Source organism: Canis aureus, chromosome X (genome assembly GCF_053574225.1).
Source record: "Canis aureus isolate CA01 chromosome X, VMU_Caureus_v.1.0, whole genome shotgun sequence".
Lineage (NCBI taxonomy): Eukaryota > Metazoa > Chordata > Mammalia > Carnivora > Canidae > Canis > Canis aureus.
This window is the reverse complement of record NC_135649.1, coordinates 48,563,175-48,635,263: the sequence shown is the minus strand read 5'-3', so window position 1 is coordinate 48,635,263 and position 72,089 is coordinate 48,563,175. Positions and strand designations below refer to the sequence as shown.

Below are 72,089 nucleotides of genomic sequence, written 5' to 3'. Positions count from 1 at the left end.
TATTGTTACCCTGACTAATATATATGGTTTTGGAGTATATCTTACTATCTGGTAGAAGAAGCATCTCCTCTTTATCCTTATTTCTCAAAATTGACATACCATTTTTGTAGTTTAGTACTTCCATATAAGTATTAGAATGTGTCAATTAAGCTTTGATAGATTTTTAAATGTTAAGCTAATTTTGCCTTCCAATATTGATTGTGACATATTTTTCTACTTTCCTGGGTTCTACTTGCTAGTATTTTGTTGTAAATTTCCACATATATAAGTGAGATATCTATAATTTTCCTTTTTCATACTGACTTTTTCTGTTTTTTAAATAAAGGTTAGTTCTAATCTTATAAAATGCATTGGGTATTATTCTTTCTGTTCTCTGGAAGATTTTGTATAATATCTGAATTATCTATTCCTTCTGGTTTTTTTGTGGGAGTAGAGGGACTTTAAAACTACTTATTTATTTCCTCAATGGTTATAGGACACTTTGGGTTTTCTTTTTCTTTTCGAGTAAGTTTTGTTAAGTTCTATTTTTCAAGGAATTCATCAATTTCATCCATGTTTTCAAATTTATTATCATAAAGTTAGTCGTAGTATTATCTTTCAAAATATCTACTTATGCATTATTGTTTACTTATATTTTTGTCGTGATTAGTCTCACCAAAGGTTTGCCTTTCTTATTATACCATAAAAAGGAATGACTTTTGATTCTGTTAATCCTGTCTAATGCATTTTTGCTTTCTATTTTATCTATCTTTTGCTCTTGTCTTTTCCATTCTTCTGTCTTTAGGCTTATTCTCTTAGTGTTTTTTCCTAACTTAATTCGGATGCTTAGCTTATGGATGTTTCGTCGTTTTTTTAAGTCTAACATAAGATTTTAATATAAGAACAGCTTTTTTGAAAAAAAAAAGAACAGCTTTTTTTGAGAGGTAATTCATATATAAAACAATTCACTAATGTGTATGATTCAATATTTTTTAAGTATATTCACAGGGTTGTGCAACCATCACCATGATAAAATTTATTTATTTATTTATTTATTTATTTATTTATTTATTTATAAAATTTATTCAAAGATTTTATTTGTTTATTCGTGAGAGACACAGAGTGAGTCAGAGACATAGGCAGAGGGAGAAGCAGGCTCCCTGGGGGAAGCCTGATGTAGGACTCGATCCCAGAACCCGGGAAACATGACCTGAGCCAAAGGTAGATGCTCACCCACTGAGCCACCCAGGTGCCCCCACCATGATAAATTTTAAAACATTTTTGTCACTCCCCCCAGAAAAGCTGTACCCACTAGCTGTCATTTGTCATCTCTCCTCCATTGTCCCTCCAGCCCTCATCAACCACAATTCTACTTTCTGCCTCTATAGATTTGCCTATACTAAACGTATCACATAACATAAAAATTTTAGACCATAAATTTCCCTGATATACTGTTTTTATTGAATTCCATAAATTTAATCTTCAGTATTTTAATTATCATTCAGTTCTCAGTATTTAAACATTTCCATTATGCTTCCTTTTTAACTCATGAGTTATTTAGAAGCATATTTTAAAATTTCCAAGCATGTGAGTTTTTAAAAATGTTATCCTGTTATTGATTTCTATCCTAATTGCATTTGGTCAGATAAGATAATTTTTATAATACTGATTCTTAGAAATTTGTTGAGACTTGCTTTACAGCCAAGTACATGATTAATTATTATAAATGTTCTATCTAGCTTAAGAAGAAAGTGTATTCCCATTATTGGGTGCGGGATTCTGTATATGTCCATTAAATCAGTTGTTGATTGCATTGTTCACTATAATATATCTTTACCTTTTTTTTCTCCTTAAAATACTTTAGAGTAGTATGTTGAATTTTCTCATGTGATTGTTGGTTTGTTCATTTCTTTTTATAGTTCTGTAACATTTTTCTTTATATATTTCGAAGTTACCTTATTAAATGCCCAAACACTTGGAAATTTTTTTTTTTGTGAATTGAAACTTTTACCATCATTCAAGAAAACTTTTATCTTGAAATAATAATAGACTTACAGGGAGTTGCAAAGACAGTATAGTGAGGTCTTCCATACCCTTCACAGAGTTTCCCCCAATGGTTACACCTTACATAACTATAGTATGATAACAAAATTAGGAAACAGATGTTAGTACAATGTGTATGCATAGTTTTACACTATTTTATCACACTGCTTCGATCAAGATACAGAATTATTCCATCACTGCAAAGATCTCCTTTGTGCTACCTCTTTCTATTCACACACATTCTCCTCCCCATCATCCCTTAATGCCTAGAAACCACTAATCTGTTCTCCATCGCTTCAATTTTTTTCATTTCAAGAATCTTTATAAATGGAATCATATGGTATGTGACTTTTTGAGACTGACTTTTTTTCCACTCAGTATGATGCCCCTGAAGTTCATTTAAGTTCTGTCAATTAATAGTTCATTCTTTTTTATTTTTTATATTTATATTTTTATTTTTGTATGTTTTTTATTGGAGTTCGATTTGCAATATATAGTATAACACCCAGTGCTCATCCTGTCAAGTGCTCCCCTCAGAGCCCGTCACCCAGTCACCCCATCCCCCCGCCCACCTCCCCTTCCAGTACCCCTTGTAATTCATTCATTTTTATTGCTGAATAGTATTTCATGATATAGATGTACAGTTTGTTTAACCATTCACCTATTTTTATCATTAATAATGCTTTTTGTCTTAAAATCTATTTTGTCTCATATTAATTTGGCTATGCCAACTTTCTTTTGGTTAGTACTTGTATAGTATATTTTTGTATCCTTTTACTTTCCAAGTTTCTGTATACTTATTCTTTACCATGTGACTGGATTTTTAAAAATCTGGTAACATCTTTAAACTATTAAGTTTAGGGGATCCCCTGGGTAGCTGGGCGGTGGTTTAGCACCTGCCTTCAGCCTGGGCGTAATCCTGGAGTCTCGAGACCGAGTTCCGCATCCGGCTCTCTGCATGGAGCCTGCTTCTCCCTCTGCCTGTGTCTCTGCCTCTCTCTCTCTCTCTCTCTCTCTCTCTCATGAATAAATAAATAAAATATTAAAAAAATAAACTACTAAGTTTAGCTCGTTTTCACTTATTATGATTACTAATACATACAAACTATTGTGCCTTCTATTTGTCTTGCTTTTTTGAGGCTCCACATTTCTCGTTTCTTACCTTCCTTTGGATTTTTTGTTAGTGCATTTTTTCTTTACTGCCTTAGACATTATACACTATTATTTTAGTGGTCACTTCTGAAATTTTATCATTTAATTCTAATTTAAGTCTAGAGCTAATCAGTATATAAATAATAGATGACAGCCCCCAATGCAATTAATATGGACCGATAATACTTATGTTCTTAGGCACCCTCAAAATATATAATTCTCTATTTTGTTCTGATAGTGCAGCATCACCATCAGACCTAAGAGGTTTTAATATTTCAAAATGTGAGCCTCAATGGGAAATATGAGAGAAATTGTTATTCATTTTCTTATAAGCAGGGCTTGGTGGGAACTATTTTTTAAAGGCCTGGAAAGGGTCAGGATTTTCCATATAACTTAGTTCAGTTACCAGTGTTCCCAGTTTCACTAAGGAAATGTGGTAAAGTGGTGAATTCAACTGATACTACGTTTAAGTAATAAGCCAATTTCTAAACTCATTTTTCAAGTTGTCTTGGTCTGACAGCTTTAAGTGGGAGGAGATTTTTGTAGTAGAATTTTGTAATGGCTCTATTTTATCTTTTACACTGAATCAGGTATTCCATAATTTAGTCTACTCATTGTTTTCACTGGAGGTTTTTCAGTGTCCCTAGAAACAAACATCTGATCCCACCTAATTCCTTTTCTATATGAAGTCATTCCATAGGAATGAGTACCTTGTCATGTAGAACCTATTGTTAATTGTAGGCTATTAGTTTTCAACCCCAGATTGTGGAAGGAAGCTTCATTTGTACTTTTCCCATCTCAACCCAAATACCCTATGTTTTCTTGAGATTCTATTGTTTACTACCCTGTTTCTGGCTTACTTTTAGTCTGTAGCCATTTGTTTACGCACACAAAAGGAATATAAGGAAAGATACTGTGCTATATCTTACAAGTAGTGGAAAAACTGAATATCCTGACCTGATAAAAGGTGGAAACAAGTGCAGCTCTAGGGATTCCAAAAGTAGCAGTTTGTATCACTTCATCCTTGTGTTCTACCACTAAAATAACAACAATGTATTCCCAGTTCTTGCATTTATTTCATATTATTAAAGAAAAAGAACATGATCACTTCATGATCTGATTGTTTACCCAGACCAATTAATTAGAGCAAGGAAAGCAGGACTATTCAGTCCAAACATGGTTGTAAGAATTGTCCCACTTCATCCATGCCCTGGACATACAATGTAAAAGCTAAAAACTACAGTAAAGAAGGTCTAAGGAATGCTTCACCATTATTTAGGAATAATAGAATAGTATGTAGCTGGTGCTCAATTCCTGGTACCTATTATTATTTTGTGCCTATTTGTTATTATAAGTTAAAGCTTTTCAAGTAACTACTCTTAAGACTCAGCCACACCAGGGCTATGCTGTTGAACTTTCATATGCAATGTGATTTAAGATGCAAAAACTCAGATATCAGAAAATGAAATATTTGCCTATTGTGTGATTCTTAGCTCATTCATAAGGCCAGACTTACATGTCTCTGTGTGGGGATAGGTTTCATCTGAAGTGGATGGAAGTTTCCACTGCTAATCAGAGTGAAGGAAGCTGGGTGGATTACCCTAATAGCTGGGATGGAACCAAGAGATGTTGATGCATCCATCTTTGGGATATGAGCTCAGACACCAACTCTATCTTGCCCAGAAGATATTATTGTTCCAGAATTGACAGCTTTTCATATTCTCCTTACTAAGGGTTCCAACAATCTTGGGTTTAGCTTCACCCAGGATCACCCTATTACTACAGCAATGATCTTCTTTATTAAATGGCCTTAGGTTTGACGTCATATGAATTACGGAGGTCATAGTAAAATCAAGGAAGATCAATCAAGTAAAACTTGGAGTCCTCTATCATTTCACTCCAAAAAGGAGGAAAAAACCTTTCACCCATTATCATTATCACCACTGATTTCTTCAGAAGTCCTTAGGCTGTGGTTGTGGATGCAGATTTTCCAAATTTTGATTTTGTCTGAAAGTTTTATTGTTGGTGACAAATATAATCAATTGTTTTCCTTGAAGGTTCATGATTTATTTATTTATTTATTTATTTATTTATTTATTTATTTATTCATGAGACACACACACACACACACACACACACACACAGGCAGAGAGACACAGGCAGAGGGAGAAGCAGGCTTCATGCAGGGAGCCTGACTTGGGACTCGATCCTGGGTCTCCAGGATCAGGCCCTGGGCTGAAGGCGGCACTAAACCGCTGAGCCACCAGGGCTGCCCACGTTCATTTTTAAAAAGATTTTATTTATTTATTTATTTATTTATTTATTTATTTATTTATTTGAGAGAGAGGGAGAGATCAAGAAAGAGAGAGAGAGGACAGCAGGGGAAGAGGCAGAGGGAGAGAGAAAGGGAGAAGTAGACTCTCCACTAAGCAAGGAGCTCCCTGAGGGGCTGGATCCCAGGCCCCTGGGATCATGACCTGAGCTGAAGGCAGACACTTAACAGACTGAGTCACCCAGGCGCCCCCACACTTTCATTTTAAAGAAAATGCCCAATATCCAAGTCTGAAAAACTGGAGTTTTTCTGCCAGTCATTCCTTCAAGTAAAAATGATGCTTTATACAGAAAAACAGCTCACTCAAATGATCATGCAAATATATTGTTCAAGACAACCATTGTTTTAAGCTATACAGCAGAAGTGCTTTGTGCACACTTCCCACTTTATCACAGAGGATATAAAAAAAGCATGCACTCAAGAATTGAGATTGAATAAAATTAGTAATTTATTATAAATAAGGACTTTTTTCACAACATTTTAAAATGAAGCCGGATTAAAAAATTTTTTTGAGTATGTGGCTGTAAAAAAGTTGATTGCTGCTAGTACAGTTTGGCTATGGTAAGTCTCTAGCAGTTTTACCCACCATTGCTTTTGTAGCATTAATGTAAATGTCAACCTAGTGAAAAGAGCAAATACCATGTTGAATTGTTTTGAAAATAATTTTGACCTTACAGTTTCAGGGACCTGCAATGGTTTGTGGGCTATACATAGAGAACCACTGACATGCAATATGATTCCAATTCTGTGTAAAAAAAACAAGGAGATGACATGAACATCTGAAAGAATTTGCCTGAATTTCAGTTGCAGGGGCCTTTTTAGACTGATGCCACAGACTCATATACGATGAATGTCTTTTCATGCCAATAATACAGAAGCACATCACAGCTTTTAATAGTTGCATAATATTTTACTGTGTGGACCTACCACCTATCATTTAGATGGTTCCATAGGGTTAGAAATTTAAGCTTCTTCTAATTTTTCCTCCTTAGAAACAGTGCTGAAATGAACATACCTTGTGTATTTCTCTGTGTAAAATTATTTTATTATTTCCATAGGAAAAAAAAATCCTACAAGTGGAATGCTTTTCTGAAAGTAGATATATCTTTATAGCTTCTTTTTCCTTTTTTTTGTTTGACTTCAGGTTTTTTTTTTTTTTTTTTTAGATTCTGTTTAGCTAACATAAGTGGTAAAAAATAACTAATCTTCTTCTGTCCATTCATCAGTTGATGGATATTTGGGCTCTTTCCATAGTTAGGTTATTGTAGATAATGCTGCTATAAACATTGGGGTGCATGTGCCCCTTTGGATCAGTATTTTTGTATTCTTTGGGCGAATGCCTAGTAGTGCAATTGCTGGGTCATAGGGTAATTCTATTTTCAACTTTTGAGGAATCTCCATACTGTTTTCAAGAGTGGCTGCGCCAGTTTGCATTCTCACCATCAGCGCAGGAGAGTTCCCCTTTCTCTGCATCTTTGCCAACATCTGTTGTTTCCTGTGTTGTTAATTTTAGCTATTCTGACAGGTGTGAAGTGGTATCTCATTGTGGTTTTGATTTGTATTTCCCTGATGATAAGTGATGTTGACCATCTTTTCATGCATCTGTTGGCCATCTGGATGTCTTCTTTAGAAAAATGTCTATTCATGTCTTCTACCCATTTCTTAACTGGATTACTTATTTTTTTGGATGTTAAGTTTGATAAGTTCTTTACTAACCCTTTATCAGATATGTCTTTTGCAAATACCTTCTCCCATTCCATAGGTTGTCTTTTAGTTTTGTTGATTGCTTCCTTTGCTGTGCAGAAGCTTTTTATCTTGACAAAGTCCCAGTAGCTCATTTTTGCTTTTGTTTCCCTTGCCTCTGAGACATGTCTAGTAAGAAGTTTTTGTGGCCCAGGTCAAAAAACGTTGCTGCCTGTGTTTTCCTCTCTAAATCTTTATAGCTTCTTATGCAGATTACCAAATTGCCTTCCAGATAAATTGTACCAATATATAATGCCCATCTGTCCCTTTTCTGAGTGAACCCCTCCTAGGAGTCCCTATCTCTATTCTTTCTTTAGGCCACCATACACTTGCATAAAAATGAGTGTTCTGTGAGGGGTGTCAGGAAAGCAGGCTGGGTTTGAAAAATCTCTGTGACTTTTCCCATTTTTTACTTTCATTGCTTCATTGGGCCAAGAAGAACAAAGAAGATGCAATCTGCTCTTAAATGAATTTGGGGTGGAGGTGGGATTCCCATAAAGGTCTCACCACTCCCCCTCTTCTAAGAGAAGACAGACCTAGATCTCTAACCTTTCTTTAAAAAAGATTTTATTTATTTATGAGAGAGAGAGAGAGAGAGAGAGGGAGAAGCAGGCTCCATGCAGGGAGCCTGATGCGGGACTGGATCTCAATCCCAGGACTCCAGGATCATGCCCTGGGCCAAAGGCAGGCGCTACCACTGAGCCACCCAGGGATCCCCTTAGACCTCTAACCTTAGGGAAAGAAAACCACTCTTGGCGACGAATCATTCTTTGTGTCACAATGCTTTGTCTCATCATTAGAAATGATAACTCCCTTTGGCATTTCATGATCACCACAACTGCCCAAGAAAGAGGGCTTTCTATGTCAGGACATGCACCAGATCATAGAATTCTCTGTCTTTGTCAAACTACAGTGAAGTCAGGTAGCAGATCTAGGTCCTTTTTTTTCCCCCCCCCGTAAGCATCTTTCGTTCCCACTATTCCCTAACAATTCTTACACTGTTTCATTTTTGGTTTGTCATAACTTAACAACAGTTCTCATTTCCAGTCTTTTTTTTTTAAAGGTTTTATTTATTTGAGAGAGAGAGAGAGCTAGAGAGAAAACGAGTGGTGGGGGAGGGGCAGGGGAGAGGGAGAAGCAGGCTCCCCGCTGAGCAGGGAACCCTACGCAATGTGCAATGAGGGACTTATACCAGGACCCTGGGATCTTGACCTGAGCCAAAGGCAGACACTTAACCGACTGAGCTACCCAGCGCCCCTCATTTCCAGTCTTGATGCCTAACCCCATCCCAGTTCCACTTTGCACATTGCCACCAGGTTCTTTTTCTTTTGGTCAAAAATGTCCAGTAACTCCCAGGATATGACAGGATATTTCAACCTCCACTGGGGGGTTCGGGATCTTCCCCACCCTTCATTTTCTTTCTTTCTTTTTTTAAAGATTTTATTTATTTATTCATGAGAGAGAAAGAGAGAGAGAGGCAGAAACACAGGCAAAGGGAGAAGCAGGCTCAATGCAGGGAGCCTGACATGGGACTCCATCCCGCGTCCCTAGGATCACGCCCTGGGCTGAAGGTGGCGCTAAACCACTGAGCCATCCAGGTTGCCCCCCAACCCTTCATTTTCACTTCCCACAGTTTCCATTTCAGGCAAATTGGTTACCTTATCACAGGAGCAGATTTCCCACTTCTTGCCTGTGTTCAAGACATTTTCCCCAACTGAAATGCTCTTCTGTATTTTCTTATGCTGTCCCTTCAGAGCCCAGCTTAAAGCTTTCTAGCAACTTCTTCATTTAACCAGACAGCATATATTTGACAATGAATATATGCCCAGGTGCTTTTAGTAAACCATTTGTGTTTATGTACCTTATCTCTCCAGCTAGATTTAAAATTCAAATATGAGAACTTTTTTTGTCAGTCAAAACATACACCTTTATTGATGATATACAAATGAAGTCTTTGGTGGATAAATTCAAGTCAAAACAAATGATAAAAGTGATAAAAGTGTAGACTATATATGATGGACAGATTCACTGTCAATTCACATAGAGGAACCAGTAAAAATATTTCCATTTGAGCAGCACGATTAAAGTCACAAATGTGTTTTCAGTTTAAGAGGGATTATTTATTTGGTATTCATAAAATGGTTCAGCTGAAAGCTGGAGACTGTCACAGATAACATCATTCTGGATGATACATTATTCAAACTGGTGGCTGAAAGGATCCCTTTACTATATGAACAAGTGGAAAAGTAGCAACTTTCAATTTTCATTGCTTCCAGACTGGAACACCAAGAAATTTCTTCAAGTCGTTTGAGAGCACATAGCCAATCAGAATTTGTCCACCAGTTTTATAACTTTCACTTTCACCAAGAGGTCATGGTGATCTGCTAAGGCTCGAATTTTCTTAACGCACACTCCAGATGTGGTACATAAATAAAAAAGAGAACCTTTATTAAATTCTCTGTAGTTGAATACCTCTGCTCTGAGATTGTCATAGATGATCTCAAATAGAGTAAGGGCATTAATAAGAATTTCTGATTCCACATAAGAATTATAAAGGGAACTAAATGATGATGGCACTTGGGTGCTGAGCAGTTTTTTTAACATATCTGGATTTTCAGCAAAATTCGAAAGTATTTTCAAAATCTCAACCTTAATTTTTCCACCTCCCTGAGATAACAAACGGAAAAAGTTTGCAATCGAGTTGACAAGCAGGTGCTGGTAGTCATTGGTAATAGTCATGTTTGTTAAAAATTTCAGTCCAACTACCTGTACTGCTGAGTTCAAGTTAGAGGCCATGATATCATCCATCACTTTATTCATGTAGACCTGAAGTCGGCCCTGATTTTCATAGTTCTCACTCAGGTTATTCATGGCCATTAAGGCTTTTTCCTTAATGTGGGGATCAGTTTTGTTGATCATGTTTGCAATAATCGGGAGGCCTCCCAATTTTCGAATCGTGTCTTGGTTGCACGAATAGTTGGCATTGTTGCTCAGGGTGAGCAAAGCTACCTGTTGGATGAAAGGATCATCCGATTTCTGAAGCAACGCAAGGACTTTCCTGAGGTCTCGGACACCGAGAATCTCATCTATTTCATAAGGAAAGGGGCGCTTCTGCATGGGGACAGGTCTCCTCCCTCTTCCTCTCTGCTGCGTTTCAGGCTCAGAGTCTGACTCTGACTCTGTGTCAGTCCACCCGGACTCCCCTTCCTCAGAATCGGGGACCTCTGCCAGGAAAGCCTGTCCCCCATTAGCGGATGCTGCAGCAGCTGCTGCAGCCCCATCCCCAGGGCGGAAGCCCAGCCCCAATTCATCCACTTCAACCTTGTTTTTCTTGCCTTTGCCCTTGCCCCCAGTCCGAGACCTGGTTCCTTTGGCTCCACCTTTGGGTACAGCTCCAGTCGCTGACCCAGCCTTAGGTATAGCGCCGGTATGAGCCCCAGGGGTCGCTTTCTTGGAGGGTGCCACTGATCTAGGGGATCCTGAAGTCCCAGGAGCCTCTGCAGCCCCAGAAGGCACTAGAACAGCAGTAGGTGGTGTGGGTACAGGAGCCTCCGCAGCCTCCATAGGTGCTGTGGCCTCGGTAGGCGCTGGCACACTTGGAGGCATTGTTGGCACCCCGGGAGCCTCTGCTGTGCCAGGGGCTTCTGGCAACTTGGGAGCCCTTGCCACTGTGGGGGCCTCTGCAGCCACGGAAGCCTCTGCCTCCCCGAGAGGTGATGCCATTGAGGAAGTCCCTGTGGCACCCATTACTGGTTCAGCCTTAGGCCCAGCCCCTGCCCCTTCTGCCTCTTGGACCTGATGTCCTGCCCCACTCTGTACCTCAGCACCGGTGGCAGCTGGGGCCACTGCCTCAGCTCCATCTGTGTCCAGAGCAGAGGCTTCTTCCTGGGCCCTGTTCTCCGCCTGAGTGCGGACTGGGGTTGGAGGGCCGAATCCTGGCCCAAGGTCAATTGTGAATCCAGCCCTTAGTCTGGCTCTAGCCCTGGCTCCGGTTCCAGCCATAGCCCTGGTCTTAGGCTTGGCCAGTCTCTTCTTTGTCTGGTTTCTTCCCCTGGCATATTTGTAGACACAGTACCAGGCACTCGCTCCGATCACTATCCCGGCAGCTACGCAGCCAGCATCTCGAACTCGGCTCATGGTGCAGCTGGAGTAATTCTCTGATCCACAGTGTGGAGCTGGCTTGCCTAAACGCGGTTTGCACGTCTGGGCAAGGCACTTCTACTCAGGCTCACAGGTTTTGCCCAGACTGCAAGCCGAGCAGGACCTGGGACAAAGGGGCAGAAATGAAGCTTAAGGCTCTGGCTCACTTTGTGCTTAACCAGGCCTATGGAGGAGAGGTCAGAAACAAGGCTCGGTGAGTGAGCTACTACCCAGACACAGATGGCAAGGCCTGTGTGTGCTGATACAGGACCCAGGTTGTCTAAGGTTTTCTACACCTTCATCCCTAGCTGGCCCTACCCAATGCCAACACACAATTTCCCAGCACCTAAATGGGAGATGAGAGGCATAAGGACATTAGGAAAGCTGTTGGAGAGCAGGAAAAACAGTAGAGACCCCAGATGCTGCTCTGATCCCCCACACTCACCCCCAAGGGTTCCCAGATGGTGATCATGCCCATACCAACCTGCTGGGAGCAGGAGCAGTTTACTTTTTTCTATCAGGCCTGTACTTGTGCAGGGCCCCAAATTCAGACAGACCTGCAGAGAGATCCGAGAAACAGTGTTTTGGCATTTTTGGTAGTTGGATTCCATTTCCTTTCCTGATTTGAATCCTTATGGGCCAAGTTTTCCCCTCTCAGGAATTCTCTTTCCCTCTGTAACCCTTCCTCCGCAAACCATTAATTAAGAAGGCCAGTGCCACACCCCTTTCTCTGCACCAAAAGATAGGCCCAAGGCAAGAGTGTCTTGTAAAGAGGGAGAAGATGGGGGAAGAGGAGCCTCTGGTCCCAGACTCTGCTCTGGTTTCTGCCATACACACACCAGGGGTTCCCAGACACCTCCCACCCCCAACACTGACCTCCACGGATTCAGGGTTGTTTCCTCTTCCTTCAGTTCAGTGAAAGCTTCATCCTAAGAACAGACTGAAGGGCAGAGAGCCTGGTGGATGGAGGGAACTCGGACAGAAGTCCCTATAACTGTCTTCTAGTATTCACGCAGCAGAATGACAATCTTTCAATTCCATGAACTCTTCTTACCCCTCCCAACCCACACCAATCTCCTGCCCCGGGGCAGACTCCTCAGGCACTCAATCCCTCCTTCCTTTTGCCCTGCTCCGCCCGTCCGCCATTTCTCTGGGACACACAGCCACACCCCTTCTCCTGCACCGGAGCGGGAGGGGGCGGGGCGCTAGTGCAGCAAAAACTGGATGGGACGCCAAATGAGGGATGACTGCCAGTCTAGTGTCTTCCTCCCAAGACCACCTGTCCTTCGATCCCCAGCCCCCAGACTTAACATAAGCCTGCAGAACAAGGGCCCCCAAGATCTGACCTTTCGGTTTCAGGGTCATGATTTTCCACTGTTTCTACGTTCTGGGCTCCGCCTCCCACCCCCCACCCAAATCCCCCGATAACCGCCATGTCTCCCTCCAGCGTACGAGAACTCCCCTTCCAGGACTGAATTAACAAGAGTGAAGAGCCATGTGGGTTGGAGGTGTCTGGAAAGCAGCCTGTGAGTTAGCACGACGGCTTAATACCCGATTTCTCTCAGGATCCCCCCCTCCTGTGAAGCCCAGACAGCGCCAAACCCGCCATCTCCCCTACAGAGGCTGGCACACCCATTTTGCGGCATCCCCAAAGGGCAGCGGGCCGGCCGGGGCGGGGGGTGGGAAGGTGGGAAGGGGGTAGTCAGGGGAGGTATCTGCAAAGTGAGGGTGCGAGTGAACGGGCCGGCTCGTCTCCAAATTGCGTCCCCCTCCGGTAACCCTTGCCCAACCACCCAGCTGGCCTTCTGTGCGCTGCCACGTTTATTTCTCTTCCCTTCTCCTCTCTGAACAGGACGCGATGTGGGGTGCGGGGCCTGAGTGTTAAAACCAAAACCAACAAACACTGACTGGGAGAAGAAGTCAGCGGATTCTCCGCAAGTATACCCGAGTCTTTAGGTTCCCCCTACCCCCTCTCCCCGCCGCCCACCAAAATGAGCTGCGACTCCGCGCGGGGATCTGGAAAGCCAGCCAGGAGTGGGCGAGGTGAAGGCACCCGCGGCCTCAGACTCCCGCATCTCTGGGCTACCCGTTTCAGGAGTGCCAGGCTCTGCCCACCCTCACACCCACCTGCCCGGATCTGGGAGAATTTTGTCCTCCTCCTCCTCGCCTGGGTTAAACGCACGGCAGTGCGCAGCGCAAGAGAGTTGGTACCCAGAGGAGGACGGAGGACGGCAGTCAGGGCTTTAAGTACCTTTGCCCACGTCAGCCCCCGGTCACGTGAGGGCTATATCACCAGTAAGCTCGAGTCCCCAATTTCCACTCCCACCAAGAGCACAAGCCCCCTCCTTCAGCCCCACTCCCACCTCACCACATCAGGTCCTGTCACTCATTTTTTTGGCGGCGGCGGGGTGTCTTTGTCGTCCCAGAGGCCAAAAGTAGCCCCTTCTCCCAGTGTTACAATTTGCCTTTTTCTACACACGGGAGATGGGATGCATTTTGGACGGCTATTGGCAACTTTTACTTGTGTGTGTGTGTGTTGGGGAATTGTTTCTTTCTTTCCTGGGCAACTGGACACTCTCCCCTCCCACCACCTTCAATCCCTCATCCACTAGTTCCCACCCTTTCCCTTGCCGTTGGCCTCTGCTCCAGAATAGGTAAGAGGTAATGTGTCAGAAAGGAGACAAGGAGTGGGAATGGGGTCTGTATTTCTGTGACACTTTTCCGATTTGTTTTTTTTTTTTAAAGCGATTACTATCCTTTATTATCACAGTAAGAAAATACCACAGTGTGGGAAGCAGCAATAAAAAGAGCTCCATGATTTCTAAAGATTTCCCACTAATAGAAGAAGGCACCATTAATTTTGGTTAATTTTTACCACGCAGAAAATGAATTCTGTTGGCCACATAGGAAATAGTTTTCAGAACATGCTAAGGTATTTGAACATCTAAAAAGGGAACTTTCCTCAACAAGATAAGCATGTTTTCATGTGATCTGTCAATTGATCCATGGAGAGATGTTCAGTTGTCCAATCTTATTTATGGACAAATATTCTACTTTTTCTCCTTATGGGACAGCTTTTAAGTTGGATAAATAAATGATCCTGCCTTGTTCTGTTAGAGAAACACATTTATTTAATGTTCCTAAACCATTGCTGACTGCTGTGTGAACCTCCTGTAATTCAATGGCTGTAACCATGACAGTTTTGAACACCTGTCCCTGGATTAGGTTCCAGTTTCATGATTCAGCTCTGGGCAAACGGAAGAGCTGTTAGGCCAAGGAAAGGACAAAAAGGGATGCAGAGATGGCCAAATCCCCCCTGTTTTGTCAAGGGTGGGGGAGATGCTGACCCCTCTACCTCCTTCCATATTCCAGAGCCTCTTATTCCCTGCATTCAGCTTCTTGATTCTGTTGCTCACTCTAAAAGTACACATGGACAGGTGACCAAGAAGGTAAATGCCACCCTTACTCAGGGGACCAACTTGAGTAACTGTCTTTGGCTTCTTCCCTTTCCCCCTCCCCCCTCCCAAATTCCCTCAGGGATGTAGAAGGGACTGCTGTTCCCACATATCCCTGCAGCTGTGGGTTTCCATGAAGAAGAAGTGATTGCTGGCTGGAGGAAGCACTCAGGTCTGCCTGTTCTGCCCTCGATCTTGGTGCCTTATTAACATTGCTCCTAACACCGTCTGCTGCTACCACCTGGCTTGAGAGGTGCAGCCAGCTGGGCCTCTTACCTCTGGCCTCCTTGCCACAGGGCACCCAGGGAGAACCTAACCTTGCTGTAGGGTCACTGCCTGCAGCCCACACCCACTTTGCTGCCCCCTGGCCAGATGTGTGCCCAGGCCCCAGGGGGTCTTCCCCCTGACCATACTGATTAACCTCCAGTAGGCTTTCTCAAGGAGCTGCCTCTGTGCTGTACCTGAAATTGTACACAAGGTTTTGTTTGTGAGTGGGTGTGTGACTAAGTGCATTTTTTTTTGGCGAGGGAATAGAGGCCATTGACCTCATCAGTTTCTCAAAGGGTCTGTAACTGCTCCCCTAGATATTAAGAACTGATACAATGGCTTAGAGAGTGTTATATATAATCATCCAGATTAGGAAGCTTCTGGTTTTTTTCTTTTCTGGTGAAAAAGGTAACATATTAATGGTTACAAATATTCAGAATAATAAAGAAATATGTAACGTATACAGAGAAAGAGCTCTGTGTGCGGCACCTGGGTGGCTCAGTCAGTTAAGCATCTGCCTTAGGCTCTAGCCATGATCCCAGGGTCTTAGGATCAAGTCTCAAATAGGGCTTCCTGCTCCGTGGGGAGCCTGCTTCTCTCTCTCCTCCCCATTTGTGCTCTCTTTTGCTATCTTTGTCGTGCTCTCTCAAATAAATAAATACAATCTTAAAAAAAAGGAAAGAGCTCTGTGATATCTCTTCCACTCTCAGCCACTGCTAACAATTTCCATTGTCCTTTATATGCACATATTAGTAGGTGCATTTGTGGTTATTAATCAAATTCCAGATTTAGCAACAGTAAGCACATAATAAACATTTGGAATTTTTATTGTAATTGTAGCAAATCTGCAGATTAATTTGAAAAACATTAACATCTTAAAATTGAGACTTCCCCTCCAGAAGTACTGGTATATCTCCATTTTGTTCAAGTCTATTTTTATGTTTTTTTTATTTTTATGTTTGTTAATCAAATTTCATTTCATAAGTTTCTTCAGCTAAATAATTCCTATGACATGTTAGGTTTTTCCTAGGTATTTAGTAATCTTTGTTGCTGAAATGCTATTCTTTCTGCAATTATAATTTCTGATAGGGAATTTCCTGCTTAAGGAAAATGTTCTACTATTATATATTTATTTTGTATCTGCCAATTTTTGTGATCTGGCTTATTAATTCCAATAGTTTTCAGTTGATACTTTTGGTTTTTCCAGGTATTTATATATAATCATCTACAAATGATGATTTTTTTCATTTCTTCCTTTCTGATATTTATACCTTTTTTCTTTTCTTTTCTGCATGTGTTACATTGATCAGAACCCCCATTTCTATGTTGAGAAATGGTGGTGACTGAGAGCTTCCTGATCCTATTTTTGAAGAAAATAAGGATGCCTCTTTTGTTTCATCATTTACTGTAACTTTTGCTGTTTCTGATATATTCTCTCCTTTTTTCTTTTTCTTTTTTTTAATATGTATGAAGAAATATTTTAATGACTGAGGAGAGCTCTTACCAAGTATTTAGGTTGATATTTTTGCCATGGAATTAAACTACTAAAGCCTCATAGAACATTTGAAAAATACAAAAAATAAAGGCACAAATTAATATTTCCCATAAAATATTCTGATGTCTTCATATCCATGTTTTTTTCTCCATGCATTAAATAATGGAATCATTGATTTCCAATTTTCAGATTGTTTCTAATTATGGAAAAACTTGCTCATTGTAAAATGCAGAAAAAGATAGATTAGGAAAGACAGATTACTTACGGCCTTACTGCCTGAAATGCCCCCAAGAAGGTTCTCAAAGGCAAAAACCTGAAAGTGATACTGGTTAGGGAGAGAAGGATGTAACTGGAAAGATTGGAAATAGGATACATTGTTAATAAGGAGTTGCATTTACTAACGTCATTCTCTCCTTTTTGAAGGTTTTTTTCACTTACGTTTACCAGTACTGCAAAAACAAAACAAAACAAAACAAAAAACAATACAAAGAAATAATGTCTGGATGAAGTCAAGTCATATGTTCTGTGGTCCTGGTAGCCCACAAGGAGTGAGGAATCTGCCAGGTCAGAAGATCCTCTGATATATTCTTTATCAGGATAAGGAGGATTTTTCATATCTGATTTAATATAACCAAGAATGATTTTTAAAATTATGTACAATTCTTTACTGCATAAACTAAGTTTCTGTCTATTCCTATTTTACTAATAATTTTTAAATATTTAGGAATGGGTAAGTTTATCAAATGCTTTGATGGAAAGGTTTCTTTTCTCCTTTGGTTTGCTGTTGCAATCAGTGATTTAGATAGATTGGTCTCGGGATCCCTGGGTGGCGCAGCGGTTTGGCGCCTGCCTTTGGCCCGGGGCGTGATCCTGGAGACCCGGGATCGAATCCCACATCGGGCTCCCGGTGCATGGAGCCTGCTTCTCCCTCTGCCTGTGTCTCTGCCTCTCTGTCTCTCTCTGTGTGACTATCATGAATAAATAAATAAAATCTTTAAAAAAAAAAAAGATAGATTGGTCTCCCTGCCACTCTAGTCTCCCTATAGACTATTCTCCACACATCTCTCAAGTTCAAACTCTGCCCCACCCCACATCCCCTGATGGTTAGAGTAAATGCAAATGTCCTTACTAGGACTTACAAGGCCCTACCCTCTTCAACCTTATTACCTTTCTGCTTCATCTTCTATTATTCTCTCTGTAGCTCAGCCATCCTAGCTTTCTTGATGTTCTTGGAATATACTGGGCTTTTTGTCTTCACAGAGCCTTTTCATTTCCTTGTTCTCCTGCCTGGAATATTCCTATCCAGAATATCAACATACTTAGATTCCTCATTAAATTCATGTCATTACTCGAAGGTTACCTTCCTAGTGATTCCTTCTCAGGTCACACTATCCAAATGTTCAACCCATCTCAGCTTTTCATATCTTCCTTTCTTGCCTTTAATTTTTTTCTTTTTAGTAGGTATCACTAACAATATACTATATATTTTGTTTATTAATCTTGCTTGTTGTTTGTTTCTCTGACTATAATGTAGGACCATGAGATTAGAGATTGAGGTCTGTTTTATTTACTGCTGTAACCACAGCATCAAGAACAATGCATGGCATATAGTAGGTGCTCAATAAATGTGTTGAATAAAAGAATGAATGGCTTTCCAACATTGAACAAGTCTCTTGCATTCCACAAATAAAGCTTACTTGATTATACCACATTAGTAGATTTGTAAACCCTCAGATAGCTGATTTGCCTAATCAGGATCTTGTCATGTGACAAGACGTAGAAAATTAAGATCAATTAAGATTGATTTGAGTGGCATGTGCAAAACTCATTATGTAGTAAATATGATTGTTTACGATACATGTCTTTTTTTAGTGAATCTTCTTTTCTTAAGTGAAAATAGTTCTATCATATTTTCTGACAATAAAAAGGATGCATACTTAGTGTTTCAAAAGAGGAACAGAATAGTGCTAATAAAAAAAATAACAAAATTTTCATTTTTTCTCTCTGCTTCTTTTCCTGCACTACTTCCCCCACCCCCATTTCTAGGTATTTTCAGGAAGACCAATGTGAACTTAAGGGATTCAAAAGAAACAAGGTGGAGGGAGCAGAGAAAAGGATGGGACCATTCCTCCAGAGAAGCAATAGAATTGGCCAGCAGCCCAGGAGAAGATGCTGCCCCTTCCAGTCATCAGAAAGACAACACACTTGTTGGGTGTGTAAAGACTAAAAAAAAGGGACAGTGGTCAGGCAGCACGGTGGTGGTGGTGGTGGAAGAGGCGAGTCGCATTCCACTTTGCTAATAATAGGAGGGGACATTTGGGACCTGAACTCACCAGTGACGTAGCCTCACGTGACCAGGAGCCTATGTACTAAAGTCTTGGTCCAGACAGCGGTTCTGCTCAGGTAACCACTTCCCTGTTTCCTTGGAGGTGGCGTGATTGTGGGCAAGGATGGAGGAGGAGGACGAAGAGGAAACCATTCCTGATTCCTGTATGTTGGTGTGAGGGTGAGTGTTGATTGAAAACTCCTGGAGTGAGGGTGGAGGGTAGCAGCACAATTGCTGATTTGGAGGCGCTTTTGTGTTTCCCTATGCAGACACCAGAACCCAGCCTCTTTATCATGCCAAGTAAAAGGCAGGGCAGTACCAGCAGCAGAAGTGCTTGGCTTAGGTGACTTTAGAGACAAAGGGGAGGAAGTAGTTATCAGGGAGCAGAGAGATGGGGGCACCGTGAGGTGAAGGATAGGTCTGACAGCCTGGATCTGGAACAGAGAAAGGTCGGGGTTTGGACCAACATTTGGGTGTTGGCGCATCCACTGGAGCTTTAAATCCCTAGCCTCCTGTTCATGGCTGCTTTTGGCTTTGGTCTGTCCATGTCTGCCAGTCTACCCCTTAGTGATGGGATGGGGATGCAAAAGAAGCTCAATGCCTCATTTCTGTTTTTCCTCCTCCCCAAACACTCAGGCCCCTAGATCCCACTTGACTGCTTTTTTAGATTCCAGCCTCCAAAACGTTCTCAATAGCCTGGGTGAAACCCCTGAGATTTTTGAAGCCGCTGCAGTATGAGCCGTTTCCAGAATTTGGGCTTTTTTTTTTTTTTAGAATTTGGGCTTGATGGCAGAGGGACTGGTGATTGGGGCTGGCACCTGATACTACATCTACCAACTGACCTGTGATGGATGGAGAGCAGAACAAGAAGCAACCAACTGATTCAAAAGACATTAATCCTGCCTACAAAAAGTTTAGAAAGTACAGAAAACTGGAAGGAAGAAAATAAAATAAGCCATCAATAATTACCATTCCTTGTCTTTCTCTCTGTGTAAGAATGCAGATGAGTGTGTTTAATATTATTGCATCATACTGTTTATGTTATCCTGGAATTATTTTTTTCAGGTCACATTGTAGGGGATGTGTTTTATTAGTTAATGAAAATCCTTCACAAACATTCTGGCAATGGATTTTTTTCTTGATAACAAAACATGATAATCAGAGTCTTCACCCTTTTGCTGACCTTTCATGTAGCAGGTATGAAACTTAGTTCTCAGACTCAGGTGTAAAAAAAATTAGATGTTTTCATTTTCTAAAAAATATGTAGACTAAACTCTGTCTACAAGGGGATATGTTTCCACATTAATTATAGTCATGGTACTCATTATCCAAGTTTCTGCGTGGGCCAGCTAGGCAGCTTCTGTGCCATGCTTTGCATAGAGGACACAGGAATTTTGTGAGGCTGGGAGCCCCAGATAGAATCCAGGTCATCAACCTTGAGTTCCTACTCTTTTCTCTGGACTGCCATGAAACAGGATAGAAGTCCCATTTGCTCAAAGGACTCAAAGACCTCTTTCTTTCCTCCTCCAGTGGGAGAGGTGATTTCTCTCTAGTGTGAGGGAAATCCCTCACTTTCGGAACTCTGTTAGTCACAGTGGACTTTGGATTTTGGGGAAACAAAATCTGGAAAGTCCTGCCACAAACTTACTCTGAGGCCAGGAGGTAGAGTTGACTTGACTGAGAAAGGGAAAGTGGAGAACAAAGACAAGCATAGAGATGAAACATATTAATACCCTGTGTTTCAAGTGGGGTTCCCTAGAAGCAGATCCTGAGATGGGGACTCTTGTGAAAGTAGTTTATTGAGGAAGTGTTCTTGGATGAAACTTGCATGGAGGTGAGGAGAGCGGTATAGGACAGGGGAAGAAACTAGGCATAGTTGTGGTTCAGCTGAAGTGTAGCCTCAGCCTGAGCCCCAGGCGGCTCTGGGACATAAAGAGCACCACAGAATTAATCCACCTTGAGACAAAGGAGCCAGGCTTTTATATCCACTGACTGCAAGTCACTGTGGATGAGTGAGGTGGCATGAAGGGAGAGGGGTTTTAGCTCCTGGGTATCCTCTGACAAGGATACAGCTATGAATCCTTAGCAGCCAACCTTCAGAAGAGCTAAGGAATGGATGTACTAGCCAAGTAAGTGGAATCTAGATAGATTATCAATACCATTTACTACCTCTACTCTAGCCAATCAGCATTCTTGGAATGCAAATGTGCTTCCTATCCATGTGCTTCTCCCACCAGAAGGCTTTCGCTTCAGCACTGGCTTGCAGTCTCCCTTAGAGGCTAGTTTTCTCTTTCTAACCTAAGAATCAAATCTCCTTCTTCAATGTACAAATTTTGGAGGAGGACTGTATAGCATACAGTTTAGCATCTCATGAAAATGTATTCTGCCTGTAGAGATTGGAGGCTAATACAAAGTTTGAGGGATGTTTAGACGTATGATGTGCAGATTTATCCCACTTAAAACAGGTTTTGGCACATGTTAAATTTACTGCCTTACAACTCACTTCCAAATTTCTTGAAAGTAATGAAGAAGTTGCTAAGCGAAGGTCAAGTGTTGTTCACCTAGACAATCAGAGGTGACCCAAGCAGAGATGGGAAGTTGTCAAGTTAAGGGGACCTTGCTACTCTGACAAATGGGCTTCCCATTAATGTAATATCCATGTGGAGCCTTGGCCCACATGGGGATAGACGTTACCTTGGAGGAATTTAAGCTTTGGGTCCCTATCTTGCTAAAATGGAAGAAAAATCAGCATCATTTATGTTTGTGATTCCCTTACTCCTTGAGTGTTGTCAAAATCTGGGAGCCAGAGTGTCAGAAAGGCAGGCACAGTCACATAGTCTGCTGAGACACACATTGTTTCAGATTGCAAACTCATTTCAGGCTTGATGGCTCTGGTGCTTGTGCTCTGTGCTAAAGGAACAGAAGTTTTTTTTCAAAGCTGGAGCAGCTTTGACAATGGCTCTTCTGAGCCTTGCTGCATCTTTCAGACATTGTTGGAGTAAGGCACTGATATCTCCTTTTCAGGAACTCCTCATATCTTTATTATCATTAACACTTTCCCGGAACAGAAAAATTTTTTTTTGGCCTGGGGAGAAATTCCTGTGTCTTTAAACTGCAAGTTATCTTGCTCAACTTAACAGATGCCAGAGAGGGTAAGTAAATTAACCAAGACCCTATAGGTAGTAATGTGTCATTAGATAAATCCTTTCTCATTAAAAAATATATCAAGTTATTGCTGGTTCTTAGGGTAGCTCTATTTTTAACTCTTTGAGGAACCTCCACACATTTTTTCAGAGTGGCTGTACCAGTTCACATTCCCACCAACAGTGCAAGAGGGTTCCCCTTTCTCCAGCAATTGCACTACTGGGGATTTACCCCAAAGATACAGATGCAGTGAAAAACTAAGACACCTGCACCCCAATGTTTATAGCAGCAATGTTCACAATAGTCAAACTGTGGAAGGAGCCTCGGTGTCCATCGAAAGATGAATGGATAAAGATGTGGTATATGTATACAATGGAGTATTACTCAGCCATCAGAAACGACAAATACCCACCATTTGCTTCAACGTGGATGGAACTGGAGGGTATTATGCTGAGTGAAGTAAGTCAATCGGAAGACAAATATTATACGGTTTCACTCATATGGGAAATATAAAAAATAGTTAAAGGAATTATAGGGGAAAGGAGAGAAAATGAGTGGGAAAAATCAGACAGGGTGACAGAATATGAGAGACTCCTAACTCTGGGAAAAGAACAAGGGGTAGTAGAAGGGGAGGTGGGTGGGGGGATGGAGTGACTGGGTGATGGGCACTGAGGGGGGCACTTGACGGGGTGAGCACTGGGTATTATACTATATGTTGGCAAATCGAACTCCAATAAGAAATATACAAAAAAGTAAAGTTAAATTAAATAATGAAATAATATAAATCTTAATTAAAATTTGAGAAATTATACTATAATTTAATTTACTCTCCTCTCTTCTCCTCAACCAGTTTCATTTATAAACATTTGCAACTTTTAATATTGTGAGAGAATTAAATATTGCAGCACGATATAGGATATTACGTGAGAGTATATAAAAATGTACATAACAAGGATTCCCAAGTACCAGCTAATGGCCTATTTTTATTTAGTACAAGCATTTGTCTCACAACCATATTTTCATAATTCAAGTTGAATATTTAGTGATCGATTAAGAAACCTACTAGGCATTATGTAAAGAGTGGTTGGTATTAAGGCCATCGAAATCAGGAGCAATTATCACTTGTATTTTTCTTTTAAGTTTAAGAATACACCAACTTGGTTGGGATGCCTTTAAACTTTTTTTTAATCCAAAAAATCTAGTGGATGATAAAAGTGATAAAAACTGATAAAGAATGTGTAAGAAGCTTTGTCTTAATGATAAAGATTCTGGTGGATAAGGAAAAGAAAAGCCATTACTCCTGAGCAAATGCTTCATGTAATCAAACCCTGAATTTGTTCACTGAAGTCTGTTTTATAGCTACATACTTATAGGTCTAATAAAACCTTTATTATTGAAATTCTTGTAGCAAATGTAACTTTGCTATTGCAAGTCTCAATTTTTCTAGACCTTAATTCCGTTTTCCCCATTGAAGCAAATATTTTTAGAAGGGAATTTTGAAAAAAATGTGGATTTCTTTGAAATGCAAATACTGCTTTATAGGAGAGCAGAATGTACTTGTGAATTTGAGTGAACCATTAGGTAACCATGACAATTCTGACTACTAAGTGAAGAAGTGCTTTTCTGTTATCTGGATCTCAGGGCCCCCAGGGATCTGAAATTCATAGAAATGTGTTTTACCTATTTTAGTTTTATTTTAAAGGGTGAGTATAGAACTGATTTACTGGTTGACCATGCAGTCAAAATCTCATCAATAAAGATTCTGAGACTCCAAACCAGTCTGCTGGAATGTGAGAAGTTTTCATGTGATATGTTGTAGTAGGTTAATGATATCCTGGGAAAGAGAACCCTTACCCTGGGCTATGAGAATCAATATCCTGAACTTCCCCATCAGGTTCAACCTAGACCTGTGATTTTCTCCTCATCTAGAAAGTACAAATTTTATTATAGATCATGAATACTGTATGCTTCTCAGGCGCTCTTTCTTCCTCCTGATGCATGGTATAAAAACCCTAGGATGGCATGCTCCAGATTGTCCTGGATCAGAAATGATAAATATAGAAATGATGATGATGGTAATGATGATAATAATAGTAATGAATGTGATGAAAGCTTTCTACGTGTTATCTATTTCAGTTTTGACAAGATCTCTTTGGAGATAGGTATTAGTTTAGAGATGAAGAAATAGAGACACAAAATAGTTAAGCAACCTTGCTAATGTGCATCCAACTAGAAATTAATGGGATTGGTTTCAACTGTCTCCAAAACTCATGCTCTTCACCACTAGATTATGCTGCATCTTAATGAACATGTATGTCTAGGAGGGCCCCACCAGCAGGCTCTGGCAGACAGAATTGCACAAACAGCCTGAAAGAGGGAGGAAAAAAGGAAATTGCCTTCCTCAAAAGAGGAGGAACACCAAGAGCCCTCAAAGGCCCCAAGAATACAAGGAGTATAAAAGTATCACACACTCCCAACCCAGCCCACCCCACCTCCAGACACACAGACACACATAGATAGGAAACCAAAGTAGCAAGGAAAGAAATGACATTGATGTGGGATGTCACAAAAGTTCTCTTTTTCCACACCATGTGATATACATTTGGCCTCTGCTGTCTGAGCCTCTGGTTTTCTCCTGCTTCCCATTTCCCTTCTCCATTTCCATAATCTGGCTTCTTCTAGCCAGCTGGTTCACCCTCAGGGTCTGTAGGCTGATGATACCCACATCTTTTATCTTGCACACGAAGTCCAGATCCATGTGATCAACTGGTGAAGAGCTCCATTTGGACAACTCACTGGCTCCTAAAATTCAGCTTTTCCCAACTTGAGCTCCTCCTCCTCCTCCTCCAACTGTTCCTCTTCTTCCCCTTTCTCCTCCTCTCCTCTTCCAAGGGGTCTCACTCTCAGTGAAGGGCACTAACAACCCACTCCACTGCCCAAGCCAGACTTCCTTCTCCACTGCACCCCCACATCCCACCCATTTACCTCTGAAATGTCTCTCATCAGTCCACATTTCCTGGTTATCACTTCTGCCAACCTAGCCCAATCATCTCTCTCCTGGATGATGGCAACAGGCTCCTAAACTGGTCTACCCACGCTAGAGGGTGGGGCTGAGAGTGGTTCCAACACACTCTGCAGCCAAAGTGATCTCCCTCAAATTTGAGTTCCTTCACATCTGACTTAAAGTATCTCAATGCCTAGCTTGCCACTACACTGGGAATAAGGCCAAACAACTTTATGGGCAGATAAGGCCTTCCACAGCGCCCTTCCTGCCTACTCCTTCACTGTTTTGGACATACTGAGCTTATTAATGATCTCTGAATGTATCATTCTCTGTCTCACCTCCTAGCTTTGGTACATGTTGTCCCTTCTCCTGGAATGCACTCTTTCTTCCCCTTTATCTGGCTGGTCCCCAGGGCTGGTCCCTCAACCTTGACTAGCATGTTGGATGTGTGCATATTCTGCTGACATACTTGAGCAAGCAAGTCCCTCCTGTCCTATAGTCTATTTTGTCACATCCATTGTGGCTGGCTTTTACTTGTTTAGTTTTTACCTTGTTTCCAAGCCCTTTTTTTTTTTCAGGTTTTTTTTTTAATTTATTTTTTATTGGTGTTCAATTTACTAACATACAGAATAACCCCCAGTGCCCATCACCCATTCACTCCCACCCCCCGCCCTCCTCCCCTTCTACCACCCCTAGTTCGTTTCCCAGAGTTAGCAGTCTTTACGTTCTGTCTCCCTTTCTGATATTTCCCACACATTTCTTCCCCCTTCCCTTATATTCCCTTTCACTATTATTTATATTCCCCAAATGAATGAGAAGCCCTTTGATGTTTGTATGTTTGTATGTTTACCTCACTGAAGCTTCTCTCTACCAAAATAATACCCTTGCTTTCAGTTCTTTAAAAAATAGTTGTCTATAGTTGAATGATTTATCTCATCAAACTGGGTAAAATAATGATTTCATAATTTACTGCCAAAGGCAGATTTTAGCTAATTTTCTCTGCTCAAGTATTTTTCTTAATTACCCAATTTGCTTTCTCATTACTGGTCATTATTGATACCGAAGGAAATATTATGGTCTAATAAGTCATATATGTATTTTATCAGTGTTGTCAACCCGGATGCCACATTCTCAAACTGATATGACTTTTCTTCAAGATCCCATAGCTGTTGTTGCAGAAATATCTACCTTTAAAATCTTCAGCCATCACATATTTGAGTGGCTGTTTTATTTTTATGTCTGTATCTCCTTCCTTTTTGCTTTCCAATAGATACTCAAACAAGAGTGTCTCCTTTCTAAGTAGGTAGTGTTGTTTATGAATCTGATTTTCTTTGTGTTGAGAGTGACATTTTGCACAAATTAAACTTTTTCATTTTTTTCTTAGTTTTTAACATTCATAAAGCAAGTTTGACGCTATCTTACTCTGCCTAACAGTTAAATTATTCTTCTTACAAATTCTTTTTCAATCAAATCCAGTTAATTTATTCTTTTTCTTAGATTGTATCTTCTATTTTATTTTTTGAAATTCTTTATTTGAATTCAATGCAGTTAACATATACTGTATTATTAGTTTCAAGAGTAGAATTCAGTGATTCATAAATTGCATATAACACCCCAGTGTTCATTACATCAAGTGCCCTCTTTAATGCCCATCTCCCAATTACCCTCCCCTACCACCACTCCTCCACCAATCCCCAGTTTGTTTTCTAGAGTTCAGCATCTCTTAGGGTTTGTCTTCCTCTCAATTTTCATCTTATTTTATTTTTCCTTCCCTTCCCCTATGTTCATCTGTTTTGTTTCTTCAATTCCACATATGAGTGGAATCATATGGTATTTGTCTTCATCTCTTTTAGATTGTGCTAAACAGATAATTTGGTTTCACAGGCTACTAAAACAATATTCTCATTAATATAAGGACTCTCTTATATCTAATTAAAGTGTATTATTTCTTTAGTGATTGCTTACTTTAAATCTGCAATTTTTATTTTCCCTGTTTTTCAGATTTGACATTAATTTCTGTGTTGCCCGTTCCACATGGACTAATGCCTGTATCTTGTTCGCAAGCAAGGATAAATCTATGTATTTCTCTTATTTAGAACACTGGTCTTCCAAGACGGGTGTGTAGGCCGTAATAGATGTATAATATGCTTTTTAGGGGATCCCTGCATGGCTCAGCGGTTTAGCGCCTGCCTTCAGCCTGGGGCATGATCCTGGGGTCCCAGGGTTGAGTCCCGCGTCGGGCTCCCTGTGTGGAGCCTGCTTCTCCCTCTGCCTGTGCTTCTCTCTCTCTCTTTCTCTGAATAAAAAAAAAACTTTATTTTTTTTATTTTTATTTTTTATTTTTTTTTTATTTTTTATTTTTTATTGGTGTTCAATTTACTAACATACAGAATAACCCCCAGTGCCCGTCACCCATTCACTCCCACCCCCCACCCTCCTCCCCTTCCACCACCCCAAGTTCGTTTCCCAGAGTTAGCAGTCTTTACGTTCTGTCTCCCTTTCTGATATTTCCCACACATTTCTTCCCCCTTCCCTTATATTCCCTTTCACTATTATTTATATTCCCCAAATGAATGACAACATATAATGTTTGTCCTTCTCCGACTGGCTTACTTCACTCAGCATAATACCCTCCAGTTCCATCCACGTTGAAGCAAATGGTGGGTATTTGTCATTTCTAATAGCTGAGTAATATTCCATTGTATACATAAACCACATCTTCTTTACCCCGATGTTTATAGCAGCAATGGCCACGATGAATGGATAAAAAAAAAACTTTAAAAAGACTATTTCTTCATGAGAGAGAGAGAGAGAGAGAGAGAGAGAGAGAGAGGTAGAGACACAGGCAGAGAGAAAAGCAGGCTCCACGCAGGGAGCCCGATGCGGGACTCGATCCCCGGTCCCCAGGATCACGCCCCGGGCTGCACCTGGCACTAAACCGCTGTGCCACCGGGGCTGCCCAATAAAATCTTTTTAAAAAAAGATGCTTTTTATTTTTTATCTTGCCCTTTCAAATGATTAAGTTTTCTGTTTTATAATGTACATAACAGTGAAATATTATGAACTTATGCATTTTGAATGAAGTACTTCATTCTTTTTTACTGCCAAATACTATTTTACTGCACATATACCACATTTATTTATCCACTCATCAATTGATGAACATTTGAGTTGTTTCTCCTTTGGTTGTTGTGAATAATGCTGTTATGAACATTTGTATACGCATTTTTGTATAGATATATTTTCATTTCTCTTGGGTATATAAGTAGGAGTAGAATTATTGGATCATATGGTAATTCTATGTTGAACATTTTGGGGAAGTGCCAAATTGTTTTTCTACAGTCACTGCACCATTTTACATTTTTACCATAAATGTGTAAGCGTTGAGGTTGCTATAAACCCTCTCCAACCTTTCATATTGGAGCCCTTTAAGTATAGTCATCCTTGGGAGACTTAGTGTGATTTTTTTGCAACTTTACCTTGCATTTTCATTATAACAATGACATTGAGCATCTTTCATTTGTTTATTTGCCATTTATTTTTTTATTTACCATTTATATATGTTATTTGGTTAGGTACTTGGTTCATATATTTTGTCCATTTTACCTTTGGGCTGTTTGTTTTCTTACTATAAAATTTTGAGAATTCTTTACGTATTCTGGATACAAGTGCTGTTTTAGATATATGCTTTTCAATATTTTCTACCAACATTTGTCTTATCTTTTCATCTTTTAACAGTGTGTCTTTCGGGGCAATAATTTTTAATTTTGATAAGATACAACTTATCAATTCTTTAGTGGATTGGTATCATGTGTAAGAATGTTTTGTCTAACCCAAAGTCACAAAGAATATTTTCTACATTTTCTTCAAGAATTTTAGAGTGTATATTTTACATTTAGGTCCTTGGTCCACTTTCAGTTAATTTTTTCATATGGTGTGAAGAGAAGGTAAAGGGTTTTGTTTTGTTTTTGCGTTTTGCATATGGATATTCCATTGTCTCAGCACCACTTGCTGAAAAAAACTGTCTTTTCCTCATGGAATTACTTTAAAATTTTTGTGGAAATTCAATTCAGTTGACTGTGTAAATGTAAGTCTATCTCTGGATTCTCCATTTTTTTCCATTTGTTTATATATCCATACTTACACCAAAACCACACTATCTGGATTACTGTAGCTATACAGTTAAATTTAACATCAACTGTATTTTTTTAAAAATATTTTATTTATTCATTCATGAGAGACACAGAGAGGCAGAGACAGAGGGAGAAGCAGGCTCCTCGCAGGGAGCCCGACGTGGGACTGGATCTGGGACTCCAGGATCACGCCCTGAGCCAAAGGCAGACGCTCAACCACTGAGCCACCCAGGCGTCCCTCAACTGTATTTAAATAAGATAACTTTCTATCCTTTAGGACTGGACAGATGCCAAATCTATTATTCTTTTACCCTTAGGCAGCGACATTTTAGGCCTAGGGACAACCCAATCAGGCATGGTAGTATGTGGACTAGACCAAATTATTGGTTCATGAAAGGAGAATCCATTCTAGCTTCTATTAGACAAAGTTACTAGCAAATTTTCACTGTGTCTTTGTCACACTACTTCATGATCTGGCAAACTACTTATCACATAGTGGCTGTTGAGCACATTATTAGATAAACAAATGAAATAATGAATGAATTTTAGCAAGTTTTCCCTCCTATTAATTTTTCTCTTATTCCCATGGCACCAATGAGCCTGAAGGTGAGGTATTTTTCTTTCTTTGCTCTTCCTTGCCATTTCCAGACTATGTCTCTTCTCATCTTTTACACATTCCAGTTCTTTTGAAGCCTAAGCTATTAGATGAAACCACTCATTATCTTCTTTGTTGCAGTCATCTACAAACCTGCTGGTTGTTACCTCTCCTTAGCATCTGGTTCATTATCTTCCTTTATCTTCCCTACAAATCTTGTTATTCTTGGTGAATTCAACTCCATGTAAACACTTCATCAACACTTCTCATCTCCATGGATCTTATCCTCCACCCATCAGCTAACTACTCCCATTCGCCATTCTTTGGACCTTATCACCACCAACAATGATACCATCTCTAAAATACTGATTTCAAGCATCCCATTCTCCAACATTCACTTCTATATTTCCAGGTCACTTGCTCTAGTATCCTTACTCCAACAATTCTTCAGTTCCACTGGGATCTCCGAACAATTGGCCCTACCATGTTTCACTGTTCATCATCTTCCTTCTATTCTTACTATCCCAGCTCAAACTATGTTTTAATTTCATAACCACTCACTTGCCTACACCCTTAATTTCCTTGCACTTCTTTACATCCATATCTGAAGAAATCTGAACTTTAAAGCATTTCACCTCCTACTCTTCTGCTCCTGACCAGCTAAAATAAATCAACTCTGCCAACTATTGCCCCTTTAAATTTTGACATGTGAGCATTGAACATTGCCTAGCAATCTTACTACATTTCCCTAATAAACTAATCTTTCTAATATCTAAAGCACCATATACCATCTCCTTGCTGTTCAAAGCCTCCAACACCAAGTGCAAAATTTTTAACATATATTTGCACGTATTTCCACATCAGATTTTATTATTATTCTTAGGGAGATATTGTAACTGATGAGAAGACTCTGCTACTCAGACAAGTTCCTGCTGTTTCTTTCTGAAATTTCACTGTTGCATTTCTCTCGTGGTTTCTCCACTATTCTATAAATTCAAGTTTGTGTCAAAAAAATGATGAATGATGAAGTCCTATTCCCAACTTTTCAGACCACTAAATCTCATCAAAAGCAATGAAAAAATATTGGATAAAATATTTTAAAACTTAAAGGCATCAAAGAGTTGATAAGATCTTAAGATAACCAGGCCAAAATCTAAGTGAAAGCAATAACTCAATTTTTAAGCAAAATGCCAAGACTGTTTTTATTCTGAGGGCATTTACCAAGCTACTGAACTTGAGCTAAAATTTCATGAGCTAGTGGGATTTGTGAAACAGAAAAAAAAGTCCAATAATCTGCTTATGATGGTTACTCTAATAAGCAAAAGGAGACAGCCCCTGTTAAAGCTGTTAATGCTAAAAGTATAAAGGTGGTGTTCCCCACTACAAGGAAAGTTTCTTTGGCACTAACCAAATAAGAGGCTGTTAGGATGTTGCAGACTGTTGTGGTGCTTTCATGTAATTTGCAAACCAAATTTCTAACACCTAGTAATCAAAAATATTCATATTACTATCAGAAAAGTAGACTTTGCAGAAAAAAGCAAAACAAAACGAAGGCAACAAACAAATAATTAATTACCAGGGATTAAAAAGAGACATTTAAATGAATAACAGTTCAAATCACCAGGACTCCATAACAATTTTAAATTTGTTTGCACCTAATAACATAGCCATAAAAAATATAAGCCAAACATGACAGAAGTACATGAAAAATAGAAAAATCTATAATAATAGTGAAAGATTTTAATATATCTCTTAGTAATTGATAGTACAACACAAAAAAATAAATTAGTAAGGACTTAGAGGACTTGAACATCACTTTACTTTATGGGCTTATTTTTTTCCTCATTACCTATTCTGCATGAAATAATTATTCTGAGATTGAGAATAGGGAGTTAATAATAGATATATTGATTTATATGTTGATAGATGTCAACAAAACCACATTCATCCAGTGACAGATTTTGAGTATTTTTTGAGTACTTTGCTTCTTCTAAATTGTTAATTTTATCTTTAGGATAAATTCCTAAATCATTAAGTAATTTATTCAACATTTATTAATGAGTGACTATTATGTTTCAGGCACTGCTATAGGTACTGAGGAAGTACAGGGAACAAAACAGACAAAAATCTGTGCCCTCATGAGGCTTATATTGCATCGGGGGAATGCAGACATTAAACAGTAAATATCATAAGTAAGCACACTATAGAATACGTTTGTTAGAAGATGATAGGAACTATGGAATACAAATGGAACGTGTTAAAAGCGATTGGAAGGTCAGGAGAGAGACTGCAAATTTAAAAGAATGAAGTAAATAGACCTCATTGAGAAGGTGACATTTAGGCAAAAATTTGGAAGAGAGGGGTTGAGCCACACAGATATCTGGGTGAGAAAAGGTTTCAGGTGAAAACAACAAAACAGGGGCACCTGGGTGGTTCAGTAGTTGAGCGTCTGCCTTTGGCTCATTCGTGATCCCGGGGTCCTGGATTCGAGTCCTGCATCGAGTCCCCCACGTGGAACCTGCTTCTCCCTCTGCCTATGTCTCTGTGTCTCTCATGAATAAATAAATAAAATCTTCTGAAAAAAAAAGAAAGAAAGCAACAAAACAGGTCAAAAACCCCGAGGTAGTGTTGGAGAAATTGGTATCATTACACCCAGATCTCCTTTTATCCTTTTCACTGTTTCTATGCATCTATCCCCTGACTTTCGTGCATTTTGCCTCTAAAGGCTGACACCTGTGACTTTTCTGCCCTTGGGCTCTTGAAGTTGCTTTATTTGTGCAGAAAGCTGGAATTCCTGGGCATTTATGTTCCCCAAGGTGGCCCCATAGGCAGTGACTAACTGGCTTAGAGATAGCAAAGCTCAGCAATCTTGCCTGAAGGCATGGCAAATTGAAGCACAATATACACTTTAGAGCTCCCTTCAAGATTCAACTGAGGCTTCCTTCCACTTGTCCGAATTCTTACTCCGGCTTGGCTTCTTTCCCTTCCCTGTCCTGACTCAACTACTCCCTTACTAGTTTGCTTCCATGGGACATTTTCCCTCATAAATCACTTGCACATGAATTCTTATCTCAGGTCTGCTTCTGGGAAACATGAACTGAGATCGGTTCTAGATTGTGAAGTTCTATGTAAAACTCGAGGTTATGCCACTTTTAGGTTCATGATCTTGGATAATTTGCATAGTTAACTGCCTTAAACCATACAGAAAACAAGACTAATATAAGTATGCATGTAGAGATTAAATTAAAGAAAGGAATAGGGATGCCTGGGTGGCTCAGTGGTTGAGCGTCTGCCTTTGGCTCAGGGCATGATCCTGGAGTCCTGGGATCGAGTCCCACATCAGGCTTCCTGCATGGAGCCTGCTTCTCCCTCTGCCTATATCTCTGCCTCTCTGTGTGTGTCTCTCATGAATAAATAAAAAAATAATTAAAAAGAAAGGTATAAGCATGATTTTGCTAAACATGACTTTCTGCATATTTTGAATATATAACTTGAAAAGTATTTAATTATCTATTCATTATGGAAAAATAAAAAAAAATAAAGATAAGGAAACTGGAAAGCATACTAACATCCATGAGCTCATTACCTGGAGATAGCCATTATTAACATTTTGGTGTTTAACCTTCCAGAATTGTTTCTTTTGTATATACGTGTGTAGCTGGTATGAGTCTTACTTCATAAACTTTTGTGTGTAAGAAATGGCACATTGTTATTTTTAAAAACATCAAATTAATCTGACTTCAAGCTTCCATCCCACTTGACTGGTAGAAAATCCAATCACAGTAGATTATTTGTCGTTGTTGTTGGGTGGGTTTCTCCCTCCTCAAGGCTTCATCAGAATCCAAGATTGTCCGGAAAATGTGGTGCTATGGTTGCCACTGCTATGTTCGTTGTTTAACCCTGAATTCTTTCTAGAGAGCAGGGAGCTTTACTGCTGCTGTGCCAAGATTGATCTCAGAACTTTGCTGAGGCCAGAGGTTTTGGTGTTTAGGGTCTGACTCTCTTAACTGTGTATCATGGAGATGTTCTTTTCTGAGCCCCTCCTATCCATCACTTTGGGACAGTACTTGGGATTGGGGCTTCCACCTAACAAAAGATCTGTCATCTTTGAGCCCTGTCCCCAGTCTTGGAAAACTGTCTGACTGCTTGTCTGTCCACCCCACCCCACCACAGCACAATCATCTTTAGGAACACAGACTTTCAGAAAACAAAAACCAGGAAGGGAGGTTGTTGGCAGACATCTGTTTTCAGCCCTATAGCATTAACTTGCCCAGGGGTTAAAGAGTACAATGGACCTGATTCTCCTTTTGGAATTGGGGATGGGAGTTGAAAGAGAAGAAAAACACAGTGAGCCAAAGACAAAGTAATGTATTGATATCTTAATACATTCTCCTGCTACACATATTTTTCTCTTGGAAATAAAAGGAGATATGAATCAATGAAATATTATACCATGCTCCTGCTGTTTAAAAAGATTTGATATGCAGAATTCACTCAGTATTAACCAAAGTTCCTGAAGGATGGCATATAGAAGTTGATAAATGTTTTTAGAAGTTTGCAAATCGATTTAAAAATTGAGAAGAATAAAAAGGAATGTGAATATTCTAAAAACTATTGAATTGTACACTTTAAATAAATGGGTGACTTGTATGGTATGTTAATTATATCTCTATAAAGCATTTAAAAATAACATTTTTTAAAGTTAAAAAAAGAAAAATATGTGTGGCAGGACAATGTATTGAGATATCCATTTCCTTTAAGTAAATAATAAAGTTTTGTTTTTTTACCTTTGGCTTTCGATACTATATTTTCTTTTCTTTCCTTTTTAAAATTTTTAGTTGTTGTATAGTTGACATATAATACTTAGTTTCAGGTGTACAACAAAGTGATCCAACAATTATCTACATTACAAAATGCTCACCATAAGTATATTCCAGTATTATTAACCATATTCTCTACACTGTACTTTTCATCCATGTGACTTATTCGTTTTATAACCAGAAGTTTGTACCTCTTACTGCATCCATTTCACCCATCTCCTTAGCTCCATTCCTTTTGGCACCCATCAGTCTGTTCTCTATATTTATGAGTCTGTTTTTCTCTTTGTTGTTGTTGTTTGTGGTTTTTTGTTTGTTTCCACATATAAATTATATCATCTGGGATTTGGCTTTCTCTGTCTGGCTTATTTCGCTTAGTAAAATAGTCTCCAGGTCCACCCAGGTTGTCACAAATGGTAAAATTTCATCCTTTTTTATGGCTGAGTAATATTTCACATCTGAATTTTATATCTATATCTATAGATAGATGGATCACAACTTGTTTATCCATTAATCTATCAATGGACACTTAGATTGCTTCCATATCTTAGTTATTATAAATAAAGCTGAAATAAACATAGGAGTGCATGTATATTTCCAAATTAGTGTTTTCATTTTTGGGTGGTAAATACTCAGAAGTGGAATTACTGGATCATATGGTACTTCTATTTTTAGTTTTTTTGAGAAACCTCCATAATGTTTTCAAAGTGGATGTACCAATATATATTCCCCACCAATAGTGCACAACGTTTCCCTTTTCTTCACATCTTTGTCAATACTTGTTATTCCTTGTCTTTTTGATATAAGCCATCCAGTGTGAAGTGATATCTCATTGCGGTTTTGATTTGCATTTCTCCTGATGATAAGCAATGTTGAGCATCTTTTCATGTGTTCTTTCTGATACATACCTTTTTTACTGAACTGAGATCACATTGAAAAAAGTATTTTTGCTTGATCTCTAAAAACAATATGCCACATCAACAATATGCTTGAAAAATATTATTGTCAGCAGTATCCCATTGTTTGGAATAACCCAATCTACACTTGTTAGTCTTCTAGATTGTGTTCAGTCTTTTTGTCTTTATAAATTCTGCTGCAATAAACAACCTTGTAACACCTTTTCATATTTACATAATTAAATTTTTTTTCACATTGGTAATAGGCTTACTATTTTTGCTCAGAAATTGTTTAAACTAATATAAAGTTTTTAAATACAAAAGTATAAAATGAAAGATCCCCCAAAATCCCTACAACCAGAGATAAACAATTTGATCTATAATTTTCAAGATGTTTTCTGTGCATATTCAGCATTACTAATATTTAAATTTTTAATTGAAAGAAAATTACTGTATATCATTCATAGTTTTGTAATCCTCCCTTTGTCACATAATTTAATATTGTAGACACCTTTCATGTCTATAAGAATATGTTAAAACCATCATTTTACATGGCTTCATAGCATTCCAATGTATGAATATACCCTATTTCTAACCACTACTTACAATAATTTAGATTTTTTCTATTTTTCTCTACTATGAAAAACTCTTCAATAAGCATCCTGTAGATACATTGAAATACACACCTGTTTCCTAGCAAAAGAATTCCTGGATGAATGTGTAAGTACATTTATAATTTTGATACATGATATCAAATTACCTTCATAGATGCTGTATGCATTGACACTCAAATCAACAGAAACTGAGAAAAAAGTATTTTCGCACTTTTATCAACGTGGAGTATTATCATTCTTTTTCATCTTGGTTAATCCATATGCAAAAAAATATTATTTGGGGATGCCTGGATGGCATCAGTTGGGCGTCTGCCTTTCGCTTAGGACGTGATCCTGGAGTTCTGGGATCAAGCCACATGTAGGGCTCCCCACTCAGCAGGGAGTCTGCTTCTCCATCTCCCTCTGCTCTTTCTCTTGCTCACACTCCCTCTCCCAAATAAATAAATAAAATCTTTTAAAAACATATTATTTTGTTTGTTGATTATTAGTGTAATTGAGCATCTTTTCCTATATCTATTGGCTATTTGTATTTCCACTTCTGTGAATTTCCCATGGAATATTAGTCTTTTTTTCCTTTCATAAGTTTGTTTAATACTAAAAATATTAACTCTGATTTTTTTTCTTTTAACTCTGATTTTTTTTACATATATTTTCCCTGTTGGGTTTTTCTGCTTTTTGCCTTTTACTTTGCCTATCAGATAGAAAGCTGATATCACATTGTTTTAATTTGTATTTTTGATCACAGGTAAATTTGAGTATATTTTCATTGACATGTTTAGTATGCTTTTATTGAAGTACTCTAAATCACATATGAATCTGTTTTGAAATGCATGCCACCAAAAATGAACATCCTTTCATTTAGACAAAATGTAAAAGAAACTGTTTCAAGCAGTAACAAAATCAGGTTAAAATTGATTGTACAAAATAAAAGGATAAAGCTTAAAATTTTCATATACTTAAGCAATAAGATGTTTATTTTTGTAATTCTAGATCTTTTTTTCCCTTTCTGGGAGAAATATCTTTTCATTGCATACATTATAAAATGCCATACAATGCAGAACAACATAAAAGACATTTATCAAATTCTCTAATGTTATAACAAATGTTTTGAAACACTTTCATAATAAAAATCAAATGTCTCCCTGAAATACCTGATCTTATCTCTGGAGTTAACAAGTTGCTGTTTATACTATTTCTATGGATTTTGTTCTTTGAGTTATTTTAACTGAATCACATTACACACATTCATCCTCAAAATGTGACAGAGTGAAGGTAGTGAGAATTTTTCTTGAAAGCAGGTGTACATGGAAGTTCAGGTCTTCCTGCTTGTCCTATTTGGGAGATGTTAGACAACTTGGTTAGGATAGGAAGAAGCTATCTTTGTGGCAATATTATATTCTTAGATATGGTTTCATGAATCTCCTCTTCTACCCAGTCTTACATTTCTAAGTTTGGGATCTATTGCTGTCTTTTTGTTTTTGTTTTCTTCCCCCAGTGGCTATTTTGTGGTATGGGCTTGAATCTCACTCTTCAGAAGCTCAACGGAAACATTCTTATGTAAAACAAGAGGGTAGGATAAGGGACAAGGAAAACACAGGGATGGGGTGGGTGGTGACTTCAGTCCCTTATCCTAAACTCCTTGTATGGGGTAGAGGACTTAATTGAATGAGAATGTAAATCATCTTATTCCCTTCTCCCAACCCCATCAAGGCATTCATTGTACCTCATAGAAATGACACTGATTCACAGCTAAAATAGAAACGTGCATGTATTTTTCTTGTTTTCTCCATATTCTCCAGATCATGCTGCACCTCAAATATACTCACACCTGTAGGTCACAGTCTCCAGCCTCCTCTGCTGCCAGTAGGGTAAAGCTCTCCAGATTCTTGACTCAGCCGATCCACCCTCAGAAATTATGAGTCCCTCTTCTTTTTCCCTTCCAATGTACCACTCAGCTTCTGTCTTCCCAGGCCCACTGAGGCTGGAAGGAAAAGGGGCCGAAGCCCCAAGTCAAGAAGTGACCACCACTCTGCCCCCACTGGACCATAGGAAGGCACTAAATGCTTCCTGGTGAGCATTTTTCTGAGCTCAGTGGATCAATTCAGAAGAGCAGAGAGGTGGCAGAATCCACCTGTAGGAGAAGGCGGTTTCTGGGCAAGAACTAGAAATCACAGGTTCTGTTCAGTCCAGCAGTTTTAGACTTGAAAAGAGTTAGTTGTAAAGTAAGGTGGTTCATGGGATAAATTGTTTTTCTAAGAATTAATTTAAGGTCTCCTGGTAAAGTGAGAGGAGTTGTCTTTATTGAGGGCTGGGAAAAGGGCTTCTGAGAAATTACTCCTGCTCCCTGTCAACAGTTGGGGAAGTGGATTGGAAAGGGGGCCCTTGAATGAAGTCTCTCCTCAAGGGTTCTGAGGCAAGAGGAACCTTCAGCACAATATGCCCAAAGCAAGAGTAAGGATTTGTGCTAAATCCCAGAAGGAGGGATCCCTGGGTGACCCAGCGGTTTAGCGCCTGCCTTTGGCCCAGGGCGCGATCCTGGAGACCCGGGATCGAATCCCACATCGGGCTCCCGGTGCATGGAGCCTGCTTCTCCCTCTGCCTGTGTCTCTGCCTCTCTCTCTCTCTCTCTGACTATCATAAATAAAAAAAAATAAAAAAAAAGATAAAAGAAAATCCCAGAAGGAGATCACAACATGTGGTAAAGCAGAGGCTGGACACTTTTGATGAAAGCTACAGCACTTCTCTTGCCTCCTGATGTGCTGGCGGAAAAGAATCACTATTTTTCAGTACAAAATGAGGAACACTAAATAAATCAGCCAGCAAACAAAGTTCTTAGGAAAATTAGCAGTAGCTCCTCCACCAAGGCTGAACTGAAAGCCCAGAGTCTGAGGAGTAGGTCTGAATGCTAGGGTAATAATGGAGGTTTCAGAGTAAACACCATAGGCAGGTAATAATGAAGCCACCCTGTTGCCAGGCCAACAGACATTGAACTCTGGTCAGACTCCCTTTAAACCTCTGACCAAAATCACCTGTCACTGTGAATTTACACTGAGTGAAGGAGGAGACAACAACCTTAAGGTCTCATGGCCACGGGAAGGTTCTTCTTCCAATACAATATGAATTCCCTGATGTTGGCAAAGTGAACATAGGACCCTCTTTGAGTGAAAAATCCATCCATCACAATGGGTGGTTGGTCAGATATGATTCCCTATCACTGCTTCATGTTGCAGCTAATTCTCTCCCTTCTGCTCCTCATCACATTAGTGTCACGAATGGCCTTTCACATTTGGAAACAACTTCGGACAACTTAACTCCAGGAGATGCAGCCGCTTTAAGATGAAAGATTCTCAAACTTAGTTGTCATCTGCAGCTCTCAGAAGAAAAGAACAAAGAACACGCTAAAAGGGAACAGAATATGTAGTTCATCAACATCGCTTTTTGGTATTGAATAGCTGGCTCTGGCTTTGCTCATGAAACCATGGGTCTCCACTCCATTGACATAAAAGCAGAAAACATAAAGATTCAGCAAATTTCTTTGTCTCTGCTCTGCATATTTTGTCATTATCTACCTAAATGTTTCGCATTTTGTACAGGTATTGTATGTGACTTTTACTGTAAATACTCTTTACTGTGTGACAAGGATTGTGTTAAGTGCTCTTCTTGCATCATCTAATCCTCACCACAAGCCTATGAGGTAGGTACCATTTTTATGCCGGCTTTATCCAAGAGGAAATGGAGGCTGGAGGGGTTTGTCCACAGCACCAGCTAATTTTAAGTAGCAAAGCTGGAACTCATACCCAGACCATATAATCCACAGAAATACACTCTCAACCTCTGGGATATTCCCTGGTAAGAAGAGAATGTGACAGTCTTCTGTAGTCTTAGCTGTATGACTTGAGGACATGGGATAATTTCTCCTGGTTACCTCAACTTTCCCTAACAAGAACTCCTTTGAGGCTGTAGCCTGGTGCAGAGTTAGCACAACCAAGCTTTTTGGCATTTCATAAGTAACCTCATCACACTTGTATAAAAGAATCTTTTACACATCAGCAAATAACGTTTTATTTTAATCATTTTTTTATTTTTAATATGTTCTTTGGAACATATTCCTTTGCAAGTTCATGTAGGAGTTATTTAAAAGACAACAAAATGTAAGTTCCTTGAGATTTTCTACATAGGCACTCGTGTCATCTGCAAATAGGTACGGTGTTCTTTCTGATCTGTACGCCTTTATTTCCTTTTTTTTTCTTTGCCTTATTTCAATGGTTCCAACGTTATGTTGAATAAGAGTAGAAAGAGCAGAAAACCTTGCCTTGCTCCTGATTTTAGGGCAAAAAGCAGTCTCTCACCATTGAATACAATGTTAGTTGTAATCTTTTGTAGATGTTCTATATCAAGCTGAAGATCTTCTCCCTCTACTCCTAACTTATTGAAAGCTTTTGTCATGAATGGGTATTAGATTTTGCCAAATTTTTCTTATCTCTGTCAATGATAAAATAATATTTTTCTCCTTCAGACTCTCCATATGGTAGATTACACTGTTTGGGGTTTTTTTGTCATTATTTACCTAAAAGCATTTCATTTTGTACAGGCTTTGTACAGGTTGTTGAACCAGCCTTGCAACTCTGGAATAAACCACACTCAATCATGATGTCTAATTCTTTTTATAGATTGCTATATAATTCTTTTTATACATTGCTGAATTCTATTTGCTAATATTTTGTTAAAGGTTTTTGTCCTTATATTCATAGTGGTATCGGTCTGTAGTTTCTTGTTTCTTTTCCTTTTCTTTCTTTCTTTCTTTCTTTCTTTCTTTCTTTCTTTCTTTCTTTCTTTCTTTCTTTCTTTCTTTTTCTTTCTTTCTTTCTTTTTTTCGTACTGGTTTTGTACTGGTTTTTGTACTGGTCTGGTATCAGGGCAATATTAGCTTCATAAGATGAAAGTGATCCCTTCTCTTCTATTTTTCTGGAATTGGTGTTAATTCTTTAAAGTTTTGGAAGAATTCTCTTACAAAGGCTACTGGGCAAATTAGTGTAACTTAGCCCAGTTTTGTTTTTAATGATTTTTGTTTGTCTCTATCACTGAGGTTTCTTCTTCCACTTTTTCTCATTCTTAAAATGGGGGTTTCACTGTGGTTTTACATCTACCCAAAATCTTACGGTGTTTCACTTAGGGGGACTGTTGATTTGGCACTTTCCTCTTCAGAACTGTTGGGGAGCTATATCCATAAGTCCATGCCCTATGAGAGGAGTCACAGGGACAGGTATTGCTGAGAGTTTCTCTGGGATGCTGTAAGGGCTCAAGTCTTCTCTTGGTCCTCTCTCTCAAGCTTGTCTGGAGAGTGCTGGATTTTTGGACTCCTTCTCTCAGGCTGGCCTACACAGCAAAACAGACATTACAGAAAAGGCAATCAATCCAAAACTTAGAAGCATACGACTGGGGAGTAGAGGTGGTGCAGGGAACCAAACTCAGGACTGTAAAGTTGAATTTACCAAGTCCCAAGTTGAATTCAGAATGTAAAACATAGTGTTTGGTTGGACATTGATATCATAGTTGAAAAAAGTCAGGGGGACATCCAAGAGAAACATAATTTATACTGACAATCTGTATTGCATTTTTTAATTCTCCCTTTAAAAAAGAATACTGATTATCAATTTTCCTTTGTTATTGTTTCAAATTACAAAAGTAGTCATTGTGGTAAGAATTCAACAGTGTAAAAGCATATAATGTAAAAAGTGAATTTCTTCCCTCCTCTTTTTTCTGCCCTTTCTCTTCTTTTTTTCCAGCCTCTCTCAATTCCAACTTCATGCTGAGCTTTCCCACATTCTCATTCCCTTGCTCTTTTTCCCCATATCTTTCCATAAGAGTTCTAAACAATGTTCAAAGTAAGCCAAGGCTTCAAAAAGGTAAACTCTACTAACATCTACTTACAGCATCTGGCTCAGCCCCATCATTTTCACACTAACCTAACCACATAAAACTATTTCTGGCAAACTTTCTAACATCTTGATCAAAATATATATTCTTAGCACTTGAGTTATAGTTTGAAGTGGAATATTATTGTGTGGAAGACTGCTAATAAGATGGTTTTGGCAGTAAATTTAGAGGAAGAGAACTTTTCTAACTTTACTGCCTCCCCCATTAGCTGGCATTTAAAGCAGGATAGACTGAATGGTTAGTCATCTTCACAAGGCATTCCTTTGTTCCTTTACTTCCCAGTTAAAGGAATTAGAATATTTCTGTTATACAAACATGCCCCAAGCTTTGGAGTCAGTTATAACCCTCCAGTTAGTCAAGTACATAAGTAACAAAGGTGAAGTGGTTCAGTTTATGGATGCTTGAGCCATACTTCCTGCCTGTCTGCCTGACTGCTTGTCTGCTTGCTTACCTTTTCCAGAACTACCATTTACTAGCTTGTGTAACATTGATAAGGCAGCTAACCTCAATGTTCATCAATTTGTTCATCACTGAAATGGTGATGATTGTGGAGGCATGTACCTCAGGGGTTTGTTGTGAGGGTTACATGAATTAACATACGGAGAACACTTAAAACAGGGCCTGGCACACAATAAGTCCAATACAAGTATCAGCTATTATAGTGATTAAACAGACAATATCTGGTATCTTATATTTGGCAGAGGGACCAGAGAGTATTTTATATGGTCATGGTTTATATGGAATGTAAAAGTGTAAGGTGGTCATTCACTAGGCAAGAAAGGATCAGACTATCATCCCCACACAGCCAGGAAAAAGGGCAACGTTGTAGTAATTACTAATTTATTTGGTGTCTCCTGATAATAGTGCATTCACTCTTCCCATCCTCACTCCACTTGATGACTTGCATGGCTATACTGAAGGCAGAATTCCTCTCAGTGGAACTGATGAAACAGGCCTAACATTAATTATGATAACTCCTCTGAGGCAACTTGGATTGGGAGTGGACTTCACTTCTGTAGCATGAAAGCATACTATACTAACAGCAAAGAGAATTTGCCTGTCAATAGTCTCTCTCAATTTATGTTATCTGAAAGTCCTAGAAGCCACAACTACTCGTTAAGGAAGAATACTTCAATCCATCTCCCACTTGAATTTCAACACCTTCTCCCCAGTATACTCTTTTAAAAAATATTTGTTTATTCATGAGACACACACACACACACACACACACAGAGCGAGAGAGAGAGAGAGAGAGAGAGAGAGAGAGAGAGAGAGAGAGGCAGAGACATAGGCAGAGGGAGAAGCAGGCTCCACGCAGGGAGCCTGATGCATAACTTGATCCCAAGACCCCGGGATCACGACCTGAGCCAAGGCAGATGCTTAACCACTGATCCATCCAGGTGCTCCTCCCCAATATATTCTGCCATGAAACTAACATGCCTGACTATTCTCTTAGATTGACAGGTACTTCCTATCTTGCTTTAATCTTGACTCAGTCTGGACTCATCCATTATGGCCCTGTCAGCAGAACCTTCAATCCCTGAGTTGATTGCCATTTTAATTCACATCCCTCTGTCACTCCCCGCTCTAGATCAGTTTCCTTTGATGCTGTTCCAAGGGGCTCCCATATTCTACTATAGCTGCAGTTACTGCCACTGGAGAAAATCTTGATGAGAGGGTGTTTTGGGGGCTTCATTTATACATTCAGCATTCAGCTGGGCTCTATCCCATCCTATAACCATTTCCCTTTGTTCTAATAATTTCTGTGTACTGTAGTCTATGGAAGAACAAAGCACTTGGGATTTCACAAATGAAAAAGCCCTCCCTATTATGTTGGCATAATGATTTGCATAACTTGATCGAAATGCTGTGCTACTGAATTAGATGCCTCTTCACTGACGTTAACATGTGCATAATTTTACATCCATTCTTCTACCTTAGCCATGTGTAAGATAATATTTTTGAAATATTAACCTGTATTCTTATAGCTTTTCTGGGTATTTCACTCTTGTGCTTTCCTGCCATTCATGTAGATATCCGTGCTTCAGTGAAGGTTTGTAGCAGGGTTTCCTGGTTTTTGTGTTTCCATAAAAACCTGAGCCCATTATTCTGGGAGCCTCTGAAGCAAACAACAAGAATAACAGAAGGATTCTTCCAAGATTAGAGAAAAATCCTCCCCCAGCTCAGTGGAGAGGAGAGAAGGAAAGGAAGTAATGAGAGCAGAGATTCCAGAGAGGAAATGAATGAAGGTTGTGTTGAGGTGGATGGGACCCTGGACAACCTTACAGAGTTCCTGTGCTTTAACATGGAAAGGAAGCATCTGATAGAGGTTTTATTTTTTAAAATTATTTATTTATTTATTTATTTATTTATTTTAATAAATTAATTTTTATTGGTGTTCAATTTACCAACATACAGAATAACACCCGGTGCTCATCCTGTCAAGTGTCCCCCTCAGTGACCGTCACCCATTCAGCCCCACCCCCTGCCCTCCTCCCCTTCCACCACCCCTAGTTCGTTTCCCAGAGTTAGGAGTCTTTATGTTCTGTCTCCCTTTCTGATAGAGGTTTTAGAGTTGAAGGGGCCATAAGACAGGCATAAGGGACTTTTCAGTAGCAATCTCCAAGGACTAATAACCCAGACCTGTGTGACCTGTGGCTCAAGGACCAGATTTCCACCCACTTCCAACTGATATCTTCACTCCTTTCTCCTTTTACCACTGAAATTTAAACACAATCTTGATAGAAGGAAAGAACCCAAACTCTGTGATTAAATTTTTGCTGCTCTAGGGGAGTGACAGGCTCAAAACAGAAATTAAGTTGAGTTAGTAAAAAGGATTTTATTTATTGCTCATTAAATTATATTCTTAAAAGAAAAAGTAACTTTGCACACTTGAGCATGTAAATGGCTTGCACACTGAAATTTGACAGCACTACTTTTTAGTAGACCTCTTTCTTACTAACTTTTCTAATACAAGACATACAACCATATAAAACTGTGGCTTTCGAACTCTGTTCCATAGAGCTCTAAATTCCAAGCAAGTTTCTTATAAACCTGGTAAAAGATTGAGATTATAGCAAGTTAGCAGGAGTTTGGGCATCCCCCAGCACAGCTTTCTCCAGAGTACTTTCTCTTTTATCTGTTTATTATGAAGACTATTATAATAATCTCTTTAAGTAGAAGATTCACAGCTCAGAAAATTTGGAAGTCATTTATGTAAAATATAAAATAATTTATGGCTATAGTATGAGAAATATCTAAGCAGGCATAACACCAGTTTTTGTTTTTGTTTTGATTCGTTTTCTTTGCCTGTATAACTTTGGAACCAGTTTTGAAAGCAATTTTCAATGTATTTTAAAAAATGACAACAGAAGCAAATGGCTTCTTTCAAAGGTAACTATTTTGAAGGTCAATACTTGTTTGCATTTTAAGTTCTCATGTTTGTGAAAGAAGAAAGTCTCTTGACTTCAGCATCACATGTCACATTTTCACTGTCAGTTATAGTTCTGGCAAAACAGGATTCATATTTTTGTTCCTTAAAATGTAAGGGCAGAGTTATGAATAAGTTGTATTTTAGTAAGGGACCTGAATGGACTATTCTTTACTAGTTGAGTTTATTAACTCGGCTGCAAAAACCTTTTCCATTTCACAAGCAAATGACAGTCCATCCTCCAACAATATAAGAAATTGTTATCTCTTTCCAAGAGTTAAGGAAGAGTACTTGGAAGTTAATGATTGTGTTCTTTATCAGCCTTCACTCCCCTAATCTAATCCTAACATACTGGGTATTTCTTCCTTCTTAAGTCTATTCAGAACTTTACCTAGGAGACCTCTCTGAATTCTGGACTGTAGCAGGGGAATAGCTGATGGAAAAGAAACAGTTTCTGTCTAGATGATTGGTCTGTATTCTGCTCCCTCGGACACCACAGTCTGAGAGCATCTAGTTTTGGTTCGCTGCTAAGGAGTTCAGCACACACAAAAAATAGCTGCTGCATCTTGGAAGATCCCAAAGTCTTATTTCACTTCAAAAAACCCTTGGTATTGACTATTCTGGTAAAGAGGAGTGGCAGGAAGGAAGTGGAGGAATTCCATTCAGAATGCCTTGCTGCCAGTTACGGGACAGAACAAATCAAAACTGATCATAGGACACTAGAGATAATCTAGGAGGGCAGTTAGTCACTCTTAGAGCAAAATGCATGTGTTTTAATGAAGAGCAGTGCCATCTCTGGTGTATTGTTCTTTTTCTCTGCAAATTAGAGTTTCTAAATATCTGTTTATCATGTGGATTTTACTTTCCAAATGGTTTTGAAATTTAATTGATTTCCAAATTGAATAAAAGAAGTACTCATTTTAGCTTTCTCTGGATGAAACTTGAGACAATAATAAAAAGTACACGGAAATCATTTGAGCTCATTGGTTTCAGTGACTCAATTGAGTATAAAATCCAAAGAGGACTAAATATTCAATATACTTAGACTGACTAGTAGAAACTCATTACTGTCTATGTGAACCTACATTTTATCTTTGGTAGGAATAACAAAAAAATCTACTAAAAATCAGTCAGAAGTTGTAAGTAAATATCTCCAACTCTGCAATAAGATGCAACTACTAATAAGTATTAAACTATTTTGTGAAAGGGACTATAAGGGAAAGGAGGGAAACTGAGAGGGGAAACATTAGAGAGGAAGACAAACCATGAGAGATTCCTAACTCTGGGAAACAAAGGGTTGCAGAAGGGAAGGTGTGGGGAGGTATGGGGTAACTGGGTGACGGGCACTTAGGAGAGCACTTGAGATGAGCACTGGGTGTTATACTATATGTTGGCAAGTTGAATTTAAATAAAATATATTTTTAAGTGTTAAACTATTTCTTTTACAAACACTTATAATTTTTCTTTCAGAAATTTATAATTATGCTTACAGGGTATTTTTCATTTTCCCTTTTAATGCAAAATAAATTATTTTTAAAAAATTATTTAATACTGTAAAAATAATCTGTGACCCAAAACACATCTTTGAAAAAAAAAAGGTATTTGGGTTCCAGAATATAGAATATACTATTCATTAACATTTCCATAATTCTTCAGTCACAAAGTTGGGAGGACAAATGACTTAAACATTTTCACATCAAGTATCCCCTTCTACAAAGAAATCCTTCTTTTGTGTAACCTAAATCACTCCAAAAAATTACTTCAACTTCTATGAATCGTGTTCATATATTTTACTTTCTTACCATTCTGTTATTATTTCAGTTCTGCAGGAAAGGAAGAAAGGAAGTTGCATCTTTTTCTTAAATAAACTCAGTGGTGTCATAAAAGGTTTTACCATTGTCCCCGTTCTAAAAAAAAACAGACATAAATTTCTAACCTCATAAAACAAATCATGCATGAACACTAAAGGCTGTTCTTTCCACCACTGCTCTATCCTCATTATTCAAAATGGTAATTTTTCCAGTTATACAATCACTGGAGCTGCCCAAGAAAAAGGGCATTTACCTATCAAAAGGTGCATTGGATCATACAGTCTTCCTACTTGGTCACTCAATTAATGTTTGCTACCTTGTCTTTTATTTGGCAATCCTATTGGTTACCAAATTCTCTCCTTCCTTTTATTGCAGTGTCTTTTGCTTCCATCACCACTACTGCAATCCCAGGATTATCACCACTTTCTCTTTTTATTTTTTTTTATTTTTTTTCACTTTCTCTTTTTAACAGGCCTTATTCATCTTTTGCTTGTACCATTACAATAACTCCCAGACTCTTTTCTGGTCTCTCTCCTCTGCACATTACTGCCAGTATAGATTTTTATCTTGCCACTTCTCAGATTAAAATTTTAAATAGTTCTTTAATAAACAGATAATTTCCATGTTATTTCAACTATCCTAGACCATAAAGAAATAATAAAGCTTCCAGATTCCCTTTTATAAAGCTAGTTATAATTATGGAAGTTATAAACATGTTTTCCCAATAAATATTCCAAAACTGAACACTTGGCCTCCTTAGGAATAGCAATGCAGAAGTATCAAATAAAATATAGCAAATAGTAGCCAACATTACATTAGAAGTAATACTCTTTGTTGGGTTTCATTTCAGTAATGTAAAAATGTGGGAATATTAAGAAATCTACTGCTATAATTAATCAAAACAGTTTTTAAAGAAGGAAAATCATACCATCATCTTTATAGATACATAAAAAGAATTTGCTAATATTTATCCCATAATCATGACTTTTAAGGAGATTTTATAAAATTGATAAATATATCTTAAGTCAAAGCCAGACTCATTAATGAGGAAACACTGCAGAAGCATTTTCAGCAAAATGAAGAACAAAATAACAGTGCTATCATCATTATATTTTAACATGGTTCTAGAAGTTGCAACCCAGTGCAATTAGATATGAGAAAGAAAAAGAAGGTATAAATATTGGAAAGGAGGAAGCAAATTTTTATCTTTATTTGTAGATTATGTGATTTAATACTTGGAAAATTCAAAAAAATAAATGGAAAGGCATTAGAAGCTATAAGCCACTTTAGTGAATGGCCAGTTATAAGATTAATGTATAAAACTGAATAGCTTTCCTGTGACTAAGTAAAAATTAGCTAGAAATCAAGAGCAAGGAGATTTTGCTCTATTACTACACTTCCTGAGGAGCCCACTAACATTCTGTTGCCTGAAAATGTGAAACTCAGTAATTTTCTTGGGGCAATAATATGTCCTGATGTGGTGAACTGGCACGCAGTTGAAGCTCAATAAAATTTATTTCCTTCCTTCTGGAAGCTCTGATTTCACTCTCCATGCCCTCAAATTGGAACTCAACCCTGAAGTAGCTAAGGCCTCAGTAGGATCTGCTATAGGTCTCTTATGGAAGAGGAGCTTTCCTTGGTGCCTGTGGATGAATGAACCGTTATGGACATGGCTGGAGTTGGGACTTTTTATATGTATACCTTCTAAGTAACTCACTGAGAGCAGTCTCTAAAAATAGAGTCTCCATGGAAAGCCAGAAGCAGTGAAAGGATCAGCCCTGAACAGTGACCTCAATACTCTTAGCTCCTGATTCTGGTTAGTGGTCTTCAAATGTTCATTAATCTCACCATTACCACTCTTGTAACTCCTCTTCCTATATTCTCCCGTTCAAACACGCACTTATACACACAAACTGATAAAGTTATTAATGGCTGAGGGGTACTATCTGCTCTCCACTCTTCCCAAACAGAAGCCCAGGAAGTTTTCAGTTAAAGAGAAACTGAGGTCATTCATGCAGAATGTTTTTGACTACATAAAAAGGTCTCTAGATTGTAAAAGAGTGATGTAGAATTCATTTCTTCCTATTTATACTTAGTTATGCTTGCTAAATTGCCTTGATATCCTATTGCCTTGTCACTGAGTTGAGTCATTGAGGCTGGTTTCTAAACAAATGGGAACCAGAATAAATCTAAAACTTAAGTTCAAAGCTGTAGGTAAAAAGAAAAACAAAATTAAGTCCAGGAGTATATCAGTAAGATTTTTCTTAAAGGAAGATGGCAAAGTGGTGGGGAGCCTCAGATGGAGAAGCAAACCTCGTGCTTGACGGAGAGAACAGTGTTGAGTACACAGCTGGACTGCTATCTGGGACTATGAACCAAGACTCTTCTCAAAGTTTATGAATATTTATATTTTTAAGGAGATTTTATAAAATTATAAGGAGATTTTATAAAATGACTTCTCTCTCTGCCTTTCATGAATAAAGAAAATCTTTAAAATAAATAAAATAAAATATTCCCATTCAGATTAAAGAAGATGTGGGTTTTTTTTAAGATTTTATTTATTTATTCATGAGAGAGAGAGAGAGAGAGAGGCAGAGACACAGTCAGAGGGAGAAGCAGGCTCCATGCAGGGTGCCTGACGTGGGACTCGATTCCGGGACTCCGGGATCAGGCCCTGGGCCAAAGGCAGCGCTAAACCGCTGAGCCACCTGGGCTGCCCAAAGATGTGTTTTACACACACACACTCACACACACACAGGAATATTACTAAGCCAGCAAAAAGAATGAAATCTTGTCATTTGCAATGACATGAATGGAGCTAGACTGTATTATGCAAAGCAAAATAAGTCAATCAGAGTAAGGCAAATACCATATGACTTCAATCGTGTGGAATTTAAGAAACAAAACAGATGAACATAGGTGAAGGGGGAAAAAAAGAGAGAGAGGCAAGGAAACCATAAGAGAGTCTTAACTATAGTGAACAAACAGGGTTGCCAGAGGGGAGATGGGTGGGGGATGGGCTAAATAGGTAATGGGTATTAAGGAGGGCACAGTGTTGAGCACTGGGTATTACATGTAAGTGATGAATCAATAAATTCTACTCCTGAAACCAATATTATGTTATATGTTAACTAACTAGAATTTAAACAAAAATTTGAAAAAAAAAGTTTTTCTAATGCTTTTGGGAAGGTGCTTGTGAATTAAAAGTACATAAATAATGGCGTTAAATTTAAAATATTTTCATTCATAATTTTTAAAAGTAATCAGGACATTTTGCTAGATATTGACAGGCATAGGTCCAAGATTTAGGATAAAGTATATACCATGAACTTAATAACTATTCTCTATCTCTTTTCCTTCTACTCTTTTTCTTTCCCTCTTTTAATATCAAGAGATTGTTCTTGATATATATGGCCCTGGGCCATCCATAAACCTAAAAAAGGCAGTATGATTGGTGAACTAATGTGCATTCTGCAGTGAGGGCTCCTGGTTTCTGGAGAATCCTAACACCTTGATACACTGAGTTACAAGATAAGGGGGTAGTTTAAATGCCCATGATTCTAATACCTTTTCATGTGGCTCACCTTCATTCACCCCCTTCTGTAGACTGCCTGCCCAGAGAAGCTTCTTAATGATGTGATTTATTCTAACTCAATGAGCAGAGAATGAAAGAAACAAAGGAAATCTATTTTGCAGTTGGCTGGTCATTCAAAACCATCCTACCTTAAAATGTCAGCTAATTAGGAGATAGTGGGTGGGAGAGTTTTTGCTTGCATACTTAGACCTTATTATTTGGACCTTATAGTGATTATTAATTTATACTTCAACAAGATAAACCAAAATTATATCACACACCTAATTTTATTTGAAGACTGAATTTCTATTTCTCTCACTCTAGCCAGACATTTGATTCATAATGTCCAAAATCACAGGAACAATTGCCAAATTAATGTTTTCTCAATTAAGTACTTACCAGTTCTCTTTAATTCCTTTGTGGTCTTTGAAGCTGGAATAATCTTTGGATATATTTAACTCTCAACTTACAATTGAGCAGAAAGCTGAGAGAGTAAAGTATGTTTGAAAAACGATGACTGGAAGAGACTCAATGGCTACAGACTCCAAACACAGAGACAGTAGCTTCTCTGTTCTTTAGAGAAAAAGGCATATGCAAAGGAAAACTGCATTCAGGATGACACCTTTGACTAAAATTCACTGAGTATTTACTATGTGCCAGGCACTTCTCTAAACATTCTACAATCTGTATCATATATATTTCACAAATACTGTATGAAAATTATATTTTTCACATAAGAAAAATGCATAAAGAAGTTAAGAGACAGGGGCACCTGGGTAGCTCATTTGATCAGGCCACCAGACTCTTGCAGCTCAGGTGATGATCTCAGGGTCCTGGGATCCAGCCCCTTAGGGCTTCTAACTCAAGATCCTTTCCCTCTCCCTCTCTTTCTGTCCTCCCCCACTCCTCACTTTCATATGTGTTTTCTCTCTCTCTCTCTCTAATAAATAAATAAGTAAATAGCATCTTTTTTTTAAAAAAAGAGAAAGATTAAGTGACTTCTTCAAAGTCATACACATAACAATAAAATCAAGGTTTGTACCTATGCAGTCTGACTATAGAGCCCTTCTTACAAGAAACATAAGATCACAAATATTCTTGCACATGAATAAAGACCAGTAATAAGAAAATACACTAGATGATTAATGGAATACATGACTATAGACAAAGGACTAAACTCAATCTCTGGCAATAAATGATTAAGTCATCCTATAACCAAATTTTCTTCAAGAAGAGAAATATAGACACACGCACACATATACACACATCAAAGAGTTTGGAAATAAGGCTTCCTTCTGAAAGTTAAACAAGTAAAAGCCAGCCACAATGGATGTGACAAAATAGACTATAGGACAGGAGGGACTTGCTTGCTCAAGTATGTCAGCAGAATATGCACACATCCAACATGCTAGTCAAGGTTGAGGGACCAGCCCTGGGGACCAGCCAGATAAAGGGGAAGAAAGAGTGCATTCCAGGAGAAGGGACAACATGTACCAAAGCTAGGAGGTGAGACAGAGAATGATACATTCAGAGATCATTAATAAGCTCAGTATGTCCAAAACAGTGAAGGAGTAGGCAGGAAGGGCGCTGTGGAAGGCCTTATCTGCCCATAAAGTTGTTTGGCCTTATTCCCAGTGTAGTGGCAAGCTAGGCATTGAGATACTTTAAGTCAGATGTGAAGGAACTCAAATTTGAGGGAGATCACTTTGGCTGCAGAGTGTGTTGGAACCACTCTCAGCCCCACCCTCTAGCGTGGGTAGACCAGTTTAGGAGCCTGTTGCCATCATCCAGGAGAGAGATGATTGGGCTAGGTTGGCAGAAGTGATAACCAGGAAATGTGGACTGATGAGAGACATTTCAGAGGTAAATGGGTGGGATGTGGGGGTGCAGTGGAGAAGGAAGTCTGGCTTGGGCAGTGGAGTGGGTTGTTAGTGCCCTTCACTGAGAGTGAGACCCCTTGGAAGAGGAGAGGAGGAGAAAGGGGAAGAAGAGGAACAGTTGGAGGAGGAGGAGGAGGAGCTCAAGTTGGGAAAAGCTGAATTTTAGGAGCCAGTGAGTTGTCCAAATGGAGCTCTTCACTGACCAGTTGATCACATGGATCTGGACTTCGTGTGCAAGATAAAAGATGTGGGTATCATCAGCCTACAGACCCTGAGGGTGAACCAGCTGGCTAGAAGAAGCCAGATTATGGAAATGGAGAAGGGAAATGGGAAGCAGGAGAAAACCAGAGGCTCAGACAGCAGAGGCCAAATGTATATCACATGGTGTGGAAAAAGAGAACTTTTGTGACATCCCACATCAATGTCATTTCTTTCCTTGCTACTTTGGTTTCCTATCTATGTGTGTCTGTGTGTCTGGAGGTGGGGTGGGCTGGGTTGGGAGTGTGTGATACTTTTATACTCCTTGTATTCTTGGGGCCTTTGAGGGCTCTTGGTGTTCCTCCTCTTTTGAGGAAGGCAATTTCCTTTTTTCCTCTCTCTTTCAGGCTGTTTGTGCAATTCTGTCTGCCAGAGTCTGCTGGTGGGGCCCTCCTAGACATGTTCATTAAGATGCAGCATAATCTAGTGGTGAAGAGCCTGGGTTTGGTGTCTGAGTCCTGATGGTTGTCATGGTTACCCAGTCATTAACATGGCTAACAAGTAATGCTGGAGAAGCAGGCCATTGCCTGGGTCTTGGGAATCCTTTAGTCCCCAGCTGTATTGATTCAATTGATTTTCTATAATGAGTACAATTCATTTTATTCTTTTAAACACTGAATTATGCCTTTTAACAATAAAAAGATGCTGCATAAAGAGAGAAAAGTAAAATGAATTATATGGAAAATTTCAACATAAAATAACTTTAACAATAAGATAGTAGTGACATTCCCAAGGACTCAAGTACCTGGTTTTATCATCTGACTCTCATTCCAATGTTTTGTCTATCAGGTCATGATTGTGCTTTGTAGCCCTATAGTATCTTAATATTCTGAGGTTCAATCACAACACTGACATCTAGCTCATGTGCATCCCCTAAAGGAAATAGAAAATCACCCTGTACTAATGATACATGTGAATTGGAGAATATTTAGAAAATACAAATAAAAGAAAAGAAAATACAAATGAATGCTGCTTGGAGTTTAAAGTCAGAATGGCAGCTTGAATATCACAGAATGGGAATGCTGAGAGGGAAGGTAGGAAGGTAGAAGTAAAGCAAAGAGAGACTGCTACTTTAACCTCCAGACAGAGCTTTCCAGAAGTTTGCATAGCCTAAGAAATACATCAGGGACAGGCAGCATCTGCTGAGATTTTCTCTAGGCAAGTCAGCCAGGCCTCTAGTCTATGGTATCCATTTCTCCTCCCCATCCTCCTCTTCCCTCTCCCCACTCCCTCTGCCTACCCTCCTCTCCCTTCCTTCTCCTCCTCTCTTCCTCATCAGCTTACTCCTCCCACAATATACACAAAGCAGAGTAGGAACAACTACCATCGTCTGTTCAGAGCAGGCAGGGAGCCATCTCAGTCTTAAGGAATCTTCCATTCTCAACTAAAGAGAATGTGTGTGTGTGTGTGTGTGTGTGTGTGTGTGTGCACATTCAAGGCTTAAAGAAAAAATAGGATCTTGTTGACAGCTTTTGTATTGTAAAAGCTCTACTTGCTCATTGAGAAAAACGTAGGATTTACTAAAGATAAAATAGGATCAGGTTTGCAGCTTCTTTCTGATTATAGATGTTATACTTCCTCATTGAGAAAAATCTATAGGATTCAGAAAAGATAAAGGAGAAAATACAATTTACTTAGAAACCTATAATTTAGATGTTCAGTTGTGTTTCTGTAGGTTTGTTCATACTTTAAAATTTTCTAAGCACAAATATATAGGTACATACAATTTTAATTTTAAATTACATTTACATTTTAAATTTAGCCATAAGTTGTAAATATCTTTCAATGTGAGCAAATATATTTGTACCTTATTTTGTAAAACAAAATTTTTTCATGCTTCTAATTTTAATCCCTATTTTTCTGATTTCAAAGGTAATACATCCTTGTAAAAATCAAATGAGTGACACCTGGGTGGCTCAGCGGTTGAGCATCTGCCTTCAGCTCAGGGTGTGATCCTGCGGTCCCAGGAATAAGTCCTACATCGGGCTCCCTGCATGGATCCTGCTTCTCCCTCTGCCTCTGTCTCTGCCTCTCTCTCTCTCTCTCTCTCTCTGTGTGTGTGTGTGTGTGTCTCTCATGAATAAATAAATAAAATCTTTTAAAAAATCAAATGAAATAGAACTGTATAACACAGGTAATAAAATTGTCTTTGCGTCTCCTTCACCTGTCAAATCTGTGGAAATATTCTCTATTTATAGCTTAGAGAACATTCCTTCAGAAGAATCTTCTTTAGGGAAGCACACATATTTCTATTGCAAAAATGAGACCATACTAAAACATATTCTACACATATCTTTCTAATTCTATCACACACCTACAAATGTGTGCAGGTTGCTCCTTTTACTTAGCAATGAACCGTGAACATATTTCAAGTCAATAAATATATTTTACATCATTTTATGAATCACTATTCAATAAGATTTCCTCCTTAGTTAAAAATTTTAACTAAGATTTTTTTCTGATTACAAACTATATATGCTTGCTGCAAAAATTCAAATGATACAAAATTATTTAAATTAAGAAGGGAGATTTTCCTGTATATCTCTCCCCTCCCTTTTCAAGGTAGCTCTTCCTGTTATTTTCTTTGCAAAATATCAACCTCTCATTCTGTCTCATTCTCTGTGTGTGAGCACGTGTGCAGAAAAGGATCATATAGGGTATATGGTGTAGCAACTCGCTTTTTAAAAAAAAATTTATTTATTTATGATAGTCACACACACACACACACACACACACACACAGAGTCAGAGACATAGGCAGAGGGAGAAGCAGGCTCCATGCACCGGGAGCCCGACGTGGGATTCGGTCCCGGGTCTCCAGGATCGCGCCCTGGGCCAAAGGCAGGCGCCAAACCGCTGCGCCACCCAGGGATCCCCTTTTTTCTTAACAGTATATATTAGATATCTTTCCATGACAATACATATAGTTCCACCCAATTTCCTTTAATCTAGTCAGATGAATGTGTACATCTTTTAATTTAACCAATCAGTTATATATGTGTTTTAGGTCCTTTTAAAATTGTTCACTGTTGGCTGGACGGAAGGGAGCCTGAGCCTCTTAGTAGTGATAAGCAATCATGAGACTCTGGATGATTTAGTCCAGCAATATTTCCAGTTGGGAACATGCATCCTTCAGACTCAGACCCCAAATGGCACAGTGGGAGATGCTACAGAATCTTGACAACACATTTCAGGATCAGCTGCATCAGCTCTACTCAGATAGCCTGCAGTGGACATTCGACAACACTTGGCTGTCTGGATTGAAGATCAGAACTGGCAGGAGGCTGCCCTGGTCAATGATGATTCCAAGGCGAACATGCTGTTCTTCTACTTCATGGACCAACTGAAGTATGAGTGTGGCCGCTGCAGCCAGGACCCTAAGTGCTTTTTATTACAGCACAACTTGCAAAAATTCTATCGGGACATTCAGGCCCTTCCCCAGGGCCCTACCCAGTTAGCTGAGATGATCTTCAATCTCCTTCTGGAAGAAAAAAGAATTCTGACCCAGGCTCAGAGGGCTCAGTTGGAGGAAGGAGATCCAGCCCTCAAAACACCTGTAGGATGAGATTGAGTCCTGGATCCTGGAATTAAAGGCTATGATGGAGAGGCTAGTGAAATCCATCTCCCAACTGAAAAACCAGCAGGATGTCTTCTGCTTCTGATATAAGATCTAGGCCCAAGCGAAGAAATTCTCCTTAGACTCCCATCAGATGAGACAGCACCAGCTTCAGCAGGAAACTCTCAATGAACTGGACAGAAGGAGAAAGGAGGTACTGGATGCCACCAAAGCATTGCTAGGCCGATTAACTACCCCTATTGAGCTACTGCTGCCTAAGTTGGAGGAACGGAAAGCCCAGCAGCAGAAAGCCTGCATTGGAGCCCCTCAGGAAGGAGGATTGGAACAGCTGGGGAAGTGGTTCACAGCTGGAGCCAAGCTCTTGTTCCACCTGCACCAGCTGTTGGAGGAGCTGAAGGGATTAAATCACCTGGTTAGCTATGACCCTCTGACCGCAGGGGTTGACCTGCGGAAGGCCCAGGTCATGGAGTTGCTACAGTGCCTGCTCCACAGAGCCTTCGTGGTAGAAACCCAGCCCTGCATGTCCCAAACTCCCCACCGACCCCTCATCCTCAAGACAGGCTCCTGGTGAGACTCCAGGAAGGCAATGAGTCACTGACTGCAGAAGTCTCCATTGACAAGAATCCCCAATCACAAGGCTTCCAGAAGTTCAACATTCTAACCTCAAACCAGAAAACCCTGACCCCTGAGAAGGGGCAGAGTCAGGGCTTAATTTGGGACTTCGGTTACCTGACTCTGGTGGAACAACATTCAGGTGGCCCAGGAAAGGGCTGCAATAAGGGCATGCTGGGTGTGACAGAGGAACTGCACATTATCAGCATTACAGTCAAATACACCTACCAGGGTCTGAAGGAGGAGCTGAAAACGGACACCCTCCCTGTGGTGATTATTTCCAATATGAACCAAGTTTTCATTGCCTGGGCCTCGGTTCTTTGGTTCAATCTGCTTAGCTCAAATTCCTGAATCAGCAGTTCTTCTCCAGCCCTCCCATGGCACCCTGGAGCTTGCTGGGCCCTGCTCTCAGTTGGCAGTTCTCCTATGTTGGCCGAGGCCTTGACCCAGACCAGCTGAACATGCTGAGGAACAAGCTCTTTGGTCAGAACTCTAGGACTGAGGGCGCATTGTTATCCTGGGCCAACTTCACTAAGCGAGAGAGCCCTCCCGGCAAGCTACCATTCTGGACGTGGTTAGACAAAATTCTGGAGCTGGTACATGACCACTTGAAGGATCTCTGGAATGATGGATGCATCATGGGCTTTGTGAGCTGGAGCAAGGAACGTAGGCTGCTGAAGAAGACCATCTCCGGCACCTTTCTCCTGCGCTTCAGTGAAACATCAGAAGGGGGCATCACCTGCTCCTGGGTGGAACACCAGGATGATGATAAGGTGCTCATCAACTCTCTGCAACCCTTCACCAAGGAAGTGCTACATACAGTCTCTCCCACTGACCAAAATCATTCGCCACTACCAGCTGCTTACCGAAGAGAACATACCTGAGAACCCACTGTGCTTCCTCTACCCCGTAATCCCCCGGGATGAGGCTTTTGGGTGCTACTACCAGGAGAAAGTTAATCTCGAAGAACGGAGGAAATACCTGAAACATAGGCTCATTTTGGTCTCTAACAGACAGGTAGATGAGCTGCAACAACCGCTGGAGCTTAAGCCAGAGCCAGAAGCAGAGTCCTTTGAGCTGGAGATGGGACTAGCCCCATTGCCACAGTAAGAGCCATGCCTGGAGTTAGAGCCACTGCTCGCGGCTGGGCTGGATCTGGGGCCACCACTGGAGCCCATGCTGGAGCCTACGCTAGACGTGGTACCCCAGGGAGTGTCAGAGCCAGACTTGGGACCAGAGCTGAGGCTGGAGCCTCTCCCAGACCCTGCATCACAGGCAGTTCCAGAGCCAGATCTGCCCCATGATCTGAGACACTTGAACACTGAGGAAATGGAAATTTTCAGAAACAGTATGAAGATTGAGGAAATCATGCCAAATGGTGACCCACTATTCGTTGGCCAGAACACCATGGATGAGGCTTACATCTTCCACTCCAGCCATTTCTACACGGATGGACCTTTGATTCCTTCTGACTACTAGGAACTACATTTCCTGTTCTTCCTGTATTTTTTGTCCCTGCTACCCCCTACATCATGATGTTGCTCTCTAAGAATGGAAAACCCATTCAAAGCTGGTTAAGTTAACTCTGGGTTTTGGAGTGGGAAGTAAAACCATACTACAGGTATGAAAGAGGTGCCAATGAATCAGAATAGATGTTAGTGATGGCTCTAACTAGGATTTTAGGCCAGCTGCTGTTTTGGGAGGTACAGGAGTTCTGAGGGTAGGCCAGGACAGTTAGGAGGTACTTAGAGGGCTCAGGCACTTGGAGTGGCTTCTTTCCAGTGTGGGAGGAATGTCAACGTTCGAATGTCAACGTTCGAGGGCTAATGTGGTGGTGCCCACAGCATTGGCCATTGGTAGGGAGCAGAGACATGTGATGGGATTCCATTTCTCTCTTCTGGTTCCCTCATGTCTAGGATAATCTTTTCCTTCCTTCTTCCCCTCACTCCTGATTCAAGTCCTAAATTCCTTTGTTTCTGCAGAGATTGAGAGCTTTCTGCTTCAGCCCATCATGTGAAGCTCCCCTCAAAAGAAGGGAATAGGAAATAAACCTCTTCTGCTTAACAGTCTCCTCCCCTGCCTCCCAAGCTGGCCACACCCATTCCTTCTCCTAAAATGATCCTGCCAATCTAATATGCCTGTGAAGCTTTGCACAATAATTCTCTCTGTCTAGTCTCCACTTCCTCACTGCTTAGGAGACCAACTGTTACTCTTGGAGGTCAAGGATGGTGGGGTTGCTGGGCATTTAGGAATCGCTTTTTATAGTATAGGTAGAATTTGATATTTTTACAGAGCAAGATCTTGCTCTGCATCTTAGATATTTCTCTGTTAAGATATCATTCATTCTTTTGTGCAATATATTGTTTATCTGAAAGGAGAGTTTCTGTTCCTTGGGTGTGGACCTGGGCAAAAACCAGGTTCCTGGAACTTAGAACCTTGAATGTTTTTCATGGGGCTCCAGACAATCTCACACATTAGTCATTCCCAGGGAACCCCAGGACAACTGCCTTTGTTCTAAAATATGTTTCTAGTATGACTTGAGATGAACAGAAGTGAGGCCCTGCACATGGGGCTGTTTTCTGGCTGGTATGTTAGAGGAATAGTCCTGTTCAAAAGAGGTCCTTCTGAGCAGATGCGGCTAATAAACTTTGTGCTGACCTAAAAAAAAAAAAATTGTTCACTGTTACATACTGTGATTAAGTGAATATTCTCACATATATTTTTACTTAAGTATGCCCATTATTTTTGTGTGATAAATTTTTATGAAATTGGTGTCTAAAAGGTCATGCATATTTTATTCATTCATTATCAATATTTCAAAATCAATAATTTTAATAATTACTTAAATTCTCAAATTTTTTGAATAATCTGTTTATTTGTATAGACACACACATATATGCTTACTTAAATATTATAACCAGTTTTAGTACAAAATTGGAAGTGATAATTCACCCTATCATTCAAAAATAACCCTCATTAACACTGACTATATACCATTCATCAGTATATGCATACACACAGGGAAGAGAGATATAGTGTAGGTAATAATCTTATATATATTGGTCATTACTATGTGTGGATTTTTAAGTAAAATTTTGAATTTTATCTGATTTAGCTAAAGATTAATAGAAATTAATCTGTAAACTATATTGAACTTTAGGTATATATCATATCTTATTTTTTTTCTGAAAGATCTCACCAAGTTTAAGATTAAAATATGAATACAGTTTAAGGTCTTTATTTTTAACTATATTTTTGGTTTTAGAAACAATTGAACTCCTGCTATAGAAACACTCTCATGTCTAATATATATTACTTAACTTTGTCAATTTTAAAAAAGATTTTATTTATTTATTCATGAGAGAGAGAGAGAGAGAGAGAGATAAATTGGCAGAAGGAGAAGCAGACTCTCTGTGGGGAGCCTGATGCGGAACTTGATCCCCAGGACCCCGGGATGACATCCTGAGCCTAAGGCAGATGCTCAAACACTGAGCCACCAAGGTGCCCCTAATTTGTCAATATTTGTGCCATTTATTTTCCTCATTTTTAGAAGGAGCATGCACATTCTTAATTTGCCTTCAAAAGCTTGCAGCAATTTATAATTCCACCAAGGGTGTATGAGAATGACAATTTTCCACACCCTTTGCAACATAATATCTCATTAAGATGTTTAAAGAAATGTTTGTCCCCTCACCCCATCAAAATCATACATGTAAATCCTAGGGTTTAAAGAATAGAACCTGACTACTGTTGTTATTGGTGGCGTTGCTGATATTAATGGTGTATTTGTGATCTGTTTATTTTTACAACTCCCTAGAGCTCTTTTTTCTTTTTTTTTTTATTGGAGTTCAATTTGCCAACATATAGCATAACACCCAGTTCTCATCCCATCAAGCGCCCCCCTCAGTGCCCGTCACCCAGTCACCCCCACCCCCACCACCCCGCCTACCTCCCTTTCCACCACCCCTTGTTCGTTTCCCAGAGTTAGGAGTCTCTCATGTTCTGTCTCCCTCTCCGATATTTCCCGCTCATTTTCTCTCCTTTCCCCTTTATTCCCTTTCACTATTTTTTATATTCCCCAAATGAATGAGACCATATAATGTTTGTCCTTCTCCAATTGACTTATTTTACTCAGCATAATACCCTCCAGTTCCATCCACGTCGAAGCAAATTGTGGGTATTTGTCATTTCTAATGGTTGAGTAATATTCCATTGTATACATAGACCACATCTTCTTTATCCATTCATCTTTTGATGGACACTGAGGCTCCTTCCACAGTTTGGTTATTGTGGACATTGCTGCTATAAACATCAGGGTGCAGATGTCCCGGTGTTTCACTGCATCTGTATCTTTGGGGTAAATCCCCAGCAGTGCAATTGCTGGGTCGTAGGGCAGTTCTATTTTTAACTCTTTGAGGAACCTCCACACAGTTTTCCAGAGGGGCTGCAGCAATTCACATTCCCACCAACAGTGGAAGAGGGTTCCCTTTTCTCCCCATCCTCTTCAATATTTGTGGTTTCCTGCCTTGTTAATTTTCCCCATTCTCACTGGTGTGAGGTGGTATCTCATTGTGGTTTTGATTTGTATTTCCCTGATGGCCAGTGATGCAGAGCATTTTCTCATGTGATTGTTGGCCATGTCTATGTGTTCCTCTGTGAGATTTCTGTTCATGTCTTTTGCCCATTTCATGATTGGATTGTTTGTTTCTTTGCTGTTGAGTTGAATAAGTTTTGTATGGATATTGGATAATAGTCCTTAGTCTGATAGGTCATTTGTAAATATCTTCTCCCATTCTGTAGGTTGTGTTTTAGTTTTGTTGACTGTTTCTTTCGCGGTGCAAAAGCTTCTTATCTTGATGAAGTCCCAATAGTTCATTTTTGCTTTTGTTTCTTTTGCCTTCATGGATATATCTTGCAAGAAGTTACTGTGGCCAAGTTCAAAAAGGGTGTTGCCTGTGTTCTCCCCTAGGATTTTGATGGAATCTTGTCTCACATTTAGATCTTTCATCCATTTTGAGTTTATCTTTGTGTATGGTGTAAGAGAATGGTCCAGTTTCATTCTTCTGCATGTGGATGTCCATTTTTCCCAGCACCATTTATTGAAGAGACTGTCTTTTTTTCCAGTGGATAGTCTTTCCTACTTTGTCGAATATTAGTTGACCATAAAGTTGAGGGTCCACTTCTGGATTCTCCATTCTGTTCCATTGATCTATGTGTCTGTTTCTGTGCCAGTACCACAGTGTCTTGATGACCACAGCTTTGTAGTACAACCTGAAATCTGGCATTGTGATGTCCCCGGCTCTGGTTTTCTTTTTCAATATTCCCCTGGCTATTCGGGGTGTTTTCTGATTCCACACAAATCTTAAAATAATTTGTTCTAACTCTCTGAAGAAAGTCCATGATATTTTTATAGGGATTGCATTAAATGTGTAAATTGCCCTGGGTAGCATTGACGTTTTCACAATATTAATTCTTCCAATCCATGAGCATGGAATATTTTTCCATCTCTTTGTGTCTTCCTCAATTTCTTTCAGAAGTGTTCTATAGTTTTTAGGGTATATGTCCTTTACCTCTTTGGTTAGGTTTATTCCTAGGTATCTTCTGCTTTTGGGTGCAATTGTAAATGGGATTGACTCCTTAATTTCTCTTTCTTCAGTCTCATTGTTAGTGTATAGAAATGCCACTGATTTCTGGGCATTGACTTTGTATCCTGCCATGCTGCCAAATTGCTGTATGAGTTCTAGCAATCTTGGGGTGGAGTCTTTTGAGTTTTCTAGGGACAGTATCATGTCATCTGCGAAGATGGAGAGTTTGACTTCTTCTTTGCCAATTTGAATGCCTTTTTTTCTTTTTGTAGCCTGATTTCTGAGGCTAGGACCTCTAGCACTATGTTGAATAGCAGTGGTGAGAGTGGACATCCCTGTCTTGTTCCTGATCTTAGGGGAAAGGCTCCCAGTGTTTCCCCATTGAAAATGATATTTGCTGTGGGCTTTTCATAGATGACTTTTAAGATGCTGAGGAATGTTCCCTTTATGCCTAGACTCTGAAGAGTTTTGATCAGGAATTTGAAGTATTTTGTCAAATGCTTTCTCTGCATCTATTGAGAGGATCATATGGTTCTTGTTTTTTCTCTTGTTGATATGATCAATCACATTGATTGCTTTACGGGTGTTGAACCAGCTTTCCATCCCAGGGATAAATCCCACTTGGTCATGGTGAATAATCTTAATGTATTGTTGGATCCTATTGGCTAGTATCTTATTGAGGATTTTGCATCCATGTTCATCAGGGATATTGGTCTATAATTCTCCTTTTTCATGGGGTCTTTGTCCGGTTTGGGAATTAAGGTGATGCTGGCCTCATAGAATGAGTTCGGAAGTATTCCATTTCTTTCTATCATTCCAAACAGCTTTAGTTGAATAGGTATGGTTTCTTCTTTAAACGTTTGATAGAATTCCCCTGAGAAGTCCTCTGGCCCTGAACTTTTGTGTCTTGGGAGGTTTTTGATGACTGCTTCAATTTCCTTCCTGGTTATCGGCCTGTTCAGGTTTTCTACATCTTCCTGTTCCAGTGGTAGTTTGTGATTTTCCAGAAATACATCCATTTCTTCTAGATTGCCTAATTTACTGGCTTAAAGCTGCTCATAATAAGTTTTTAAAATCGTTTGTATTTCCTTAGTATTGGTGGTGATCTCTCCTTTCTCATTCATGATTTTTTAAATTTGAGTCTTTTCTCTCTTCTTTTAAATAAGACTGGCTAACGGTTTATCTATCTTATTAATTCTTTCAAAGAACCAACTCCTAGTTTTGTTGATCTGTTCCATAGTTCTTCTGGTCTCTATTTCATTGAGTTCTGCTTGAATCTTTATTACCTCTCTTCTTCTGCTGGGTGAAGGTTTCATTTGCTGTTCCTTCTCCAGCTCCTTTAGTTGCAAGGTAAGCTTTTGTATTTCAGTCATTTCCAGTTTTTGGATGGATGCTTGTATTGCAATGTATTTCCCCCTCAGGACTGCTTTTGCTGTATCCCAAAGATTTTCAATGGTTATATCTTCGTTCTCATTAGTTTCCATGAATCTTTTTAGTTCCTCTCTAATTTCCTGGTTGACCCTTTCATCTTTTAGCAGGATGGTCCTTAACCTCCACGTGTTTGAAATCCTTCCAAACTTCTTGTGATTTAGTTCTAGTTTCAAAGCATTATGGTCTGAGAATATGCAGGGGACGATCCCAATCTTTTGGTATCGGTTAAGACCTGATTTGTGACCCAGTATGTGGTCTTTTCTGGAGAATGTTCCATGTGCACTTGAGAAGAATGTGTATTCAGTTGAGTTTGGATGTAAAGTTCTGTAAATATCTGTGAAATCCATGTGGTCCAGTGTATCATTTAAAGCCCTTGTTTCTTTGTTGATGTTGTGCTTAGAAGATCTGTCGATTTTAGAAAGCGCTGTTTTCAAGTCACCAAGTACAAGTGTATTATTATCTAAGTATGTCTTAACTTTGGTTATTAATTGATTGATATACTTGGCAGCTCCCATATTCGGGGCATGAATCTTCATGATTGTTATGTACTCTTGTTGGATAGATCCTTTAAATAGGATATAGTGTCCCTCTTCATCTCTTACTACAGTCTTTGGGATAAACTTTAATTTATGTGATATAAGGATGGCTGCCCCTGCTTTCTTTTGAGGACCATTTGAATGGTAAATGGTTCTCCAACTTTTAATTTTCAGGCTGTTGGTGTCCTTATGTCTAAAATGAGTCTCTTGTAGACAGCAAATAGATGGGTCTTGCTTTTTTATCCAGTCTGAAACCCTGCGCCTTTTGATGGGGTCATTAAGCCTGTTCATGTTCAGAGTTACTATAGAAAGATATGAATTTAGTGTCATCATGATATCTATTCAGTCCCTGTTTTTGTGGATTGTTCCCTTGGACTTCCTCTGTCTATTACAGAGTCCCCCCTTAGTATTTCTTGCAGAGCTGGTTTGGAGGTCACATATTCTTTTAGTTGCTGCCTGTCTTGGAAGCTCTTTCTCTCTCCTTCTGTTGTGAATGAGGGCCTTGCTGGATAGAGTATTCTTGGCTGAATGTTCTTCTCATTTAGGACCCTGAATATATCCTGCCAGCCCTTTCTGGCCTGCCAGGTCTCTGTGGAGAGGTCTGCTGTTATCCTAATGCTTCTCCCCATAAAATTTAGAGATTTCTTGTCTCTTGCTGCTTAAGGATCTTCTCTTTATCTTTGGAATTTGCAAGTTTCACTATTAAATGTCAAGGTGTTGAGTGGTTTTTGTCGATTTTTTTTGGGGGGGGGGGAATATCTCTATTTCCTGGATCTGAATGCCTGTTTCCCTTCCCAAGTTAGGAAAGTTCTCAGCTATGATTTGTTCAAATACATATTCTGGACCTCTGTCCCTTTTAGCACCTTTGGGAACCCCAATTAAACGTAGATTTTTCCTTCTGAGGCTGTCATTTATTTCCCTTAACCTATCCTCATGATCTTTTAATTGTTTTTCTCTTTTTTCCTCAGTTTCCCTCCTTGCCATCAACTTGTCTTCTATGTCACTCACTCGTTCTTCTACTCATTAACCCTCATCGTTAGGACCTCTAGTTTGGATTGCATCTCATTTAATTGATTTTTAATTTCAGCCTGATTAGACCTGAATTCTATAGTCATGAAGTCTCTTGAATCCTTTATGCTTTTTTCTAGAGCCACCAATAGCTTTATAATTGTGCTTCTGAACTGGCTTTCTGACATTGAGTTGTAATCCAATTTTTGTAACTCTGCGGGAGAGAGGACTGTTTCTGATTCTTTCTTTGATGTGAGTTTTTCCTTCTAGTCATTTTGTTCAGTGTAGAGTGGCCAAAAACAAGTTGTACTGGAAAAAGGAGAAAAAGAGAGAAGAGAAAAAAGAAAAAAAAAGAAGAAGAAAAAAAGGGGGTGGGGGAATCAAACAGCAAACAAAACACAAGGGGGAGTATCCTCTGATTCTATATACTGTAAATCCCTCGACTTCCCCTGGAACTTTCCAGAGCTGCTTGGTCAATAACTTACTTTTCCCCTGTCCGTCTAGCTGGTCTTCTGCAGGGGCGGGTGCTGCAGTGCTGATTCTCAGGTTTGAGCACCTGGGGGATCTACTCAGCCCCCTGCCTGGTGCACGGCTCAGTGGGAGTTGTTTATCCTGTTTATCCTGTGAGGCCACTGTGAGGCTCAGTTGGGGTTGCTTATCCTGTGAGGCCCTAGGAGGGACAACAACAGTGGCTGCGGACAGCTCTCCAGCTCTGGAGTCAGCTCCCGCAGTAACTACCGCAGCTCCCAGTCCACAGGTGCCTGGATGCACCCGGGGCGGGGGGCTGATCTGCACAGCTTGGGGCCGTTGGGCAGCAGGAGCGTCCTTGCTGTCCTGTGTCTTCCTGGCCTCTGCCTGTCCCGGGGGGAGTGCCGGATTTTGGGCTGTGTCCCCCAGCGCCCTGTGCTCCAGGGCCTGTGCTGCTGGAATTGCACTCCCGGGCCGCGCAGCCCCCTCTGTGCAGAGCTGCTCCTGAGTCGCCTGCGCTGCTCCTGGGCCCCCCCAGGTGCGCACTGCAGCCCTTTAGGGAGCTCGGCCGCGGGGTGTGGTGCTCTCTCCCCCGGGCGCAGCTCCTCTGTTAGTGCCCCTGGGAGCCTGAGGGCATCCCCGCCCCTCCTGGGATCCTGCTCCAACTCCCTGCGAGCGCCTTTCCATCAGGGAAGATTGGTGAAGCTCCAGCTTTTCAGGAAAAGGGCTTTCCTGTCCTGGGGGCACTCGCCCCGCCACCTTAGCCCGGCTCCTCGCTGGGCCTCTCGCCCTTGGATGCTTTTTTATTTCTTTATTATTATTTTTTTCCGTCTTTCTACCTTGATAGAAGCGCAAACTCTTCTCACTGTAGCATTCCAACTGTTCTCTCTTTAAATCTCAGGCCGAATTTGTAGGTTTTCAGGATGATTTGAAAGTTATCTAGGTAATTTGGTGGGGACAGGTGACTTGGGGACCCTACTCTTCTGCCATCTTGCCCCCTCCCTAGAACTCTTTTTTCTTTTGTATTTTCTTTGGTGCTCTTCCTGTGTGTTAATCACTTCTCTAAATTCATGTCTATGCCCAAATACTGAAGCCGGAGATTTACAGAGATGAGCATTATTGTAACTTTATCCTTACTCATATTCTGAACAATCATTTTTAAGTAGGCTCCATGGGCGTGGAGCCCAACGCAGGGCTTGAACTCACTACCCTGAAATCAAGACCTGAGCTGAGATCAAGAGTTGGTGACTTAACCGATTGATCCACCCAGGCACCCCTGAACTATTTTTTTAGTATGAACTCTCCAACATAGGATTGCTGGATGAAAGGATAAATATATTATAAAGCCAAAGGCTTTATTTATATGCTTGTAATTCCCAAGTTTATCTCTTGTCCAGACTCTCCTCTGAGTTCTAGACCTGTTAATAAGCAACCTATTTTTCACCTTAACATCTTAAAGTCAAGATGTCCAAAATTAAACTCATCATTTCTGCTCTCTCCCATTCTCCAGCATTGTCCTCTTTTATCTTTCTTAATCTCAGTGAATGGCAGGTAGCTTCACTCATATTTAGAAACCAGAAACTTTGGCTTTTATCTCTCTGTCACTTTCATTTACAGTTTATCCCAAGTCCTAATGATTTTATATCCTAAATATATTTAAATCTGTTTCTCTCCAACTTCATTGCTACTATACTAGTCCAAATTAACATCTTTTCTTAGCCAAACTACTATAAAGTCATCCTAACTGATTTTCTTTATCAAGTTTTTTTAGAGTAAATGACATTTATTTTTATTTTTTAAAGATTTATTTGAGAAAGAGGATGCATGCGAGCTGGGGGAGGGAAAGAGGGAGAGAGAATCTCAAGCAGACTCCTTGCTAGCGGGGACCCTACCTTGGGGCTCCATTTCAAGACCCTGAGATCATGACCTGAGCCAAAATCAAGAGTCAGATGCTTAACCGACTGAGTCACCCAATGCCCCAGAGTAAATGGCATTTATTACATGAACTTCCAGGGATATAAAACATCAGGCAAATTATATCATCATCCACATAGAAACACCACATTCCCTCATTTCACACTTTTTAAAATATTTAGCATTGCTTTATTAAAATATGCAAAAGACACTAACTTTCACTTTTGGATACCAGATGCCTAATGAATAAGCAAAGTGTCAGAATGAACAAACAAAATACTTGAACATTGTAATGTGACTATTCTTTTCTAAAAAAAGATTTTATTTATTTATTTGAGAAAGAGGGAGAGATAGCACCATCAAGGGAGGGGGGAAAGGGAAAGGGAGAAGCAGGCTCCCAGCTGAGCAGGGTTCCTGACAAGCCTGACATGGGGCTTGGTCTTAGGACCCTGGGATCATGACCTTAGCTGGTCAGACATTTAACTGACTGAGCCACTGAGGTGCCCCATATCACCATTCTTGAAAAAAAAATTAGGTGTTTCCAAAATAACTGATAAAACAATTTGTAATTCTTTTTGGGTTTTGAAATACTATTAGACGTGGTCACATGTAAATCTTAGCTATTCTGATAATACCATAGACTTAGGGAAGGTCTAGAATTCAGACTGCAAAATTAATGTTTTTTTTTTCAGTTTGGGAAACAAACAGGCAGTAATTTCTCCTAATATGTCTAAGGTGAATGGAAAATATATTCATATATGGAATTTTAATTTTAACTGAGAAATTGCAGACAGCAAATGCCCACTTTTCTTTATCCCTAGTTCTAATCAATTTCTATCATATTCCTTTTCTTTTCCCCTCCCGCCCTTTCTTCTTTCCTTTCCCTTTATGTCCTTCTTTCTTTTTTTTTTTGAGATATAATTCACACACCATAAAGCAAACATGGTTGCACAATTGAGTGGTTTTTAGTGTACTTACAAAGTTTTGCAACTATCATCACTAATATCAGAATATTTTCATCACTCCCCCCCAAAAAAAATTCGGTACACATTAGCAGTCACTCCCCATTGGCCCCTTCCTCATCTCCTGGAAAACAATCTATTTCTGTTTCTTTGGATTTGTCTACACTGAACATTTCATATAAATGGAATAGTAAAATATGAAGCCCTTTGAATATGGTTTCTTTCACTTAGCATAATGTTTTTGTTTTGTTCTTTTTAAAGACTTCTATATTTATTCATGAAAGGCACAGAAAAAGAGGCAGAAACATAGGCAGAGGGAGAAGCAATCTTCCTGTGGGGAGCCTGATGCGGGACTCAATCCCAGGACCCCAGGATCATGACCTGAGCCAAAAGCTCAACCACTGAGCTACTCAGGTGCCCCAGCATAATGTTTTTGAAGTTGATCCATATTGTAGCACATATCAGTACTTCATTTCTTTTTAAAGCTGAATAATATTTCATTGTATGGATACACCATATTTTGTTTATCCATTTTTTTGATTGATGGACATTTGGGTTATTTCCGCTTTTGAACTATCATGAATAGTTTTATAAACACTCATATACAAATTTTTGTATGGACACGTATTTTCAATTTTGGGGGTATATACAGCTAGGAATAGAATTGGTTAGTCATATGGTATCTCTCTGATTAAATTTTGAGGAACAGCCAAACTGTTTTCCAAAGAGGCTGTACCATTTTACATTCCCATCAACAAAATAAGAGGGATCCAATTTATCCATAATAAGAGGGATCCAATTTATCCATATCCTTGTCAATACTTATTACTGCCCATCTTTTTTATTATAACCAACCTACTGGGTGTTGAGTGATATCTCATTGTGGTTTATTTTTAAGATTTGTATTTATTTATTCATGAGTGACAGAGAGAAAGACAGAGGCAGAGACACAGGCTGAGGGAGAAGCAGGCTCCATGCAGGGAGTCCCGGGACTCCAGGATCACGCCCTGGGCTGAAGGCAGGTGCCAAACCTCTGAGCCACCCAGGGATCCCCCCAGTACAGCTTTAAATTGTGTCAAATGAGTGCTTCCCAGTCTTGTACACAAATGGTAACATTCATAGCACACAATGGAGCAAACAGAGGTTACTTCTGGTTCTAAGATATCATAGAGCCTTGAGGGGATTCATGGTGGGTTTTTTAAATTTTTTTAATTTTTTATTTATTTATGATAGTCAGAGAGAGAGAGAGAGAGAGAGAGAGAGAGAGAGGCAGGGACACAGGCAGAGGGAGAAGCAGGCTCCATGCACCGGGAGCCCGATGTGGGATTCGATCCCGGGTCTCCAGGATCGCGCCCTGGGCCAAAGGCAGGCGCCAAACCGCTGCGCCACCCAGGGATCCCTCATTGTGGTTTTAATATGCATTTTCCTAATGACTAATCATTTTGAGTATCTTTTTCATGTGCTTATTGGTCTTTTGTATATCTTCTTTGGAGAAATATCTATTCAAGTCCTTTTCTCATTTTTAAAAAACTGAAATTCTGTTGGATTTTATTATTATAATAAACGGTAATATTATATTACTAGTATTTGGGGATTTTAGTTTATTGAATATTAGTAGTCAAGATTATTGTGAAATTTTGTCTTTCTTCTTTTTTGCATCTATTGAGATGGCCATATATTTTTAAAAGATTTTATTTATTTATTCATGAGAGACATAGAAGAGAGAGAGGCAGAGACATAGGCAGGAGAAGCAGGCTCCATGCAGGAAGCCCGATATGGGACTCTATCCTGGGACTCCAGGATCACGCCCTGAGCCAAAGGGAGATGCTGAACCGCTGAGCCACCCAGGTGTCCCAATGGCCATATTTTTTGCTTTTAATCTGTTGATGTATCTATTCCAAAAATTCTTTGATCTTTAACTCATTGAATTTCAGCACTAAGTGATACTTTGTTCAATTGAATGTACTTATATAAAGTGCTCTGCCATACATATTAATATTGGGAATGGCATCTATTCAAAGTGCAATAGCAGATGCCTAATAGAAGTCACTAACACAAATGTAGTAGTTCTTTTAGAAGAAAGCTCATTTTCAGAAGAAGTTCACAGCAGCCATTCATTGGTTCTCCCTTAAAAATGCATTATAATTGGAGAGATAAACCATGTGAACAGAGCATTATTATGGTCAGGGAATATGCAACCCCGCCCCAATCTTTCCTCATTTTACATTGAGTTGTTTCTTGTTGAGTTTTTCTTGTTGTTGAGTTGTAAGAGTTCTTTGTATATTCTGAATACTATACCCTTTGCAGATATGTGACTTGCAAATATTTTCTTAAATTCTTAAATGTTTCTTAAATCAATGTTTTGTACTTTTCAGTATACAATTCTTGCACTTTCCTGGTTATATTTATCCATAAATATTGTATTCTTTTTTATGTTATTGTAAAAAAAAAAAGAAAAAATAGAATTGTTTGAAATTTCATTTGTGGAGTGTTCATAGCTGGTATATTAAAATACAAATGGCTTTTCCATGTTGATCTTGTAGCCTGGAACACTGCTGGACTTGTTTATTAATTCTAATAGTTTATTTGTGGATTCCTTAGGATTTTCAATACACAAGACCGTGTCATCTGGAAATAGAGGTCATTTACTTCTTTTCCAATTTGGATGGCTTTTATTTCTTTTTCTTTCCTAAGTCCCTGGTAAGATGTAGTACAATGTTGAATAAATATGGCAAAGGCGAGGAGCCTTGTCTTGTTCTTAATCTTAGTGTCTTTATCTAATCTTGCTTTTGATTCATTGTCCATCCATAGAAATAATGTAAAAAGTTAAGTTATACCATGTCACTACCCTTGTTAAACATTCCAGTGGATTCCAGTTGTACTTAGAATAAAATCCAAATTCTTTTTCTTGGCTCTCTGTGCTCTTTTTCTCCAACCTTATCTCTTACTACTTTTTAAAAACTCTGTGCAAA

General features: G+C 39.5%; 1 protein-coding gene, 1 long non-coding RNA gene and 1 pseudogene across 6 annotated transcripts; 2 read left to right on the top strand and 1 right to left on the bottom strand.

The window, feature by feature from the left end:
* Positions 1–9,053: 9,053 nt before the first annotated feature.
* Positions 9,054–19,900, top strand: LOC144309031 (uncharacterized). 5 transcript variants are annotated; one of them, XR_013375183.1, is made up of 6 exons: positions 9,058–12,915; positions 13,242–13,327; positions 14,927–15,016; positions 17,030–17,170; positions 18,653–19,112; positions 19,707–19,900. It is a non-coding gene; the product is annotated as an uncharacterized LOC144309031 (long non-coding RNA). The 5 variants fall into 5 exon arrangements; XR_013375186.1 differs by lacking the exon at positions 14,927–15,016 and having other exon boundaries at positions 9,054–12,915; positions 13,242–13,432; XR_013375182.1 differs by lacking the exon at positions 14,927–15,016 and having other exon boundaries at positions 11,680–12,915.
* ARMCX2 (armadillo repeat containing X-linked 2) lies at positions 9,151–13,670 on the bottom strand. The gene is made up of 4 exons (XM_077890072.1): positions 13,517–13,670; positions 12,266–12,329; positions 11,874–11,946; positions 9,151–11,513 (listed from the first exon to the last, which is right to left on the bottom strand). The coding sequence occupies exon 4, from the start codon at positions 11,384–11,386 to the stop codon at positions 9,575–9,577; it is 1,812 nt and encodes a 603-aa protein (XP_077746198.1). The 5' UTR covers positions 11,387–11,513; positions 11,874–11,946; positions 12,266–12,329; positions 13,517–13,670; the 3' UTR covers positions 9,151–9,574.
* A 36,142-nt stretch (positions 19,901–56,042) lies between the features above and the next one.
* On the top strand, positions 56,043–58,782 carry LOC144307711 (signal transducer and activator of transcription 2 pseudogene; annotated as a pseudogene).
* The last annotated feature ends 13,307 nt before the right edge of the window (positions 58,783–72,089 follow it).

What these genes read in the sequence shown, in the direction of transcription:
- ARMCX2 (XM_077890072.1), bottom strand. Translation starts at nt 11,386, where the DNA reads ATGAGCCGAGTTCGAGATGCTGGCTGCGTAGCTGCCGGGATAGTGATC.